The sequence below is a fragment of the Mytilus californianus genome, unplaced genomic scaffold (genome assembly GCF_021869535.1).
Source record: "Mytilus californianus isolate M0D057914Y unplaced genomic scaffold, xbMytCali1.0.p SCAF_10, whole genome shotgun sequence".
Classification (NCBI taxonomy): Eukaryota; Metazoa; Mollusca; class Bivalvia; order Mytilida; family Mytilidae; genus Mytilus; species Mytilus californianus.
In genome coordinates this window covers 74,853,714-74,925,802 of record NW_026262582.1, presented here as the reverse complement: position 1 = coordinate 74,925,802, position 72,089 = coordinate 74,853,714, and the positions used below count along the sequence as shown (strand labels likewise).

At 33.7% G+C, this 72,089-nt stretch overlaps 2 protein-coding genes across 2 annotated transcripts; both read left to right on the top strand.

Moving 5' to 3' along the window:
• The first annotated feature begins 18,927 nt into the window (after positions 1-18,927).
• LOC127719172 (chitin synthase chs-2-like) lies at positions 18,928-44,602 on the top strand. The gene is made up of 16 exons (XM_052225195.1): positions 18,928-18,993; positions 20,246-20,365; positions 21,296-21,477; positions 22,389-22,869; positions 23,887-24,031; positions 24,413-24,839; positions 26,418-26,520; positions 27,059-27,228; positions 28,201-28,280; positions 29,683-29,791; positions 31,199-31,352; positions 32,633-32,843; positions 34,081-34,281; positions 35,961-36,355; positions 37,921-38,545; positions 41,801-44,602. The coding sequence occupies exons 1-16, from the start codon at positions 18,928-18,930 to the stop codon at positions 43,315-43,317; spliced, it is 4,986 nt and encodes a 1,661-aa protein (XP_052081155.1). The 3' UTR covers positions 43,318-44,602.
• Positions 44,603-61,300: 16,698 nt separating this feature from the next.
• Positions 61,301-67,032, top strand: LOC127719171 (nicotinamidase-like). The gene is made up of 5 exons (XM_052225194.1): positions 61,301-61,325; positions 62,497-62,660; positions 62,989-63,142; positions 64,788-64,874; positions 66,896-67,032. The coding sequence occupies exons 1-5, from the start codon at positions 61,301-61,303 to the stop codon at positions 67,030-67,032; spliced, it is 567 nt and encodes a 188-aa protein (XP_052081154.1).
• Positions 67,033-72,089: the final 5,057 nt, after the last annotated feature.

Below are 72,089 nucleotides of genomic sequence, written 5' to 3'. Positions count from 1 at the left end.
ATGTTATACAGGGTTAGTCCCCAGGGGTCACCCCCACCCCCTGCCATTTAAGAAAGTTCTGATATCTTGTAAGTGGTCAAGATCCCCACCCCTTAACCATATATATTCTGGTTTGTCATGCTAAGATGGTTTGAATGATATACAGGGTTAGTCCCCAGGGGTCATCCCGACCCCCTGCCATTTGAGAAAGTTTCTAATATCTTGTAAATGGTCGAGATCCCCACCCCTAAACCATATATATTCTGGTTTGTCATGATAAAGCACATCAAATGAAATACAGGGTTAGTCCCCAGGGGTCACCCCCACCCCTTGCCATTTAAGAAAGTTTTAATATCTTGTAAGTGGTCAAGATCCCCACCCCTAAACCATATATATTCTGGTTTGTCATGCTAAGATGGTTTGAATGATATACAGGGTTAGTCCCCAGGGGTCATCCCGACCCCCTGCCATTTGAGAAAGTTCTAATATCTTGTAAATGGTCGAGATCCCCACCCCTAAACCATATATATATTCTGGTTTGTCATGATAAAGCACATCAAATGAAATACAGGGTTAGTCCCCAGGGGTCACCCCCACCCCCTGGCATTTAAGAAAGTTCTAATATCTTGTAAGTGGTCAAGATCCCCACCCCTAAACCATATATATTCTGGTTTGTCATGCGAAGATGGTTTGAATGATATACAGGGTAAGTCCCCAGGGGTCATCCCGACCCCCTGCCATTTGAGAAAGTTCTAATATCTTTTAAATGGTTGAGATCCCCACCCCTAAACCATATATATTCCTATTTGACATGTCTCGAACATTTGAATGACGTATACGGTCAGTCCCCAGGGGTTCCCCCCACCCCCAATGTTTTAATATCTTGTAAATGGTTGAGATCCCCACCCCTAAACCATATATATTCCTGTTCGTCATGTAATAAACATTTGAATGACGTATAGGGCCAGTCCCCAGGGGTTCCTCCCCACCCCCAATGTTCTAGTATCTTGTAAATGGTCGAGATCCCCACCCCTAAAACATATATATTCTGGTTTGTCATGCCAAGATGATTTGAATGATATACAAGGTTAGTCCCCAGGCATCACTAATGCATATAACTTTACTGGACCAAACCAATTTTCACTGGACGTTGCCCAATGTCAGGCGACCCTGGGAATTACGAATTATGGGAGCTTCGTTTGGGAGACTTCGTAACAGCATCCTGTTACAATCATTTCTTGTTTCTTTCTGAGTTCGTTTTTAATTTTTTTTTAAATATTTAGTTTGGTTTTGTTACTTGATCTTTGTAAGTATTGAAATGTATTCCAACGTGTCCAGTATAGGTTTAAAAAAGAACAAGAGACTGAGGGTCATGTGTAGGTTCCTAAATGTGTTTTCTTGATATATATTTGTTTGTGTTGTTACCTTGCTGACTTGTCGAATCGTTCACAACTTTCTTTATTTAGAAACATCTACAGAAGTAAATATCTTTTGATAATCTCTGTTATTTACCCCCATATTTTACTTAATTTTTGGCAGTCAACATAACAAGATTTAAACTGACACGTTTAAGCTTTAAACACTTTCCTCGACATGTCTAGGAGAAGAACATATTAAGGATAAGAAGGTGCTTACAAATGCATTACAAGTAACATGTATAGGTTTATGTTTAGGTCCTAAACACATTTTTTAGAGTGCAGTCAACATTATAAGATTTAAACTGACACGTTTAATCTTTAAACACTTTCCTCGACATGTTTAGGAGAAGAACATATTTAGGATAAGAATTTTCTTACAAATGCAATACAAGTAACATGTATAGGTTTATGTTTAGGTCCTAAATACATTTTTAGCTCATCGGGGCCTGAAGGGCACCATGTGAACTTATACCATCACTTGGCGTCCGTCGTCGTCCGTTGTCTGTTGTCGTCGTCTGTCGTCGTCTGTCGTCGTAAACTATTTCAAAAATCTTCTCCTCTGAAACTACTGGGATAAACACCTTCAAACTTTAACTTAATGTTCCTTAGGGTATCTAGTTTATAAATTGTGTCCGAAGTTTTGATCCATCGACAAACATGGCCGCCATGGCTAAAAATAGAACATAGGGGTCAAATGCAGTTTTTGGCTTATATCTCAAAAACTACAGCTTTTAGAGCAAATCTGACATGGGGTAAAATTGTTCAATTGGTCAACATCTATTAGCTCTGAAATTTTCAGACGAATCGAACAACCCATTGTTGGGTTGCTGCCACCAAATTAGTAGTTTTAAAATAAATTTTACAGTTTGTTGTTATTATTTTTGAATATTATTATAGATATATATATAAACTGTAAGCAGCAATAATGTTCAGCAAAGTAAGATCTACAAAAAAGTTAATATGACCATAATTGTCAATTGACCCCTTAAGGAGTTATTGCCCTTTAAAGACAATTTTACACAATTTGTTCATCAAGTTTTCTAACATTTAAAAATCTTCTCCTCTGAAACTAATGGGCCAATTACCTTCAAACTTTAACTAAATGTTTCTTAGGGTATTTTGTTTATAAATTGTATCCGAAGTTTTTATCAATCGACAAACATGGCCGCCATGGCTAAAAATAGAACATAAGGGTCAAATGCAGTTTATGGCTTATATCTCAAAAACTAAATCTTTTAGAGCAAATGTGACATGGGGTAAAATTGTTTAATTGGTCAAGATCTATCGGCCCTAAAATTATCAGACGAATCAAACAACCCATTGTTGGGTTGCTGCCACCGAATTGTTAGTTGTAACAAAATTTTGCAGTTTTTTGTTATTAGTTTGAATATTACTATAGCTATATATAACATTTAAAAATCTTCTCCTCTGAAATGCAGGTGAGCGATTGAAGCTCTTGAGAGCCTCTTGTTTAGAGTGCAGTCAACATTACAAGATTTAAACTGACCGCAGCAATCAAAAGCGAGACATAAGATTGAGCGGGAAATCCTTTGCGAGATTAAACGGGAAAACCCTTTGCGAGATTCAGCGGGAAACCCTTTGCGAGATTCAACGGGAAACCCTTTGCAAGATTCAGCGGGAAACCCTTTGCGAGTTTCAGCGGGAAACCCATTGCGAGATTCAGCGGGAAACCCTTTGCGAGATTCAGCGGGAAACCCTTTGCAAGATTCAGCGGGAAACCCTTTGCGACTAGTTGTATTTCTGTTTATTGTGTTTTGTCTCACTAATCATAAATATATATATCATGTATATAGCAATTCAATGTTTTCTGTTTAATTTTTGTTTAGACAAAAATGTATATTTTAGCTATTATCTTATTGACATATCTTTGCTCCACATCTTTTATTACTTATATTTGAGAAAAAAAGACGACAAAATAAAACAACTCATAGTTGCTAACATCTACGCCATTTGATCCTTGGTAGATAGTTATCTCATTGGCAATCAAACCTTATCTCCTATTTAATAATACGACATAAACGTCTTTTTAAGAGAGTAAACCAAGGTCTGGGAACCATTAGACTTCCTCAAACCCAATGCTTCATTTGTGTCAACCATTTTCACATTATGGTTAGAGTTTATTTCAATTCTGTTTCACGTTAACGTTTAAAATATTGATTTAACTGCCTATTACAAACACCAAGCTGATAGCATAGAGTTAGCTCCTTTTAACCCGGTCTTCGCCCCCAAATAGAATCGTATGTACACTTTGACAAGATCAAGTACTATATATCTACAACTTGACTGACATGCATCGTAGGTTACACCCTATCTAAATTTAAACCATTTAAAGATTATCTTCTGTCAATAATCCAATTTGAATTTTCGACTGTAATTTACAAATGCTAAGTATTTAAAAACACACCAATATATTCGAACAAATTAGCGTGTTTTGTGTCTAGTTTGTCTTAATGGCAGTGAAACTTTCTTACTGACTGTATTCCTTTTAAGGTTTATCGTAATTATACATAATGAGGTAATTTATGCCTTGGTGACAAACTGTAAATAAAATAAAAAGCATAATGGAATAACAAGTAAATTCCTGCTGCTCTCTTCCTATACAATTCAAAGTTCGGTACCATCAAAATCCCAAACAAATCCAAACAGAAATGTTCTAACAAAAAATGTGAGTACCTCTTGAAAAATCTGACAAAACTGTTACTCTTGTTCAAAATTCCATTGTCCTCAGCGGCTATGAATGTAGAAATATGTTTATGTCTTATGATTGAGTTAAGCCATTTCAATTGATATTTTATAGTGTGTCTTTCTATGTTGTGATGTTACACTGTTGTTTCAGGTAGGGTGAAGGTTGGCGCCTATTAAAACGTTTAAACCCGCTGCATTTGTTTGCACCTATCCTAAGTCAGGACCTGATGTTCAGTGGTTGTCGTTTGTTGATGTGGTTCATAAGTGTTTCTCGTTTCTCGTTTTTTATATAGATTAGATCGTTGGTTTTCCTGTTTGAATGGTTTTACACTAGTCATTATTGGGGCCCTTTATAGCTTGCTGTTCGGTGTGAGCCAAGGCTCCGTTTTGAAGGCCGTACTTTGACCTATAATGGTTTACTTTTACAAATTGTGACTTGATAGGAGAGTTGTCTCATTGGCACTCATACCACATTTTCTCACATCTGTATACTTGTTAACTTACTTATTACATACTTGGTAGTAAAAACAAGTAAATTGTATGTGTAAATGCAAGTAAATTGTGTGTATAATACAATCGATGGCAATCTTGCTGTATCAGCCATTTTTTTCCAAGAAAGAAAAAAAACACCTCTAAAATGCTTTGTTAAGACGTCGCAAGATATACTAGTGTTACTTCGAAAAAAAAAAAACCCGCGCTCTATCTATTCTAAAAGATGTTTCAGTATTAATATACAAATGTACTGCTAGCATGCGATATATCAAAAGAAAGCTTATTTTATTCTTTTTTTAAATATTGCAAGCGTTATGCAGTGCGATGATAAATTCATGAGAATTAATAGTCAAAAGTTCGTAAAACTTTCATTTGTATCCTGTCGAGCGTAACATTTTGCATGATGCTGTTCGAAATAAAACGAGTGTAGTGGATTCTTTTTTCTGCAAAATTGCTCCATTTTGTTTCCCCGTTCATATACGTAATAACACATAGCGCAATATTCGTTTTCCGTTCAAAAGTGGTTAGAGTCTAAAAATATGGGAATCATATGACGCATGAAGTGTGTCCCGTATCAGTTAATGTTGTGAAATTTAACGTTATATGAGATTTAAAGATAAAATTGCTATTCAGAAAATGATCGCAAGCATGTATTTATACCAAAAAAAAGTACAGTTATTGTACTTTTTCTCACTTTGAAAATTCAAACAAAACTTGTGTTACGAAATTTGTTTATAAAATATATAGATGTCCAAAGATTTGTCCCCTTAACACAAAATATACGTTAATACATTACATTGTTTTCTGAGTGCCAGAAAACTTGCTTTCAGCAAGATTTATGATTCAAATTTGCGCAAGATTTGAAAAGTACAAATGCTCAATTAAGTATTGGTACATGTATGTTGATAGTGCGCTACAGAATAAAAATGATATCTATAAACAGATGACAACGTCCGATCCAATGTCCCCCGTGCTTATTTTTGAACGTCGAGACACCTGAATATTGGTATACATTACGCACCGGTGTTAATACAAATAAATCACTTACAAAAAACTTCTTAAGTTCGGGAATTTAAAATAATGACTACATTTGTAAAACTATTTTCATGTTTTGCATGTGATGTTTGTGTCGAAACAACCGCGGAGTATGCTTAAATCAATTCAAAATAAATAAGAAGATGTGGTATGAGTGCCAATGAGACAACTCTCCATCCAAGTCACAATGTATAAAATGTTAACAATTATAGGTCAAAGTACGGCCTACCACACGGAGCCTTAGCTCACACCGAACAGCAAGCTATTAAGGGCCTCAAAATGACTAGTGTAAAACAATTCAAACAGGAAAACCAACGGTCTAATTTATATAAAAACCGGAAACGAGAAACACCCACACCAACAAACGACACCACTGAACAACAGGCTCCAAAAAAAAAAAGGTTTGTATAATTCGTATTCATACGATGGGAAGACCGGTAAGCAATGAAGCTGATCCGGAAGAAGAACAAATTGTAGTAACATCTCCATCGTTGAAATCCCGAGTGTCCGTCGGTTCTTTAGTTTCCGTATTTACTGACGAGTTTGCCCTAAATCCAAACTTGTAACAAGTAAAACGGCCATTATACCTGCTGCGTCTATTGCTTTTATCTGTTCCGAAATTAAAGCAAACAATGACATTTTTTAACCAGAATCATAAAGTTAAGACATTTTAGAAAGTCTCAATGATTACGTGTAGACCATAACCAAAAGCTTGTAAACACACATCACAATTCAAATAGTAGACAAATGCTCCCCAGAAAATCTCAATCTAAATAATAAAACGGCGTAAGCGTGTTACGGTAAGTGACACCAGTATCTTGTGACGTATCAATGAAAATAGAAATATGGCTATAAACTGCTTAACTACTAGTATTTAACTGTAGAATTTGTCAACTTTAGAATTTGGCAACATAGTAAAAAACACAGTAGACAAAAAAAAAGACTTTTGTTTCTTTTAACTTGCATATTTTAGATCGTAAATATTTGATTTAAGAAATGATATTGCAAACTACAATTTTTCGGGCCCTAAATTGAGTACAATATATTATCGCATTTTACATACCGATTTAAAAAAAAGGAGCACCAACAAAGCAACATTAGGAGTGTGACTTGTAAAACGTATATGTATTAGCAATATTTGTAGCTCATAAGGGAGCGAACAGCTGTTTACGTCAATTGTATATATACTGTCCTAAAACTAAGATCACAACCTTTTCGGGTAAAGTAGACCTTCGACGTACTTCGTTAATCTGATCTCGGTGTTTTGCCCCGGTGAAAGTAATCCTATTACGGGTTCCATGCATTTATGTTGTTATATGTATGTTAAATATTTTTGCAGGAGTACTTTATGAATTAATCCAACTCTTCATATACAGATGTCATAAGTTATTAAAGGTTACGCCTTTCCACAGTAGAGAAAGTGTGGTATTCTGTAAACTATTTCATTACTGTACAGACTTTAGACATATTTATACAAATAATACACGCCAACTCATTTTTTAATCGTAAATTGCATATCATAAATACCAAGTATCATCAAACACTGTTAGAAAGTGTCTATATCTACCGGTAGATTAATCGTCGACAATCCTTTTATTGGATTAATCTACTGTTTTAAAGTAAGACCACATTTGACACGTGGAATACAGATTAACAAATAATGCAACGTTTAAAACAAATATCTATACAATTATTTATTGTAGCTTCCTTCAACGTTAACTAGATCCAAAACGAGGACGATAATACTGTACACCTGATGACAAAGATATGTTCATCGTGATGAAGTAAAAGATACCGCCCTCTAAATAGTTCCGTTTGTAACTAAAGCTCTATTTACAAACATTTCTCCGCCCTGACAAACTTTCGCCATTTTTGTACCAAAATGGACCCTAACAATATAAATATTCATCCATCCGAGGTGACGGCAAAGAAGACTTTGAAATGGTGAGGCGTAAAATTATTCAACATTTAGTCATAATAATAAACATTGGTACGCAATCTTTTTTCGGAAATGATTTTGAAATAAATAGGAAATACTTTTGAAAATTTAATCAAATTGAATATATTGTTTGTTCCGAAAAGGAGAATAAATTGTGAACTTTACATTTTATCATATATCTGCCAATGTTTACGGAAGAAGCGACAGACGAGTAGGTTCATAGTGAAGCAATTAGAAAAATAAAACTTTTTGAACTTCAAATTTTTTCAAATAATTACAAAGAAATTGCTTATATTTTTACATAAAAATATGAAAATAAGTAAAAATCTTTCACATAAGTGTAGACTAGTTTTTGTAGTTTGAAAATAGTTCTTGCTTCATTGATATTTGCCTTCAGTGGTTGCTTCATTCGTCTGCTTCAAAGTAATTCGGAACTTTTTATTTTTCTTTCTTTAGTTACCAGAACAAATGAATTTAGTTTGTACAAATGAATAAAAAGGACTAAACGAAAGTGTGTCAAGGAATATTAAAACATGTAAAATCAACAGGACACGAAAGAGGATTAATACTATTTCATAATTGATGACACAGACGTGTGCTTATGTGAAAAGACAATATAAAAAACCATTGCTTGGGCAGTACGAATACTCCCAAAAAACCGGAAGTAAAATCTAGTGCTACGAAAGAGTAAGTTAATGTTTTCTCTGTATGCGGTTCCAGCGAATAAGGAAAATTCACAATTCATGAACATTTTTTATGTGTTTTATTCTGTATTCAATTTTGTGTTTTAGGCCTTTTGGGTTACCAAGATACAGACAGGTTTACCAAATAACCAATATGACTAAGGAGCCAGCCATATACAACAATATTCAGGTAAGAGGTTTTTGTTAGAACATATCTGTGGGTCTGGATTGGGAAAGGGGGGGGGGGGGTCCTTCATTTCTGGATTCTTTAATTATTTTTGGGGAATTTTTCTCAATTCTTTATATTTTTTGCCATTATTCACAATTTTTTATATTTATATTTTTTGCCATTATTCTCTATTCTTTATATTTTTTTCCATTATTCTGTATTCTTTATTATTTTGCCCTTTTTTCTGCATTTTTAACTTTTATTCTCTACTCTGAAATTCCATCCACACCTTCATGTCTCCAGTTAGTTAAACTGTGCAGACCTTTAACAAAACATTTAAGAATACAATTGCAAGGTCATTATGCGAATGAAGTTCATCTTGAGAGGAATATTAATGATTTATTGAACTGTTGAATGGTTGGTTTATTGTAAAATCTAAAAACAATGCATACAACTAAATAATCAAGTTTTTATACATCCTTGACTTTCAAATATATATATAGGTTTTAGCGTTCTTGATGAGGGTGAAGCTTGAAGAGCACATCGGACGCAACAAATTGATACAGTGTTAAGTTCAGTAATAAGCTATCGTGCAAAAATCTTGAACGCAATTCAATTTAATCTGATAAATATTTGTTGAAATAAAGAAAAGAAAAGAAGTAAAAGAAAAACAACTGATATAACATGATATTGTAATACCTGGTGCCATTGTTGGATTTTTGATTTCTGAATTTGTTTTAAAATTGTTTGAGAAAGGAAAGAAAACTTTAGTTCTTCCTAATGAAAATAAGTTAAAAATAAAAAATAACATTGATTTAAATACTTAATGTTCTTGTATGTTTGAGAATCATAGTTGCATTTTTTTTTAATTAAAGTTGAAAAACGTTTATCTCGAAAAAGAAAACTAACATTTTATCTTTTTTTAAAACTTGGCATATAATTTTCCATAAGAATCCTTTTTATATTTTTTTCTTGTGCAAGATAATGACTTTTGAAATATATCCTCAATGTTGAAAGAACTTTATTTATGAAGCAAAAACCTGTTTAATTCAAGTTGAAAAGAAAAATTGAAAAATACGCCATTGCAACAGTTACAGTCAGAATATATTTTTCCAAGTAAATCTGAGACTGTTTTATTAAAATAATATTAAAATTGAAAATGGAAATGGGGAATGTGTTTACAACAACCAAAGAGCAGAAAACAGCCAAAGGCCACCAATGGGTTTTCAACACAGCGAGAAAATTCCGTATCCGGAGGCGGGCTTCAGCTGGCCCCTAAACAAAAATGTGTACTAGTTAAGTAAAAATGGACGTCATATTAAACTCGAAAACATATAATTGAACTAAAATAAAAAAAAACAAAAACAAAAAAAAACATACAAGACTAACAAAGTCCAGAGGCTCCTGACTTGGGACAGGTGCAAAAATTTACCTTCAAATCTATTCCAACTTAATTTGGATTTTTAAGGAAATAACTTGAGTTAAAAAATAAATTACACATTAAAGATATTCTCCAAATTTTATACATTATATTTATCTATCATTGAGATCTCTTAAATGTGGTCGGTGATTTACAACTGTATAAATATGTATGTGGAAGGGGGATGAGACATTTCGAGGAATTTCAAAGTAATATCCGAAATAACACATTGTAATGAGAATGAAAACCATGATAGATATGTTCTTACAAACTTGCTTATATGCTTATAGATTTGTTTCATTCAGCGCATTTCAAAGAATTCAATTATTTAACAAAATCTTTTTATTGAAACGTAAATCGATTATGATGATCATATTTTTAAAAACCATTCACTGTATGAAGTAGACATTCTGTTGTCAACATTATATTACTAAGATGATAATAGTTGGAAACAGCATGCAAATTGTATCATTTCCCAATAACCTATCATTTCTCAAAGTAGATGCACATTGAGTATATCTTGTATAATATCTATTTAAAGGGGTGACAAATGTCAAAGTATTTAACGCCATTTTGTCCAAGGTTATAGTTGTCTTTTTGACATTGCATCATAGATCAAATTTATTTGTTAAGTGTATGTTTACTTGTTTTTGTTAATATGTTTTTTTTGATTGAGTTAAGCCATTTCAATTGATATTTCATAGTGTGTCTTTTTATGTTGTAATGTAACACTACTATTTCATGTTAGGGTGAAGGTTGGCGCCTGTTAAAACGTTTAAACCCGCTGCATTTTTTTGCACCTGTCCTAAGTCAGGAACCTGTTTCAGTGGTTGTCGTTTGTTGATGTAGTTCTTAAGTGTTTCTCGTTTCTCGTTTTTAATATAGATTAGACCGTTGGTTGGTCCTGTGAGAATTGCTTTACACTATAGTAATTTGTGGGGCCCTTTATAGCTTGCTGTTAAGTGTGAGCCAAGGGTCCGTGTTGAAGGTCGTACTTTGACCTTTAATTGTTTACTTTTTACATATTGTGACTTGGATGGAGAGTTGTCTCATTGGCACTCATACCACACCTTCTTATTTCTATTTGGTGTTAAAAGCATATCTTTGTTTATATCGCTTTAAAATATTTTCAACTTTCCTAGAATCACTCGTCTTGAAAATGCATGAAATATTTGCCACTGGACGTTAAGCAACCAAGAATCAATGAAATTGTTGACTCGGCGATTAAGATCATGATATATTATATGGACACCTGCCTTTGTTCAGGACTGCTTGTTGACACCTATATGTGGGCAAATACCACAATAAAGTAGGCCAGGAAATTAAAGAACAAAGGAAAATAGGCCAAAAAATAAAGAATAGAGAATAATGGGGTGCTTAATTGAATTTAAATAATGATAAAAAAAATATAAAGAATAGAGAATAATGGGGTGCTTAAATAGATTTAAATATTGATAAAAATATAAAGAATAGAGAATAATGGGGTGCTTAAATAAATTTAAATAATGATAAAATAATATAAAGAATAGAGAATAATGGGGTGCTTAAATAAATTTGAATAATGATAAAAAAATATAAAACATAGAGAATAATGAGGTGCTTAAATAGATTTAAATAATGATAAAAAAATATAAAGAATAGAGAATAATGGGGTGCTTAAATAAATTTGAATAATGATAAAATAATATAAAGAATAGAGAATAATGGGGTGCTTAAATAAATTTAAATAATGATAAAAAAAAATAAAGAATATAGAATAATGGGGCTTAAAACAAATTTGAATAATGAGCATAAAATATAAAGAAAATGACCTAAAAAATTAAAGATTATAGAATTGAAGGACCACCCATCAGACCCTCGTCTATCCGACTCTTGTGTACAAAAAATGCTATGCAGAAAATATTTGGAAATTTAAAGAGGTCTGATTTATTGTTTGTTAAAAACATAATCTTGTAAAAGTAAGACAAGGTATAACTATGAATGTAGATTGTTTAAATAGTATACATCCGACTTGTTAAACGTTAAGGATGTTCGCTCCTCTGGGTTTTTGAATTTTTGTCAGATGTTCGCAATCCTCTGGTTTTATCGATGTAGTGCCATTAAAAAATGTTGCCCACTAACCCTACTTTTCTTTTCATAATTTGAGTGCATATAGTTTAAAATGTCATCTTTGAAAATCTTATAAAATCCTTGTTATTTTTTCATCGTTTTTGAAAGAAAAAAGGGGCCAATGTTAAATGTATGAACAATCTACAGAGAACTATTTCCCGCCAAATTTTCAATGGCTTAAATCTTGAAAACAAGCACACGGACCTTTGATTTTTTTCTGCTTTTTTAGTTTCTTTATTTCTATACTATCAATTTATATCAGTCTTTTAAAAAGCTTGTTATTTTGAAACAGAGTTGCGAACATCCTTAAACTGTGAAAAAAAACAAGGTCAAAATTAATTGACATCGATTTAGAGTACTTTAGACTTTTAATTTACAAATGAATAGGACAAAACATATATTAACATAAATAATAGCTAATTTTTTTTAAGATCGAAAAGAAACTTATTACATTTTTAAAAATCATTGTCAAATTATTTCAGTCTGATTAAAATAGAGATCCTGTGTCAAAAAAATTAAAACAACACATTATTAATTTCGTGCGACCGAAGCGCTTTTCTGAATTTACCTTCATCCGGAACGCTCACAGCAGAATATTTGAAAGTCAAGGATGCATAAGAACCGAAACAGTTGAAGAGCTATATAACCAAAAAGGACCTAAACAAATAGCCAAATCTATCCAAGGTCAACTTTGCCTGAGGGATTTGAAACCTTAGTTTCTTTATAATTTCAAAATTTATAAACTGACAATTTTATAAAAGTATGTTCTAAATCATGTCAGTACCGAAGTACTGACTACTGAGCAGATGATACCCTCGGGGACTGATAGTCCACCAGCAGAGGTATCGACCCAGTGAGCTGATGATACCCTCGGGGACTGATAGTCCACCAGCAGAGGTATCGACCCAGTGAGCTGATGATACCCTCGGGGACTGATAGTCCACCAGCATAGGTATCGACCCAGTGAGCTGATGATACCCTCGGGGACTGATAGTCCTCCAGCAGAGGTATCGACCCAGTGAGCTGATGATACCCTCGGGGACTGATAGTCCACCAGTAGAGGTATCGACCCAGTGAGCTGATGATACCCTCGGGGACTGATAGTCCACCAGCAGAGGTATCGACCCAGTGAGCTGATGATACCCTCGGGGACTGATAGTCCACCAGTAGAGGTATCGACCCAGTGAGCTGATGATACCCTCGGGGACTGATAGTCCTCCAGCAGAGGTATCGACCCAGTGAGCTGATGATACCCTCGGGGACTGATAGTCCACCAGTAGAGGTATCGACCCAGTGAGCTGATGATACCCTCGGGGACTGATAGTCCACCAGTAGAGGTATCGACCCAGTGAGCTGATGATACCCTCGGGGACTGATAGTCCACCAGCAGAGGTATCGACCCAGTGAGCTGATGATACCCTCGGGGACTGATAGTCCACCAGTAGAGGTATCGACCCAGTGAGCTGATGATACCCTCGGGGACTGATAGTCCACCAGCAGAGGTATCGACCCAGTGAGCTGATGATACCCTCGGGGACTGATAGTCCACCAGCAGAGGTATCGACCCAGTGAGCTGATGATACCCTCGGGGACTGATAGTCCACCAGTAGAGGTATCGACCCAGTGAGCTGATGATACCCTCGGGGACTGATAGTCCACCAGCAGAGGTATCGACCCAGTGAGCTGATGATACCCTCGGGGACTGATAGTCCACCAGCAGAGGTATCGACCCAGTGAGCTGATGATACCCTCGGGGACTGATAGTCCACCAGCAGAGGTATCGACCCAGTGAGCTGATGATACCCTCGGGGACTGATAGTCCACCAGTAGAGGTATCGACCCAGTGAGCTGATGATACCCTCGGGGACTGATAGTCCACCAGCAGAGGTATCGACCCAGTGAGCTGATGATACCCTCGGGGACTGATAGTCCACCAGTAGAGGTATCGACCCAGTGAGCTGATGATACCCTCGGGGACTGATAGTCCACCAGCAGAGGTATCGACCCAGTGAGCTGATGATACCCTCGGGGACTGATAGTCCACCAGCAGAGGTATCGACCCAGTGAGCTGATGATACCCTCGGGGACTGATAGTCCACCAGCAGAGGTATCGACCCAGTGAGCTGATGATACCCTCGGGGACTGATAGTCCACCAGTAGAGGTATCGACCCAGTGAGCTGATGATACCCCCGGGGACTGATAGTCCACCAGCAGAGGTATCGACCCAGTGAGCTGATGATACCCTCGGGGACTGATAGTCCACCAGTAGAGGTATCGACCCAGTGAGCTGATGATACCCCCGGGGACTGATAGTCCACCAGTAGAGGTATCGACCCAGTGAGCTGATGATACCCCCGGGGACTGATAGTCCACCAGCAGAGGTATCGACCCAGTGAGCTGATGATACCCTCGGGGACTGATAGTCCACCAGTAGAGGTATCGACCCAGTGAGCTGATGATACCCCCGGGGACTGATAGTCCACCAGCAGAGGTATCGACCCAGTGAGCTGATGATACCCTCGGGGACTGATAGTCCACCAGTAGAGGTATCGACCCAGTGAGCTGATGATACCCCCGGGGACTGGTAGTCCACCAGCAGAGGTATCGACCCAGTGAGCTGATGATACCCCCGGGGACTGATAGTCCACCAGCAGAGGTATCGACCCAGTGAGCTGATGATACCCTCGGGGACTGATAGTCCACCAGTAGAGGTATCGACCCAGTGAGCTGATGATACCCTCGGGGACTGATAGTCCACCAGCAGAGGTATCGACCCAGTGAGCTGATGATACCCTCGGGGACTGATTGTCCACCAGCAGAGGTATCGACCCAGTGAGCTGATGATACCCTCGGGGACTGATAGTCCACCAGCAGAGGTATCGACCCAGTGAGCTGATGATACCCTCGGGGACTGATTGTCCACCAGCAGAGGTATCGACCCAGTGAGCTGATGATACCCTCGGGGACTGATAGTCCACCAGCAGAGGTATCGACCCAGTGAGCTGATGATACCCTCGGGGACTGATTGTCCACCAGCAGAGGTATCGACCCAGTGAGCTGATGATACCCTCGGGGACTGATTGTCCACCAGCAGAGGTATCGACCCAGTGAGCTGATGATACCCTCGGGGACTGATTGTCCACCAGCAGAGGTATCGACCCAGTGAGCTGATGATACCCCCGGGGACTGATAGTCCACCAGCAGAGGTATCGACCCAGTGAGCTGATGATACCCTCGGGGACTGATTGTCCACCAGCAGAGGTATCGACCCAGTGAGCTGATGATACCCTCGGGGACTGATTGTCCACCAGCAGAGGTATCGACCCAGTGAGCTGATGATACCCCCGGGGACTGATAGTCCACCAGCAGAGGTATCGACCCAGTGAGCTGATGATACCCTCGGGGACTGATTGTCCACCAGCAGAGGTATCGACCCAGTGAGCTGATGATACCCTCGGGGACTGATTGTCCACCAGCAGAGGTATCGACCCAGTGAGCTGATGATACCCCCGGGGACTGATAGTCCACCAGCAGAGGTATCGACCCAGTGCTATAAAAAATTAAAACATTGGACACATGATCTGTTCTCTCATCAGCTTGAAATTATTTTAACTGTTTCTCTTTATTTTAATTTAATGTAGAAAATGTCACAAAATAATAGCCCGACATGCCACAAAATTATAGTCCGACTGATTTTTGACTATATGTTTTGATTCAATGTAATAACTGCATTATATTTTTTAGAATATTTCTAATTTGATTTCGTTCCCCTTTTTCTCTGGTCTGCGACTATCTTCCAGTTTTGAGTATTACTGTATATACCAATGAGACCATTAGTCCCGACTGCGAAAGGGTGTATTTAATATATAGGATGATATTATGGTAAATGCAAATTGACTGATTTTAATAATTATTTTATGGTAAAGCATTATAGATACAGGAATAGAATTGACATTTTTTCCTATTATGTCTGTTTGTTTTGTTCACACATTGTTGTCAATATCATGGAATTTTATGCGACTGTCATATAAGTGAGAGGTTTAGCTAACTAGAAAACCAGGTTTCATCCGCCATTTTCTACATAAGGATATGTCTGTACCAAGTCAGGAATATGACAGTTGTTTTCCATTTGTTTGATGTATTTGAGCTTTTAATTTTGCCATTTAAGGGACTTTCCTTTTTGAATTTTCCGTGGGGTTCGGTATTTTGCCATTTGATAAAGGACTTTCCGTTTTGAATATTCCTTGGGGTTCGGTATTTTGCCATTTGATAAGGGACTTTCCGTTTTAAATTTTCCTTGATGTTCGGTATTTTTGTAATTTAATTTTTACCACAATGATGGGTAAGTGGAGTATTGCTGACGTTCCAAAAATAATTAAAAAACAAAGAAATAATCAACTTTATGAAATTAAAAGTTGAAACAAGTGATATAAATGTATGAAATTACAATTTCAAACAAGTGATACAAATTCATGAAATTACAATTTGAAACAAGTGATAAACATTTATGAAATTACAATTTGAAACAAGTGATACAAATTTATTTATGAAATTACAATTTGAAACAAGCCATAAAAAATTATGGAATTACAATTTGAAACAAGTGATACAAATTTATGAAATTAAAATTTGAAACAAGTGATACAAATTAATGAAATTAAAATTTGAACCAAGTAATACAAATTTATGAAATTAAAATTTGAACCAAGTGATACAAATTTATGAAATTAAAATTGGAAACAAGTGATACATAAGTTAATTGATGTCGCTGTTTGTTTTATTCACACTAAACAGAGGGCGATATTCGTCCCCCTTAATCTGTGCTGTTTAAAAATTTTAGTATTAATTACAGATTGTTAGGCGTTGGACTGTTTCAACTAAACCCTTCCTATATCTAAATGAACTAGTAATACTTTTGTATATACTATCCTTATTCGTTAATAAAGATATCAAATTCGTTTCGTTAAACAACCAGATTATCAAATTCTTAAAATCAGTGTCTAGGTTTAACCTTGTTTATCATTAAGCATATTTTACCTTTAGAGATATAAGTTTAATTGATAGAATTATTTTATTACCTCAAAATGTGTACTTTTTACAAATTATATCACTGAACATTAAACTATTTATTTTAATTACTTATATGTAAAACGAACACATTGGTTCTCTGATGTATCCTTGTTCACTCACGTGACCTCGAATAAATAAAAAAGGCAATTGTTTAAATATGCTTTGAGTAGACATACGCATATCACAGGAATAAGCATATGGTTTTACCCTTATTGTTACATGTCTATAGATAGCATATTTAATCAACATTGATTCTAATATTTATTGTTTGTTCACATATAAATATATCTTAAATTACTTTTAATATGAGCATTTTTGAATATGTTTTTTTTCTAATTATCTTGGAAATCTTTTGATTATCGGATAGAAAATGAAAATGAACTTTTACTATTTACAATTTTTTTTTTTAGCTCGGGCGATTATGAGACACCTATTCTATCTATTGTTGAAGACCACTTGTTCACTTCTAGATTTTTGTTCATGCTTTGATAGATTGCTGTCTCATTGACGTATTTTCAACACCTACTTTTATTCATATGATCAATTTTTAATATCGAAAAGATCGACAGTGGGCATTGTGGGTGAACTTTCTGTTGCTTTATGGGTTAGCTTTCTGTTGTATTGTGGGTGAACTTTCTGTTGGTATATTATTATTTGCAAATACAAGATTAAATACTGAAGTACCATCGGTGTTTTATAAACACAAACACTTAAGATAATATCGAAAACTATCACTTAAAGATAAGAAATAGATTGTCGCTGTTTCTTGCTTGTAATGTTTATGCATATATGTCATTAAAGAAATCTGTTGATCTTAATGACATATATTTTTTTTTCTTCTTAAAAGTTCCGAGGTAGCCAGTGCTTGAATTCAGTATTGAAATGTTACTTTATTATTTTAAAGTTTTTATTTCCTAATTATGTTAATCTAAAAAAAAACGTTGCAGCTCAATGCTGATTATTTGCTCATGTCCTATTTGGTTTTGCTTTAACCGGCACCTGATATCACCCTCAGTTTTTGGTGGGGTTCGTGTTGCTTAGTCTTTAGTTTTCTATGTTGTGTCATCTGTACTACTATTTGTCTGTTTGTCTTTTTATTTTTTGCCATGGCGTTGGATTGTTTGTTTTCGATCTATGAGTTTGACTGTCCCTCTGGTATCTTTCGTCCCTCTTTTATGAATGCTATCCTTAAAAAATAGGAACCCTCTAATAAAAGTTTTTCCAGAAGCATTCGCAATGCATTTGTAACAATCTAGTTTAAGGACTGTGATTAAGCGAATTAAACAATTTGTTAGGGTTTAAATTCATTAAGCATAAACAAATGAAGAAAAATCCGGTCTGAATTTAGTTACGTGCAGTTAAATACATTTCATACCAAAACACATTCATCATGACATCACATCTAAATATAAAACCAGCGTAATTAATAAAATAATTAATTATGACATCACACGTTACACAACTAACAGGTACACCCATACACGTCACAGTTACAAGCACTTTTGACATATCTCAATGCCCAAATATGCCTATCTCTAGCTACTTTGTTTGTTTAGTCATTTGGAACGCCTTTCCGACTTTCCCTTTTGCCAAACCATTAAAGACATATTACCTATATTTGTTTATCATCTAACAAGGATGCTTAATCTTCTTATCAGCTTCAAAGATTCTTAAATGCCTCGCTGTAGAAGATACCTTCTCTACTTAATTCTGTTTACCTGATTGTTTGTAAGTAAAGTAAATAAAATTTCATTAACTTTCATCCGTTTCATTTGGTTATTTTGGAATATTATAGATTGTTGCACGCCTTCGCAGATGATGAGCTCGCGCTTGCTTCATGAATTTGTACAAACAATCAAATTAAATATGTTTTATGTGAAAGCGATGATAGTTGAGTTAATTTGTCATGGATTTGACTGTGTCGTCTGAAGCCTGCACTCCAGTACGTTTGAGGAAAATTTATGCTGGTCTTGTAAGTTGGAGAAACACTTCACATTTCCAAAATTTTAAATCTACCTAGATTAAATATTAATGAACAGTTGGCATGCTTTCATTCGCAATTAAGAATTTGTTTTACAATAATTTAATGTATTTACAGAGGTTTTGGATTACTTGGTGGTGATCATCATTGAAACCGTGTTTTATTGTTTGACATTATGATTATTTTATTTTCTTGCATGGATATTATGTACCAGCAGGAAAGAGATGGACACATACCATTATCGATGAAAACAAACAGGAAAACCCTGCAACATTGCCACTGCTAGACTTTGGAAATGTTTTTGCTGTAATTTTAATGAGACTAACAACATTTTCAGCTTCTGTAAAATGTTTGTTTGTTTTGAGATTGTGACACAGTGATGACTGCTGTATATTTTGACCATGTTACCTATTATGTCTGTTTTGGTCACGCATCGTTGTCAATATATTGGAATGTGATGCGACTGTCATACAAGTGAGAGGTTAAGCGCTATAAAACCAGGTTCAATACACCATTTTCTACATTTGAAAATGCCTGTACCAAGTCAGGAATATGACAGTTGTTGTCCATTCGTTTAATGTGTTTTATCATTTGATTTTGCCATTTGATTAGGGACTTTCCGTTTTGAATTTTTCTCGGAGTTTAGTGTTTTTGTGATTTTACTTTTTTCTGTAATATTTCAAGGCGATAACAGAAAGGAATTGTCCAGTTGTCGCGTGTAAAACATGAAATATGCGATCTTTCTCTTCACAGATTTGTTTGATTTTTGTCATTTACGTTGTTCATTAAATTCTACAATTTTAAGGTCATAATTGGTGTACACGTAAAATAAACCATGTAGATATAGTCATGTAGTCCAATTGTTGTCGTAAGTTGATGTCTGTTTTATTTCTTTTCGTTTAAAGCTATTTTTTCTAATCAGAACAATGTTACTCTATGGTCGGGTTGTTGTCTCTTTGACACATTCCCCATTTCCATTCTCAAATTTATAATTCATTTTATGAACTGTTTGATTATTTTGGAATTGTTTTTGGCTACATTGAGTATTTAGGGGCTTTTTATAGAACCAAGTTTTGCTCATCATTATAAACCGTACGATGACTTGCAGTATACTTGTTCTTAGTTCAATGGTGGTGAGTGGTCTTTAAGTCAATCCTAAGCATATAATCTTATTCTTTTCAAAAATTACTTCTGTTATGTAAAACATCATTCAATTTGAATCTAACTTTTCATTTGATTTTAGGAAACTGCTCCAGACAAAGATATTGATGGTACATTAATCAATAGACATATAACACTACCAGAAATGCAGGAAGATCGTTATACTAGCACACAAACACTTATAACGAAAGACAAGAAAGAGGTACATGACTTAAATGTATAGTTTCCTTTACCATGTTACTATTTAGTTCCTTTTTTACTTTCTCTACTATTTAAATATATTACGGTATGGGTTTTTCTCATTGTTGAAGGCAGTACGGTTGCCTATGCCTATGATTGCCTACATCTTCTTCATTTGAACTTTGGTGAATTGTTAGCTATCATTTGCATTGTTTCATATTGGTTTTCTCATTTTGGAGGCCGTACGGTTGCCTATAATTGCTTACATCCACTTCATTTTAGCTTTTGTGGATGGTTGTCTTATTTGCAATGATACCACATCTCCTTATCTTTAAATTAATAGTACTAAAATTAATATTATCATAATAGTTAATTCATTTTCTTACTTCTTTTTATTTATTTTTTTAATTTATATCACACGTGACATATAAACAACCGAACAAAAATGAGAGCAAGTGCTGATAGGTAATTTCAATCCGGTTAAGAAGAAAAAAAAGACAGGTAACTTATTGACAAAGCACTACATATAACACTAGCGATTTAGAAACACAAACCCCGGGGAAAACCGGGATGAACAAGGATAAACTTATCCAGCTCCAATAGTAGAATCCGTCGTGTTGATCATGACACGATCAAATACGGTAATGTCTTAAAAAAACCCAAAGTAGGATGGAGTCGTGACTTATCCGTAAACATCTGTGACACGCCCGGCCAACCAAAGCATCAATATATAAACTATAGTTGAAAACCATCTTCGTATGGTTGTTCACTTCATCCGTCTCTCTTTGCATTATAAACTTTTATTTCTTCGTGAAATTAACTTATTTACTTTTTACCATTTCAAGAATTATTTGATATATAGTTATTTTTCTTCTGTTTAATTTGGTTGAAACATTATTAAGTAACTGTAAATACATTCGTACAATTTGACAATAGGATGTTTTTCATTTAGACCATGCCAAATGGTGTGATAAACCCAGCGTTTGACGGTACCATGGATACGGTAAACATCGACGGAAATACCTCTTGGAGCGACACCAGCAGTGACAACATGAAAGACGGAGGAGGATCAAGGGCATCAACTCTTACTAGAAATATTGAAGCTGCAGCCATTGAGGAAGAGCAGCAATCTCAGTTCGTAAATAAGTACAACACGTATCCTCCCAAATATGTCGAGTAAGTGTCAAATAATTTCTTCATAATTGTAAGTGAGATTTCTCCTTTTCAATTTAAAATTATATTTCGCTTTTTCTAAAAACTTTTTTAGGGTTGCAATTACTTTCTTCGGAAAATGTCTATACCAAGTCTGTTTTATGACAGTTGTTTCCGCTCGGTCCGTTAATTGATAACATTTAATTTTCTTAGTTTTTATGGGTCTTTTTATGAATTTACCTTGGAGTTCTGTATATCTGTTATACTTTTTTTACTGAAAGCACAATCATTACATCTATCAGTAATTAAGAATGGTGAAAATATCAAGATGGACATCGCTAAGGATCAGTTTTTTATAGATATACGACCGTATCAATAAAAATTATTTTTCACGGTATTCTAATTTTAAACTAAGATCAGCTTGATCTTGGTTACTTAGTCTTTTTGGTTTAATAGTATAATAGTTTGTATAGTGAGAGTAACAATAACGCGGATAACTAGAAGAACTTTGGGTTTTCTACTTTCAAAGTTGGTCATTTATATTTGATAAATTGGTTATATAGCTCTTCAACTGTTTTGGTTCTTATAGGCATCCTTGGCTTTCAAATATTAGGCTTTGTGCTTTCCTGATAAAGGCAAATCCAGAAAAGCGCTTCGGACGCATGAAATTTATAACGTGTTGTATTCTTTTTTTTTTTCAAAAAGTTTATTCATCTCCATTTCGTGAAAGATATGAATTTAAATATTGGTTCACGTAATCCAAAATGACTTCAAGTCAATAGAGAGGTTAAGCAAGCGGACGTGTGAAGGTACGTGTAGGTGTGACAGGAAAAATCCCCGGTTAGTTATGCGCATTACGTCATCAATTTTCATGTTGTTTAAAATTTTTTCAGACATAAAGATCCAGTTATAGACAGACCCGGGGTCAAAGTTCCATCCAATAATTCAAAGTGGGATGTTTTTCGGATTACACCTAGAGACGAAGACTCAGGCATAGATGATGATTACATCAGTATCTTTAGAAAAATTGTCAAAGTATTCACAAGCATATTTCTTTCCATTTTCATCATACTCATGACAATGCTCAGCAAAAGTACACTATTACTTATAACTTCTAACGTTTATAAAAATGTGACTTTAGATTGTGAAACTACTCGATCAAATGACGGCGTTGAAACTGTGACAAAATGTCGACGAGTTCCGCCTGACCTACCGCAAAAAGAAAAATATCAACTTTCACAAAATGTTGAAGTACGGTGGTTGTGGGCTTTGTTTATTGTCATAACGACACCATATCTGTTTACATTTTGTAAAACTTTATGGAGGATATGTTTCAAGAAGACACGACAGCCAACTCTTGCAGTTCTAGCAATAGTAAGTTATTTATTCTAATGCAACATCGTTTGTAACGTTTATTTTGATTTGATAACATCACCAATTTTCATAGCATAAATTCAATTGATGCTATGAAAACATACGCGCAAGCGCAGACGCGGTATGACAGATTTAAAGTGCATGATTTGACGTTGTTTTCTGTCAGTTTCATTAGAATGGAGAGTACAATACAGATATCTCCTAATGTACATAATTTGTTAATGTTAGAAGCATTTAAACCTTTTTTTATGATGATTGAAAACTGGAAAAGGTCGGGGAATTTACGAAACCTTTCACCAGTGTCGTACAGATCATAAAAAATTGTATTATCGTGTCTTTGCCAAAGAGTTGTCAGTTTGTCTTGGGCGTACATGTATGAGTATGAATACCTTTTTTGTATTGCCGACTGTCTTTTATCAAAGGTTTATAAGTGTCATAAAACCAAAAAAAAAAAAAAAAAAAAATAAAAAATAAACAAACAGACAAAAAGGAAACAAAACAATTCTGACCAATAAGTAATTTAATCAGGGACATTTCGTTTTGAATTTTCCTTGGAGTTTGGTATTTTTGTTATTTTTATTTTTTGAATTGTTTATTCTTATAGTGTTTTTTTCTTTATGAGTTGAATTTTCCTTTGAGTTCGGTATTTTTGTTATTTTACTTTCTATATTTAGATAGTTACATAATAATATCCATTTATCATTTTCATGTTCCTTATGTTGACACCTTATATTCCAGTTGAATCTGCATTTCTTGCGTTATATGTACTTCCAATGATTGATTGTCATATTTATTAAAAAAATAATTATTTTCAAATGATATATACATTGTAACCTTATAATTTCTTTTTTTTTCATTCTCAGGTTCTAGTTATTGAAACCTTATATTCTGTTTGAATCTGCATTTTTTCTGTTTTATGTGCTTCCAATGATTGATTGTCATGTTTATTAAAAAAATAATTATTCTCAAAATGATATTTACATTGTAAACTTATAATTTCAATTTGTTCATTCTCAGGTTCTAGTGGTTGAAACTTTACATTCTATTGGGATCTGCATTTTTGCGTTTTATGTGCTACCAACGATTGATTCAATACGGGGTCTGTTTCTATGCTTCGGTGTGGCCGTCGTTCCATCGTTACTGAAACTATTTGATTGTCAGGGTGAAAAAGGACGTAAGTTCTATATCGTATTGGCGGACATAGTCGCACTTATATTTCAAATATCGGTTTTGACACTGTGGCCGGTAATTAGCATACTTCGTGGTGAAAAGACAGCTGAAAGCTGGGGGATTTTATTGTCTATGATTCTTATTTCGCTCGGATGGTGGGAGAATTACGTCAACAAATATACAAAGCTGGGAAAGCTTGGTGACAAGTTGAAGGAACTGAAGAAAAATATTCGAAGAATGAGAACGAAAATTTACGCTGTTGTTAGTGCGTGGAAAATTATTCTAACATTATTGCTGATGACTGCTCTCATGAGTACGTTCAAATCTTCTTGTCTTTCAGTTTTATATTTTCATGGAACTAACAATGCCACAGACTGCCCACATATGGTGTATCCATTATATGTTGCTAACGTTCAAGGAACAAATTATTACAACGATCCATTTTGGACCGCCATTTTACAGATTTTTGCTTGCCTTTTGTGTTACACTCTTTCAAAAACCGCGTGTAAAATAATGCTGCAAGTTGCTAGCTTTTCGTTACCGTTAATGCTGGTTGCGCCAATAATGGCAGGTGTTTTCATGAGTGATTGTGAATCTTGGAAATCCGGGGGTCAAACGAATTCCATAATGCCAGAATATTTACAGTGGACATGCGATCTACATGGAATTTCATATGATTTCCTGGAGAAGTTGATTTCAGTTTATTTTCTTCCGGTAGTTATCGGATGGTGGTTGTCCTTTATGTGGGTGACATTTCACATCTGGATTCCAAGAGTTGAAAGGCTTGTACAGACCGAGAGGTAAGAGTACTATGCATTAATTCTGATATGATTTGCATATTTGGGAATACATTTGTATGATTGGCCGAGAGAGCTTCTGGTCGTATCTCTTGACATTATTTATTTTTCGATAGACGAAGTTGACGGAACTACAGTTTGTAATCAATGTTAACAAGATGGCGGCGATGTTAAAAATATTTATTTTCACTTCGTGATCCTCGTTAAATTAAAAAATAAACACAAAACATTTATTAGAATGATGATAAGATATTTTTGTAGTTTAATTACATTCCTTTAAAAAGGCGTTTAATCCTATTAAAAAAATAAGGTTCTGATTTGTCCATTTACAAGATTGATAAATCATGCCGTTTTTTTTGATAATCAAAAGAGAGCTGAAAGATGCCAAGGAGACATTCAAACTAGTAAGTCGAATATAAAATGAAAATGAAACCTTCGTTCACTGTTACGCTTAATGAATTAGGCAAACAAACCTTCCTAAGATATGTGTTTCCATAAATAAAAAGAAAGCAACAAAGCATTATTCAGAAAAGTCTGAAACGGCAGAACGAACCGTGTTTATGGAGCGAGTAAAAGAGGCGAAGGATTCCAAAGGAACATTCAAACTCATACGTCAAAAATAAACTGACAACGTCATGGCTAAAAACTAAAAAGACAAACAGACAAACCACAGTACACAAAAAACAACATAGAAAACGAAAGACACGAGCCCCACCAAAAAAGGGGATGATCTCATGTGTTCCGAAGAAGTATCTTTTATGATCGTTTTCTGATAACCTGAATATAATAAAACTTGGGTTTTATTTATTTGGGTTTGTACTAACATTAGCAACAAGATGGGTGCCACATGTGGAGCAGGATCTGCTTACCCTTCCGGAGCACATGAGATCATCCCCAGTTTTTGGTGAAGTATGTGTTGCCTAGTCTTTATTTTTCTATGTTGTGTTTTGTGTACTACCGGTATTGTTTGTCTGTTTGTCTTTTTCTTTTTTAGCCATGGTGTTGTCAGTTTATTTCCGATTTATGAGTTTGAATGTCCCTCTTGTATCTTTCGCCCCTCTTTAAGCACTTTCCATTCAGTTCATTTATGGGACTGTGAAAGAGTAAAGAGAAGCCTTTTCTATATAATAGATGTTGTGGTGCTTTTTGCAGTTGTAGGTACATACAAAGCCAGATAGCTAAAAAATACACACACACATTTAAATATACACAAAGAGTATTATGATATTATCATTGATTTCTATCCTGATTGTATCATGTTACTTCGCTACCCAATGATGGCAAACTTTGGTTTTCTGTAGCAATGTTTTCCATCGCTATACCTTAAAACATTCATAATTCAAATTATGTATACACTACATCTCCGTTTTGTGTATACCTTTTTTTATAAAAAATATCAGATATTGTATACATTGTTCATGTATGTTTAATGTTGTTTTATCGTCAGGCTGTTTGTACAACTTTGTATTGTGGGGTATTCTTGGAGCAGTCATTAATGTTGTTTTATCGTTAGGCTGTTCGTACAACCTCTGCATTGTGGGGTATTCATTGAGAAATAATTAATGTTGTTTTTATCATCAGGCTGTTCGTACAACCTCTGTATTGTGGGGTATTCTTGGAGCAGTCATTGATGTTAAATAGGAGACGAGATGACAGGGATAGAGATTTTAGAGGATCTGGCAAGGTAAACAAATAATTATTTCCCTTATCCACTCCAAATATGGCACTCTTAGTGTTGCTCGCGGAAGAAAAAAAAAGACGTCATCTGGTTAAAACGTAAAAAATATTTTATTTAAGAATACAGATCAGAGTAAACAATTTAGCACCTCAATTATCATGCTCAACATATAGCACTCATGGTGTTGCTTATGAAAGAACAAGTTTAAGCTAGAATAAAACGTAGAAAATTCATTCAAATAAATTATTATTGCGATATTTGGAGTACAGACTTGATTCTTTATCTAAAGACCACAATTACACAATAATTCAATGCACAAAAAATACAGGTTAGAAATCAACGAGCTGCATTTATTCATGTTATAAGGTAAAACGAAAAAGCTAGCTCTAATGTTGTAATACAAAGTTTTGTAAGAACCAATTAATAATAGGCCATAGTTTAATACATATAGAAAAAAATTTAAATGATTCAACGTGCATGCATAAACTGATAAACAACGTTCAATCGTGTTACTAAGTAAAGAATAATTTTTCTTTTGTATCAGACAAAATTGAAGTTTATGCCGGACAGTCCCTTGGCTAAAACAGAGGCTGGATATTTTGACTATAACAGACCGTCTGTAAGGAAAAATCCAACACCAAGGATATATGTATGTGCAACTATGTGGCACGAGACTGAGAGGGAAATGAAACAGATTTTACAGTCTTTATTCAGGTGAGTTAACTAAAACACTTGCCACAGTAGTGCGTCTCATTGTCTATATTTATAAATACACATCAACGTCCAGAAAGAATGGGGATGTGAAATCGGACAAGATCGCTACAAGATTAATCTATTTTGAAGAAGGTCAAATCGACACAAGTCAAAAGATGCGAAAAATACTAAAGGGAAAAGTTAAATTCACAGGTCGAAGGATAACCGAAAAGTTCATCGAAAAAGTAGTAAAACAAACAAAGAGACAAACAACAGTACATATAAATAGATACAAATCTAAAGACTGATTACACGAACAAAACACGGGGAGGTCCTCAGGTGATCAGAAACGATTTAAACATTCTCACGATGACATAAGAAATCAAAGTATCGCATACGTTTTTGTATGTACACATAACTAAATACAACACTAAGGAAAACAAAAATCTAGAACATCAGTCATTTTTGCCTGTTTTAAGCTTTGTGTTTTACAAAATCTGCAATTAAACAGTCGACATGAAAACGAAATAGTATGAGATTAAAATATGGCAACTTGCCTTTGATACATAATTTTCTAGTTATATAACGTGAGTGTATTAATGTCTGGTTTGATATGCATAAAACCACTTAGTTAAGTGATCCAATCGCAGTACTAATTTGTCGTAGGACATGTAGAAAAATCCGTCCGTTCAAAACACATCTTAACTTTAGTAGTTTTATGCATATCAGCCCTCAATTATGGTGGAACCCAAATGTATCACTGAGTCTACACATTTGCTGACTAGGTACGTAAGGACCATTCATACAATATTCAGTGCTCTTGTGTGGTTGTATTACGTATTACAGTGTGTTTAAACTTTTTTATGAAGTGTATCCGACAAGAGTTTAAAAAGACACGGTTGTGCAAGCTAGGAAAACATTCATACATTTATATTAACTTTGCTAGACTATGGAAATTTAAGATAATGTTGATTTCTTTTAATTTTATTATAGACTGGACAATGATCAATGTGCAAGAAAGAATGCCCAGAAATTTTTCGATGTCGTAGATCCTGATTATTACGAATTCGAAGGTAAGGTATTTTCTATCGACTTTTCATGTAGCAGATCATTTTCGAGAAATAGAGGCGAAGTGATACCAAAGTGATATTCACACTCATAAGTAACTAACAAAGCCTTGATATATAATGCATTTTGTATCACAGAGTTTCACCGTTTATTTTTATATTCTTGCCTTATCCTGTTAATGTATACACATTACCTAATACACCACACTTAGATTTTTTTTTGTGTATGTAGTGTACCCAACAGAGTACTTTTATTTTTACATTCTTGTCTTATCCTGTTAATATATACACATTACTTAATACACGACACTCAGAATTCTTTTGTGTATGTAGCGAAAAAAGTAAAATCACAAAAATACTTAACTCCGAGGAAAATTCAAAACGGAAAGTCCCTAATCAAATGGGATAATCAAAGCTCAAACACATCAAACGAATCGATAATAACTGTTATATTCCTGACTTGGTACAGGCATTATCCTTATGTAGAACATGGTGGATTAAACCTGGTTTTATAGCTAGCTAAACCTCTCACTTGTATGACAGTCGCATCAAATTCCATTATATTGACAACGATGCGTGAACAAAACAAACAGACACAATAAGTAAAAATGTCAAAAATAGGGGTACAGCAGTCAACATTGTATTATCATCTTAATCACTATTAAAACAAACAAATGTAACAAAGAAGCCCACAGAGGCATACACCAAATTTAAAACCTCATTTTGATTTTTTATTATTCCATTTTATTTATATATGTAAAATCCACCCATAAAGGATTGAAAGATTTTAAGTACTGGGACCGAATCCTTACCCTGACAGACACATGATTAGATTAACATTAACTTTGACGCAGAATCGCGCGTTTGACGTCACATAGGTAGACATAAAATTGCGTACCCGACAGCGTACTTTTATTTTAATTATATTCTTGTCTTAATCTGTTAATGTATACACATTACCTAATATACAACACTCAGAATTCAACATTGTTATACTACAAATATTCAACATGCAGTTTATATCATTTAAATTAACAATAGTTGGTCGATCTACCCATGATCGTATAATTATGAATGTTTCTAAATGTGTGTATGTGTCGGGGAAATATTTCATTCATAACAAGGTTTTCATTGAAATTTCTTACTTTATAGCACATGATGACGCATTTGTTACTTTATAGCTATATTTTCTTTGATGACGCATTTGTTACTTTATAGCACATATTTTCGTTGATGACGCATTTGTTACTTTATAGCACATATTTTCTTTGATGACGCATTTGTTACTTTATAGCACATATTTTCTTTGATGACGCTTTTGTTACTTTATAGCACATATTTTCTTTGATGACGCTTTTGTTACTTTAAAGCACATATTTTCTTTGATGACGCTTTTGTTACTTTATAGCACATATTTTCTTTGATGACGCTTTTGAGCCACATGACGATGATGAGTACGAATACCATGTTAATAGCTTTGTAAAACAATTCATGCGTGTACTGGATGATGCAGCAAGGTAAGCAGACAAAAGAAAAATAACAAAAATGCTAACCTCCAAGGAAAATGTAAAGTCCTTTTTGTCGCCGTCAATTTTTCATTTGCTATGCGTCGCCATTAAAACTTCATTTGCAACCATCAAATCGACAATTGACGGTGGCAACTCTTTAAGTACAGTACTATTATTCCTTAATTTTAATCCTGCTATCGACGATACTGTAAAAAGTAAAATCACAAAAATACTGAACTCCAAGGAATATTTAAAATGGAAAGTACTTTATCAAATGGCAAAATCAATAGCTCAAACACATCAAACTAATAGAAAACAACTGTCATTTTTGTCATTCGTGACTTGGTAAATGCATTTCCTCATGTAAATAATGGTGGATTAATCCTGGATTTATAGCTAGCTAAACCTCTCACTTGTATGACAATCGCATATAATCCCATTATATTGAAAAAAATGTGTTAGCAAAACAAACAGACACAATAGGTAAAATTGTCAACAATTGTTGAACTGCAGTCAACAATTGTTGAACTGCAGTCAACATCGTGTTGTAATCTTAATTACTATAAAAACAAATTACTATACTCTTTTAAGCAGCGACATTTTACATGGATGGATATTATATCGGTTATTTAAGTTTTTCTATCAAAACACATGCTGTAATTGCTGAACTTGGACACTTTTCATTTTTCTAAGATATTCCGTTGGTCCCCATTCAGTAGAATACTTACGTTTTATTTGAAGTCAATTCTGACCCGGTTTATTCATTTGAAAGAAACTTTCATATTTACACAGACATACAAAATCATTGCACACTCTGACAAACGTAACTCAGGTACCAGTTACCCGCCACATTGAAACAGTTTAATTCGTAGCTACATTCATTGTAATTAGAAAAATCTTAAAAAAGTGAAGAACTTTTTTTCAGGTCTTACGGTAACAAGGTTTCAGATCCCAAACGCCATTTTATCATACCATTTCATTGCTGGTTATAGCCTCTGAAATTTAATTATACTGCATCTATTATTTTCAAATCTCTCAAATCCTATATTATTTGTATAAACAAAATATGCATTGAATCTTATGCATTCGGGTTAAAATATTTTCAAAAGTGTCATGACTGGTTAAACGTCATAACCAATTGAAATTCAACCGTTTTTTTTTTAATTTATTTTTTGGGGTCAGAACAATAACAATACCCATAGTCCTCTAGATTCTAAAACGGACTATTTTCATCGGAAGCGTAACAACGAATTAGAGTGTTCACCAATTTTGACTAATAGATAGATCAATATATTATCCATTCTATTAATAATGAGTTTATTTGCAATCTGCTACAATAGACATGCGCCAATATATTTTAGATATGAAAATACTGAAACGAAAAAATAAGTTTGATTTTGCTTTTTTCTTCATCAGCAAAGTGCACAATGTAAACATAAAGCTTCCGCCTCCTACAAAATACCCGACACCTTATGGCGGCAGATTGGAATGGACTTTACCTGGAAATAATAAACTTAGTGCTCACCTCAAAGATAAGGTGAAAGTACGACACAAAAAAAGATGGAGCCAGGTATGTTTCAACTTGTCACGTGACTTACTTTATTCCCTGAGGGTATCACCAGGCTGAGCCCAGTAGTCAGCACTTCTGTGTTGACATGAATTATCATTTATATAGTCATAATCATAAATTAACTGTTTGCAAAACTTTGAATTTTCGAAATACTAAGGTTTTTCTACCTCAGGAATAGATTACCTTGGCTATATAAAAATGCTATATTTGGCGAAACTTTTAGGACTTTTTGGTCTTCAATGCTCTTCAACTTCGTGCTTTATTTGGTCTTTTTAACTTTTTTTGATTCGAGCGTCTCTGATGAGTCTTTTGTAGACAAAACGCGCGTATGGTGCAAATACAAATTTTCATTCCTGGTATCTATGAAGAGTTTATTTATAAACGACCAGAATTGACGCTACAATAATTTTACGGTAACCTTCAAAAATTTGTTGATAAATACGATATGTTTGTGTGTCAACTTACTAGTAACTATTCGCAGTCGTATATCTTGAAATACCAGAATGTTCCCGCCTAATTTGTAATTTAACCGAAAAAAGTAAAATAACTAAAATACCGAACTCCACTGGAAATTCAAACCGGAAAGTCCATGGCAAAATCTTAAGCTCAAACACATCAAAAGAATTGAAATCAACTGTCATATGATTGGGATTCATACATAGCAGGAAACGCTTATCATTTCTGAGGAAATCGGTCTCGTTCCTTTTAGAGTTCTACCGGTTCTTCTTTGTTTGTTGTCTTTATTTGATTTTTTGATCGATTTAAAAGATTTGTACATCGATTAACTACTGTTGTCTTACCTAACATAGCATTCTGAATTTTGTAAACTAAATGGTTCACCGTTTGCTTGTTTTCTCATATATATTATATCAAACAATATTCGAGATAAAATTCCTGACACTCAGCATGGCACTTATGCAAGATACAAGTAAAGTATTTAATATCAGACAACACGTTTCAATGAGGAGTGTTTAAGATATTTCTAATTGAACTATAGTCATTAAGTTCAAGAAATAAAATAACAAAAATACCGAACTCCAAGGAAAATTCAAAACAGAAAGCCCTTTATCAGATGCCAATATCAAAAGCTCAAACACACCAAACGAATGGGAAACAACTGTCATATTCCTAACAGGTTTTTCCGTATGTAGAAAATGGTGGATTAAACTCTCTTACCCTTCCTATGTCATGTATGTTACGTAAAGATTTTTCGATCTTTTTGTCTGTTTCTGCCTTTTTCGTTTTGGAAAACTGCTAAGACAATTTGTTATTTCTTTCAGGTCATGTACATGTACTATCTACTTGGCTTCAAGCTCTTGTCAGAACCTCTCGATTCAAAACGTAAACAGACACTTGCTGACAATACCTATATACTCGCTTTAGATGGAGATGTAGATTTCAAACCTTCAGCTGTTCAATTACTGGTAGACAGAATGAAGAAAAACGAAAAGGTGGGCGCGGCATGTGGGCGTATTCATCCTATTGGAACAGGTATGCTACATATTCAGTTTGTGTCTTAAAGAGAGATACTTTTAGAATGAATGATATGGATTATATATATAATTGGACTGTGATTTATTTAAGGTTTTCATGTTTATCGGTATTTTACGAATTTTTCTTTTGATCTTGTTGACTGATAATTTCCGTTCTCAGTGGAGTCGAGTGATTTGAAAATTATCACTAGAAACTAAAGGAACACGTGCCGTTGTCAAGGAAATTAACAACGTCTTCATAGGTAAAATAGCGATAAACAGATTATCATTGGTCATCTTAACTCGATTGCTTTTCTCACTTTCGCCGTACCGGCTCAAGCGAGGAAATCAATCTCGTTGAGATAACCAACGATAATCTATATATACTGCAACATGTCATTCTCCATGATTGTTTTCTTTTTTAGAATAGACTATTTTCATATTACCGACTTTTGACTCCGGATTATATAATTTGTCGACTGGTTACCTTGGACATCATGGTACCAGGTCAGGGAAGAGCAAGCTAAAGAAGTAAAACCAAGCTTTCAGTCTGTACAATTTTGGGAGAAAATTACCTGATTAATTTATTTTTTTTCACTACAAAATCATCGGAAAACAGTAAACTTTCCCCTCAAATTACACCGATTATATGTTTGATTTTACTTATTTTGGTTGCTCTTACTTGACCGAGTACCATGATGTCCAAGGTAACCAGTCGACAAATTATATAATCCAGAGTCAAAAGTCGGTTATATGAAAATAATCTATTGTGTCCTTAGAATTTTAAACGCTTGATGTATTCGTTGATATGACAAACATTATATGTAGATACTCTCTAAATTAAAAAACTAAGTCATAAATAGAAGACTTAATTCATTTGAACTAAGAATTTTGTCAACAGATTACCAAACCAATAAGGGATGGAAAATATTTCTTCTTTTAAGGACCAATGATATTGTACCAGACATTTAAATATGCTGTGATTAGTTCGTAGAATTTGAAACAAAAAGTTTTTGTTGATATGTTTCTTATAAAATGCAGTCACGTGATCGAAAACCCCCAATTTGTCTTTTTGCAAATATCAGATTTATTGAAGGTTTTCATAAATGGTTGTTTCAATTACTAATTTAGAAGTACTTTCGAGTCCCAAATTTTAAGTCCTGATCTTTTTTTAATATAAACTTATTTTAACTTTTTATTCAAAATAGCATTCTTAAACAGAAATAAATTAATTACAAACATATTTGTCGTTTAAGGACCAATGATATGGTACCAGAAATTTGAATATGCTGTTAGCCATTGGCTACAAAAGGCAACCGAACACATGATTGGCTGTGTATTGTGCAGTCCCGGATGTTTCTCCCTGTTTAGAGCCTCAGCTTTAATGGATGACAATGTCATGAGGAAATACACATCTGTTTCTACAGAAGCAAGGCATTATGTTCAGTTTGATCAAGGTATAAAAATTTTTGGAAAGAATTTAAAGTGATTCGTCAAAATCAGATTTTTTATCGCCATAAAGAAAATGTACATTATATCGTCATGCACCAGAAATAACCGTTAACGTCATTTGGCATGATTATTCACCGTTATTCCTCATGAAGGTACATCCAATACGACCCCCGTTCATTGATATTTCAGTTCTTTCTTTTGTATATCAACTTACAATAATTAACGCCATGGTGTTGCCAGTTTATTTTAAACTTATGAGTTTGAATGTGCCTTTGGTATCCTCCGCCTCTCTTTTATAACGATTAACGCCATGGCGTTGTCAGTGTATTTTCAACTCATGACTTCGAATGTCCCTTTGGTATCCTTCGCCTCTCTTTTTTAATACTATCTCATGGAAGTTCGTCATTATTTATTTAAATCTTGTAGTTCGTTTTCATGATGAGAACTTATTAGATAGTGCTTTACTAGTGTTCAAAACTCGTACAGTTAGTGTGAAACCAAACTTACTTTCCGGACAAATATTCAAAATTAAGCAAACGATTTGTCCCTAATAAATAATTAGATGCTCTACATGTTGTCTCTACAACACAATAATTCACGTGACTCGGTGTGATATCTGTCTGTCAACTGCATGTATTTTCTAGATTTACATTCACCCGGAACACTGAAAACACAAAAGGATTGAAACCACGCATGTATGGAATTTTGTGCGACTGTCATACAAGTGAGAGGTTTAGCTAGCTATCAAACCAGGTTTAATCCACCATTTTCTACATAAGAAAAATGCATGTACCAAGTCAGGCATATGACAGTTGTTATTCATCCATTAGCTAGCTATCAAACCAGGTTTAATCCACCATTTTCTACATAAGAAAAATGCATGTACCAAGTCAGGCATATGACAGTTGTTATTCATCCATTTGACGTGTTTGAGCTTATGATTTTGTCATTTTATGAGAATGCAATGTTTTTACTGTTGTTCCTTTGTTATCCTCTTATAGTTGATGTGTTTCCCTCGGTTTTGCTTTGTAACCCGGATTTGTTTTCTCTCAATCAACTGATGACTTTTGAACACCGGTATACTACTGTTGCTTTTATTTACATCTTGCCGTGGATAAGGCATTCACACGCATCAACCGCATTAAAGTTAATATAAAAAGAGGGACGAAAGATACCAGAGGGACAGTCAAACTCATAGATCGCAAACAAACTGACAACGTCATGTCCAAAAATAAAAAGACAAACAGACAAATAAAAGTACAGATGACACAACATAGAAAACTAAAGACTAAGCAACACGAACCCCACCAAAAACTGGGGGTGATCTTCTTAATATGTAACTTGCATTATTATATATTTCTAAATTAAAGAATATCTCCCTGTTGCAAAACATTGATTCCTTGTCCGAATTTGATTTTACTTTAGATCTGCTCTTCAACATTTGTATTATATTTAGAATATTCCAACATGTTGGTCTCGAGCATAACCTGTTATAAAGGTCATATCTTTTAAGCGAAAACCTGATGTGGCAGGTAACGATCTTCTTTTCCAGCTGTAGTAATAGCTATGCATTTTGATCCTTAAATCAAAGGTCATCTCTCTTGTAAGTTCAGTTTTCTATTGTCTAAAGGATGACCTTTATACACAGGTTTGACTGTAATATCGAACTATTTTTTCATTTAAGGTGAAGATCGTTGGTTGTGTACTTTGTTGTTACAACAAGGATATAGAGTGGAATATTCAGCCGCGGCTGATGCTTTAACCTATGCCCCGGAAGGATTTGACGAATTTTACAATCAAAGACGAAGATGGTCTCCATCTACAATGGCTAACATACTGGATCTTTTGGGCGATTGGAAAAATGTAATGAGGCTGAATGAAAACATTTCCGGTCTATATATAGCCTATCAAATGCTGCTATTCCTGTCGTCAATGGTTACACCTGGAACTATTTTTCTATTGGTTGTTGGTGCACTCAACTCAGCATTCGGGATAGAATTGATAACATCACTGTGTCTAAACTTAGTTCCATTGCTTTTGTTTCTAATTTTTTGTTTCACAGTCCAAAGTAAATGGCAGGTAAGAAGATTGATCCATTTAATTCACCGCTTCAGAATCTAATGCATTCTGGGTAATTTTTTCAAAAGTGTACACCAAATCGTCGTGATCGGTTAAAATTTTTTTAAACAATCGATATCCAACTAGTGATGTGACGTTATTTTCATTTTGGGGTACGAGCAATAACATGAGTGTTTTAGATTCTGAAACGGCCAATTATAAAAAGATTTTTTACAACTGGCAAGTTTCTTATACAGTAATGTATACTTATTGACTGGATATAAGTGGAATAGTAAGTTTATTGTCTCCAAAGGTGCAACTATTGCCCTGAGGCGTAGGAGAGGGCGATAGTTATATCCGAGGGCACAATGAACTTACTATTCCACTAATATCCAGTCAGTAAGTGTTTTTATTATATATCGAAAAATACAACAGACAATAAATAGCGGGGATTAATCAACTATCGTAATATTTAAAGCAGAAACTCAACTATACTGTGTTTAACGTTTACTTCATACATATTCTAAATTGCTTAGGCTACGTCCTGCACTGACGTCAACCCTAGATACATTAGATAAAACTCGACGTCGTAACTCCCGCGGTATTTTCAAAATCCTCCAATCCCGTAGCTACATTTGAAAAACAATGACGCTTGCGGTCAAATAGTTTCATCGAGGTCAAATAGATGGATACTATTGACCAGTCAAAGAGTTTAATACTTGCAATTTGAAAATATAGTCAAAATATTGTGTACTTATTGTATTTAGAAAATGATAACTAATATATAATATTATATGAGTTTCAAAATGCCTGACTTTGATTGGTTAATACGAGAATTTCTCTATCCATGACTCAGCGGTAGACAATTGTTGGAATGTCACACTCTCGTGCACACCAATAAAAATCTATGATTTAGAGGACAATGACCTGAATTTACATCAATGATTTTTATAAAAATGCTCAAGTATAACTTTTTGGTATCAGACCTACTTCATTGATTGTTAAGGTATAAAAAAAACATCTTGCTTCACTTTAGTCTTTTCTAATACCTGTAACGTTGCTATTTCATTGTGTCAGTATTAAGGATGTCTAATGCATTCTGGGTAATTTTAATTTTTTTTTTCATCAAATCGTCGTGATTGGTGAAAAATGTATTAAACAATCGATATGCAACCAATGATTTGACGTTATTTTATTTTGGGACCATTAACATTGTTTTAACAGGGTTAAAGAGCAGATTGGTACTCCTCGAAATAGGATTGTCAACCTTGGCTTCGCCACGGTTGACAATGTTTCAGGGGGTAACAAAAATGCTCTATCACCCTCTCAGCTATATGTTATTTATATAATGTGTGTACCAAATTAATTGTGTATTAATAAGTATTCGAAAATTAAGAAAAGTAAAATAACAAATAATCCGAACTCAAATGAAAATTCAAAACGGAAAGTGCCTTATCAATTTGCACTTGTCATATTCCTCACTTGAAAAGGCATTGTCTTATGTAGAAAATGTTGCATTGCTAGCTAAACAATCATCTCCAAATATTTGTGTTCTTAGTATTTAGATATTCTTATTTTTGATACAGCTTCTTTTCGCTGGGATACTGTCTCTGATATATGCATTAGTTATGATGGTTGTTGTTGTTGGCCTCGGTTTAGAGATGAAACATGAAGGAATTTGTTCACCCACCACAATTTTCATGATATTTATCGTAGGAATATTCATCATATCTGCAATATTACATCCACAAGAATTTTACTGCTTGCTTCATGGAGCACTGTACTTCTTACTGATTCCAAGTATGTCTATGCTGTTGATGATTTACTCTATATGTAATTTGCATGTCGTATCGTGGGGTACCAGGGAAAATGCAATAGCAGCTCAGCCGGATAAACCAAAGACCAAAACGCAGGACAGTAAAATTGCATCGATTTTAAGTAAATTTGCAGATAACAAAAATGAGGAAACCAGCAGTTATGCCTTTTCCTTTGGGAATTTATTCAAGTGTTTGTGTTGTCCAAAGGAACCAGTTAATACAGCAGAGTCTAAATTTGCAGAAATACTTGCAACATTAGAACAACTTGAGCAGAAAATTGTTAAACAACAACAACCTAATGATGTCAACAAACCTGAAACAGAAAATAACATAGATACCGATGAGATGAAACGGAAACCTAGTGAAAAGAAAGAGATAGAAGCAGGTGTTAGATGTGAGTATAGTTGCATGTTGGGTAATATTTTCAAAAGCGTACACCAAAACGTTGTGATTGGTTTAAAAAATTGTAAACAATGGAAGTCCATCCAATGACGTAACGTTATTTTTATCCATAGTCCTTTAGATTCTGAAACGGCGAATTAGAATTGAATCAAAGAAACCTGAGCTGAGAACCAACCTCCAGTTGCGGGGTTTTCTCAATCAGTTGACGACACATTGATGGCCTTCGGCTGTTGTCTGCTCTATGGTCGGGTTGTTGTCTCTTTGACATATTCCCCGTTTCCATTCTCAATTTTATGTACAAATATCAATGTGTTAAAGATGGTTGCTACTTTCTTTCAAAATAACAAACTCTTTTAAAGACTGTTATAAATGTATAGAATATAAAAAAGGAACTAAAAAAAGTAGGAAAAAAAATGAGTTGTCCGTATGCTTGTTTTCAAAACATTTGTCATTAAAAATTTTGCGGGAAATGTTTCGCTTTCGATTTTTCATAGATTTTACAATATTTTGAACTAGTTTTTTTCATTCGTAAAACATTTAAAAAATAATAAGGATTTTATAAGATTTTCAAATATGGCTTTTTAAACTGTCTGCAATATAATTATGAAGGGAAAAGTAGGGGTAAGCGGGGAATATTTATAATTGCGACAGTGCATGGATAAAACCAGAAGATTCAGGATGAAAAGTGTGTCCTGCTTTTATTTTTAGTTTTTAGTTGTAATCTCTGTCCTGCCTTTTTATTTTTATTTTTCATTCTGTCCCGTCCTGCCTTTTTTTGAATAGTTAAACCTGATTTTTTTTTTACATTAATTGTCATCCTGCCTTTTTTCCTAAGTTGCTCATCCTGCCTTTTTTCCTAAGTTGCTCATCCTGCCTTAGTTTTTTTTTAATCAAAACTCCTGTCCTGCCTATTTTTTCAAATTTCATCCTAGCTGGCCTTGAGATTTTTCTGCTCTTTGGTCGGATTGTGTGTGTCTTTGAAATATTCGTAATTTTGTCTCTGGAAAAAAGGTTGTCTCATTGAAATTCAAATACGGCTCCTTATTTTAAAGCCTTAGAAAATGTGACAAATAATCAGTAACTGCATTGGTGTATTGTCAAAAAATTACAATTTTCCTACTGTTATCATGATTATGATTGAATTTAAAGCTTTGTAAATTTTCGCTTTTTTATTTTCCTTTCATTAGGAACGTATATACCGAAAAATGTACAGACAAGGGATATATAAATACGTAACCACGTCAGGATCTATATGAAATAAAAAGAATCCCACCTGCGCTGTCTCAATAATATTTTTACAGTGTGTTGTACTATTTTTGAGAATAAACTCATCATAGATTTTTGGACAAATTATATCAAAATTATAGAAAACTTCATCGGCTCTTACTCAAAATATGGACAATTTTATGTTAAGGGGGTCTTGAAATCTTTTGAGTTTCCAAAGTGCTAATTTTTAACCTTTTTCAGCTGGACCAAGTCACTACTTTACTTCAAAATTCATCATCCAAATTTTTTTACAGTGTAATTTCACCCTCCCCCTAACTTGCTATTTGAGGCATAAAACATGAAGAAATACATTTAGAAGAGGTGTAAACAAAAATTGGCAAGTAACACACTGTCCACATTAGGGACGATAACTGTGTTCCCGGACCATATGACCCGACTCCTAAGACATGTATCTTCAAACTTTCTAATCAACGTTTAAATATTTGTTCAAGAAGATAAACCAATTTAAGAAGTTCTTTTATTTGTAATTACTGTGTTTGTATACCCATCTTTATAAATCCTGTGTATAAAGGAATGTAAACACAAATGTATGCTAATGGGTTAGTTAAACGTCGGACATGATAAAGGACGTGGTGGTACTGACCTGAAAAGAATTTAAATTACAAAGCAATAAGCATGACTTTGTAAGATATTTTCATGACAGAGAAAAAAACGTACATGTATGATTCATGTCGTATGTCCAATTATTAGTGCATTTTTGATTTGCTGTACACCTAAGGGGATTCAATAAAATTTGTTATAGGTTGAGGATAGGGATTCAATACACATTATCGCTATTTTGTCCAACTGGGAAAAAAAACCCAGTCATTTGTACAACTTCCTGTTTGGGTCAAGTGATGTAAGAAAAAAGTCATCAATAATGAACATAGGGCGGAAAACGTGCAGAAAGTGAACATTTTGTACAGTTTATGATCCTATTTTTTGAACCCAAATGAAATTAAGAAAATTGCTTTGATTGAAGTGTTTACAGTGGTTTAAAAATAACACTTTGGAAATTTGTATGCACAGTATATTGTTTAAACAGGGAACCAGATAGCTTCAAGAGTTGTATAATTTAAGAACTTTTTCGGATTGGAATATTATATAAAAGAGGGGCGAAAAACACCAGAGGAACATTCAAACTCATCATTCAAAAATAAACTGACAACGCCATAGCAATAAAGGTGTATTAAGGTAATCACTAGCAACCAGTCGGTTAAAACATTGATCTTGTTTACTCAAGCAATGGTGATTTTAGCACAATCACTATGAGGCTGTAGATGGGGTTTACAGAATAGAGAACAACAGGCAAAACATGCAAAATAAAGAGCCAACAAAATAATGAATATAAAACAATAGGTTAAAAAAATTAAGAATAGAGATTAATGAAGTGCTAAATTATAAAGGAATAGAGAATAATGGAGTGCTAACTTATAATGGAATAGAGAATAATGGAGTGCTAAATTATAAAGGAATAGAGAATAATGGAGTGCTAAATTATAAAGGAATAGAGAATAATGGAGTGCTAAATTATAAACGAATAGAGAATAATGGAATGCTAAATTATAAAGGAATAGAGAATAACAGGCAAAATTTATAAAAGAGGGATATCAAACTCATAGATCGAAAATAAACTGACAACGCCATGGCTTAAAAAGAAAAACACAAACCGAGAAATAGTAGTACACAAGACACAACATACACAACTAAAGACTAAGCAACAAGAATCCAACCAAAAACTGGGGGTGATCTCAGGCGCTCCGGAGTAGTAAGCAGATCCTGATCCACATGTGGCAATTGTTATCCTTTGCATTGTTAACAGTTTGGTAAATAATATCATAGCGAAAAGTTGATGTGTAAGATCTGAACTTTGGTATCTATGTATTTCTTTAATTTTTAGGCGAAAAGGTCAATCTTTTCCTGAGTAAGTTTAGATAAATAAACGAAATAAATACATCATACTACATTATGTCTTTTTCAGACAATCCAATATTTCAACAAAAAGCGCTTCCCCATGAAGACGATACGCCATATTGGATTCACGATGCTGATATCGGTCATGGAAAAATTCGTTACATCAACAAAGAAGAGAAACACTTTTGGAAGGAGCTGATTCGTCAGTATTTATATCCTCTTCAATCCGATGCGCAGCAGCAGAAAAAAATGCAAACAGATTTGATACAATTAAGGAATAAAGCTAGCCTGATGTTCTTTATGTTAAATGCTTTATTTATCATCATCATCTTTAGTTTGCAGTATTCAAATGCTATCAGTGGTGCTGGCCTCACCATTCCTCTTCCTTGTAAAGATACTGCTGGAAAATATTTGAAACTTGAACCTATTTCTATGTTTTTCATGGCTGTGTTTGGGATTGCGCTTCTGATTCAGTTTATATCGATGATATTTCACCGTCTCGGTACATTTTTGCATATAATGGCGTCGACGGAAGTCAACTGTATGAGGCCGAATCAGAACGAGGTTACATCAATGGACATAACAAGCAAAGTGCAACTCGTTAAGGAAATGCAAAGGTTTGAGGATGACGAAGATGCCCGTTCGATTTCAACGATAGGTAGCGATGGTGAAGAAGATAGCAGTGTGACAATGGACGATTCACCGAAAGTGAGACGAAGGAAAACCCTTAGAAAAATTTTGAAGAACAAACGCCGGGACACGCCTCACACTGGAAATCTAGGTGGAAAATTTTTGAAAAATTTCCTTGATTTAGCCAAAGATCTGGAAAAGGAAGGCAGTCAGAAAGACGCTTCCGTAAAGGAAGGTAAAGGTCGCAAAGGTAGCAGAGGAAGCGGGAAGCGAAGTAAAAAAGCACTGAAAGCGATTGAACTATTGGAACATAGTAAAGAAAATAAAGAAAGTATTCTAACAAAGGCGGAAGCCATTAAAGACAAATGGCAAAGACTTGCTAAATCAACTCGACCAGAAAGTTCTGGTTCAGGAGACAAATGGGGATCTCTTCTCAGATCCGTTATTGGTCAATCGCGAACGAGTCTCAATACGATATCGGAAGATGATAAACGGAGTTCATGGTTCCAAAGTATAGGGAAAAAAATGAGAAGGACAAATAGCGAATTTTCGTTACCTGACATTGGGTCTTGGTCGAATAGAAATAGCTATGCTGAACCAATCTTAAATATAATCAGTGACGAATTAGAACCGGGTGATATGGAAATAGGTGCTACGTCAAAAAATATCCCAGCATCCAAATCTGCCGGAAATTGTAAAAATGAAACAAGGGCCATAATTGAACGTATAACCGAGCAGAAAAATGAAAACATATACGATACGGCAGATTTTATCCCATCTGAAGTGAATAGTGACAGTGAATCAGACTCAGACATTTCTGTAATGAAGAGTGATTCAACTTCTAAATCAGACTCTTCACAACCCCAAAAGTCAATACAATTACAAGATATTGAACTTAAGTCTTCTGAAAACAATGATATTGGTAAACTTCAAAAAGGTGATACACAATTATAATATTAAGACTTGTATAACAATCTGAATTTTTCTATGCGTAGAATCCAATTTTGCAATCGTATGTACTTGACTATTTCCGTTGTAATCGTATGTACTCGACTATTTCCGTAATAGAAAATATACGCCATTCATTTTTCGAAAACCTTGAATGTTGTTCTAATTATCTGATATTTCGCCAAACCCTTGATTAATATTTTTATCAGATTTCTTCCTTACAAATTTATTCTCTCATTGTTTTAAATTGAAAGTCTTCTTTTGATTAAGAAATATAGTATAAAGAACGGAACAATACATCTTTGTACACCAATCTGGTTCCTATAATTTAACTCTAGTGTTGTTATTGTTAAAGGAAACCAGGAAAATTTAAATTACAATTAGGACATAAGGGAAAGGTGTGCATAATAAAAAAATGATTTCTAAATTAAGTTTGATTCATAGCCGGGTATAGCCATTTTAAAGGGTTTGAAGATTTGTTTACGCAATGTTTATTGATAGTCTTTCATTGGTAGTTTAAATGCATGTAATAATGTTGTGTTGATAAAAGGTAACACTAGTGTATATTAGGATGTAAAATTAATTATTCAATGTTTAGGATTAGTTATTTTGATATATCCAGCTGCACTGTGCTTTTAATCATGGCGAGCTATTTCCAAATTGATTTACATGCTTGTAACATGGAATCAGGACAACTCGGACCAAAGACAACTTTGACCATTTTGCCAAAAATATCATTTTGACGACTTTTGGGTAAATTTATCTCGACCATATATTCATAAAATAAATTAAACAACAAATATCTTGACATGTCTAGCTAGATCACTGCATGAACATATAACAAGTTGATCAATTAGTCTCTGGAACATTTATGTATCGCCTTCATAATTGGTATGAGTTGGGTTTCAAACTGGTCCGAGTGGTCTTTTAGACCGGCCCAAATTGTCTTCAACATTGGTTCAAGTTGTCTTAAAGTTGGTCCGAGTAGTCTTAGTCCGACATGTATTAGGTCCGGGCTGTCAAGTATTCATGTAACAAATATAGTTTATTTTTTTATGCGTCCAAATTTCACATAAGAATCAAATTAATTTTTTTTATCCGTATTGTACTTAAAATAACAAATTTCAAAAATCAATATGACCCGCAGGCGGGTTAAAAAGAGGTGAAAATTTGAACACTTAACATCCAGTGATGGTTTTTATAGTAACTATATTCCAAATAAGTTCTCTTTATACGGACATAAGTGTTGAAAGTTATTGGCTGGTCCAATGCAATACGCAGCAGTTTCTTTTGCATAAATTATTAAAACAGTAGCACGAACCTTTCGTTTTCAAATGCCATAAAAGCATCTTTTAATAGATGCAGCTTTAACATATGTTTTAAATGATATTTTTTGTTATGCGTATTTATTATTTTGTTTATTAAAAGCAGTATGAAAAAGGCATTGGAAGTCCATCATCTTACAACATAATTCTTATTTTGAATTATATGAACTAAGATCTGTTTATCATGAGTTCCTTTTGATCGCAACTGGTTTAAAGTTATCACGTGATTTATCCGTTTTTTCAATCACGTGAATCAATGTTTGCAATCACATGCATACATATATTGCCTTAAAATTAGTTATAAAACACTTAATGGCAATCAATAAAGGATGTGACGAGTTGCAAAAAGAACGAAGTTGTTATCTGTGATTTTTACTTAGCGAATGAACTTTCAATGCTGAATTTAAACTGTGTGTATATATTAAAAAAAATTCTGTATTTCTGGTACTGTCTGTATGCATATCTCCATTTATGTATAAATGGCTCAGGATAAAAGTGATATTGTCTTCTGATATTGTTTAGATGATCGGACGTGTAAGTTAATAAATGCTAACATGAACCATGATTCTTTAATGAGTGTGTGGATTGTGGGGGGTGGGGTGGGGGTTGATGTGTACAGAATAGAATATAGAAATGAAGGACCAACCATCCATACCATCTTTAATAGTGGAAACCTTAGATACTATGTACACTATAAAATTATGTGGAAAAAGATCATGTATAGAGAGATTGGGGAATCAATTGAATATGAATACATGTAATATGATATTTGTTTATTTGTACACAAACCTTATTTACATAATAAATATGTATGCTTCACTAAAGTATAGTGTTTATTCGACATTGTGCGAAGTGCTCCTTTGAAGGAGGGATTTTCTATAACAGAACAGAACAGATTAAAATATGGCTATCTTCATTGGAAATGTTTATCTATTATCATTATGCATAAAAATCAGATTGATTGCAGTTTGTTTAACGTCCAGTGGCAAATATTTCATACATACTCATGACGATATCAATTTACAAAATACAAAAGGTAGGTCTTGCAATAGATTCCGTTGGGGTCCAGGTTAGGCTTATTTGTACTGCCACTGGCAAAGAGCTAATATTGAAAAGGAACAGAACTAAATTCATGCAACAGGCCACTTAAGGACCCACCAAAGAGTTGTTGCAATGGCTCTTATTATGCAGAGAGCGTGGCACTCTCCTCATATAAAAATTAGAATATATGGTATGATTACCAATGAGAATACAATCTGACGCTGGTCTATTTACCTATACAGGTCAACGGGAGACCTGCAACAATGAGCAACGTAAAACACATACCGTATTAGAAGGTATAAAAGGCTCTAAAACAAAGTATTATAATTCAAGCGAGACTACTTATTAATCCTGAAACAAAACAGGATACCAACAAATTAGGTTTTTTTTCAAAGTCAATAAGACTGAGGACAGGGAATCCTGAAAAAGATTTTAATCTGTGTAGTTATATATATATAGAGAGAGAATATGTCTATGTGTTGTTTGTTTTCATTGTTTGCTATATAGATAAAAATAAGGAGATGTGGTATGATTGTCAATGAAACGCCTTTCCACCAAAGTTCAAATGAAGTGGATATTAGCAATGATAGGCTACCGTATGTATGTTTGTAAGCTATTATGTAGGTGTAAATTGTTTTTTCAATAAAGTTATAGAGAAAACAATAAACTAAAAAACAAATATAATAAGGTAGCAACCATTTAACATCAAAAGGGCGGGCGGTGGGTTATATGGGGCGAACGATATTAAAATTTAACACTATAAGATGTGGAGGAAATCTTGATTCAGAATAATTTTTTTTGTCGTCTGTTTGAACAGAATTTTTTTTTCATCAATTTGGGAATAAGATTTTTTTAAGAAATAAACCAAATGACACAAAAATAACAACTATATATATATTGGACACCGTACGGTCTTCAACAATGTGCAACGTCTATATAAAAGGTATGAAATGACAAATGTAAAACAATTCAAATAGAAAACTAACGGCAAAATATATGTACAAAACAATGAACGAAAAACGAATATGTTACACAGCAATAAACGACAACCTTTGAATTACAGGCTCCAGACTTGAGACAGGCACACCCAAATTGTGGCGGGATTAAATCATTTGAAGGTGATAAACCTCCTCTTATAAGGAACAGTGGTGTATCAGTACAACATAAGAAAAAAGTATACAAATCAGTTGAAATAGCCTCAACTCATCAGATGTATACACATAGAAATACATCTGACAAAAACACAGAGTTGACGTAGATGGGTACTTATACATCACTTTAACAAAAAGACTCTAAGTACAGCTCTGAGAGTACTCGTAGTTACTGACAGCTAGTTCAAAGCCAATAATCACTATTAAAAAAACCATGAATCTAAGATAAAGGGGGGGGGGGGAATTCTAGGATGAAAAATTTTGTCCTGCATTTTTTTTTAGCTGTTATCTCTGTCCTGCCTTTTTATTTTTCACTCTATTCGGTCCTGTTATTTTTTTTTTTTTTGGTTTATCCTGACTTTTTTTTACCTAAATTGTCGTCCTGACTTTTTTTTTGCAAGTGTCTCATCCTGCCTTTTTTTTTTACTCAAAACTCCTGTCCTGCCTATTTTTTTAAAATATTTCATCCTAGCCCCCCTCCCCCCCATAAAAATCAAATGGTTCCTCCCTAAATCAGAACCACTGGAATCAGATCGGAAATCAAAAGCTTTAATCTGTGTGTGATTTAAATTCATCTACCTCTGGACAATAACAGTGTGTTGAAGTAAAGTATGATAAAATAGGAAGATGTGGTATGATTGCCAAAAATCAACTAAAAACCAGAGACCAATATTACGTAGATTTAAAACTATAGAACATCTTTAAAATGTGCAAAACCCATACGGTATATAGTAAGTTATACAATTCCCGACATGACACAACTTAAAAGATAAAAGTTTCAGAAAACCAAAGGCTTGATTTATGTTCTTAACCATTAAAGAAAAATAAATATAACAGACAGAAACGAACGACAACCACCGAATTATAGGCTCCTGACTTTAGACAGGCACTTGCAGACAGCAACCAACGACAACCATTGAATTATAGGCTCCTGATTTTAGACAGGCACATACAGACAGCAACGAACGACAACCACTGAATTACAGGCTCCTGATTTCGGACAGGTACATACAAATGTTGCAGAGTTAAACATGTTTCCGAGCTCTTAACCCTCCCCTTTGACAGTGGTGTACATATTTGTATTCATTATTTGTGTCGTTTGGCTGCTGTCTAAGCGAATTATTCCCTATATCTCAATATAGTCAACCCATGTAAAATTATGTGAAATAAAAGCACATTTTTGTTTAGAGGCCAGCTGAAGCACGCCTCCGGGTGTGGGATTTTTTTCTCTCGCTATGTTGAAGACTCATTGGTGGTCTTCGGCTGTTTTCTGCTCTTTGGTCGGGTTGTTGTCTCTTTGACACATTCCCCATTTCCATTCTCAATTTTAGTTATGATTGTTATAAATAAATGTAAGAAAAAATTAGTAACTGAATATAATAAAAGTCTTGTCTGATTTTCATTGGGCTCTCAAACTGTTAACAAATACTTTGTTGTGATGTTACACTATTATTTCAGGTAAGGGTGAAGGTTGATACCTTTTAAAACGTTTAAACCCGCTGAATTTATTTGCATCTGTCTTAAGTCAGGAACCTGATGTTCAGTGGTTGTCGTTTGTTGATGTTGTTCATAAGTGTTTCTTGTTTTTTATATAGATTAGACCGTTGGTTTTCCTGTTTGAATGATTTTACACTAGTCATTTTTGGAGCCCCTTATAGCTTGCTGTTTGGTGTGAGCCAAAGCTCCGTGTTTAAGACCGTACTTTGACCTATCATGGTTTACTTTTACAAATTGTGACCTGGATGGAGAGTTGTCTCATTGGCACTCATACTATATCTTCTTATATCTATATACAGTTCTAATGCAACAGTAACATAAAACATAAACCCCGCCACATTCTTTATATGCCTGCCCCGAGTTAGAAGCCTGTAGTTCAATGGTCGTCGTTGGTTCATGTTTGTCTTAATTGTTTTCCGTACACTGTTTTGTTATAAATTAGGTCGTTAGTTTTCTCAATTAAATTGTTTCATAATTTTCATATCGCGGTCTTTTATAGCCGACCATACGGTATGGGGTTTTCTCATTGTTAAAAGCCGTACGGTTGCCTATAATTGCTTACAACCAATTCATTTCAACTTTGATGGATAGTTGTCTCATAAGGCAATCACACCACATCTCCTTATTTTTACATAAAAAAAAATCCGTCCTACATCAAAATAGCAACAATAATGAGAACTTTCATTTTCTAATAATTAATAGTAATATCAGTAGATTTTGGGTACGGCAAACAAATATATGATGATGATGAGGAGGGGGATGAGGAGGTGGAGGAGGAGGAGGAGGAGGAGAAGGAATTGATTTTGTCGGAAATATTTTTTGTAAAATAATGCAAAAAAAAAAAGAACAAATCCAAGAAAATTAGAAAGAATGTAGAATGGAATGCAGTGCATTAAAGAAACGTTCAAAATTTCTTTTTAATAAATTTGAACTGTGGAAACAAACATTTTGATAACAGCTAGGACATAATTTCAAGTTATAATTGACAGTGATCGAGTTATATCTATAAATCAACTGAAAGATTTTTAAAATATCCATAGAGATGACAAGTCCTTTTAAAATTCTACTTCACCCTTCTGTTGTGAATGGTTAACTTATAAGTGATTTTGAATCTGTTCAAAGTTTTGATTTTTCTACCCTATATACCACATTGCCTCACATTCTCATAAAGAAAAAATTCACACACCTAATTAAATGGGCATTTAAAAAGTCAGAATGTGAATATATATGTTCAAACTCTTTTAGGTCATTTTTTAGTAGCAATAAACAAAAAAACTATGTCAATTGGACATGCTTTGATACTATATATGCCCTTGAATTTTTACTAGATAACATTTTTGTTCGCTTTGGAGATTCCGTATATCGTCAGGTTATCGGAATTCCAATGGGGACTAATTGTGCACCACTTATTGCGGACCTTTTTTTGTATTGCTATGAGTTACAATTTATGACAAAAATCAGCAAAGACCCATCGAAACAACATCTGATACACACATTTAATAATACTTTTAGATATTTGGATGATATTTTGGCTCTCAATAATGACGACTTCAGTATGTATACTAAAGAAATTTATCCTGTTGAACTTACTTTAAATAAAGCTAATACTAACAATGACCACTGCCCTTTCATCGATCTTGATATCTATATCATCAATGGAAAGCTTAATACTAAAATATATGATAAAAGAGATGATTTTTCATTTCCTATCGTTAATTGTCCATTTTTAGATGGTGACGTTCCCTTGTCACCATCTTACGGTGTTTATATATCTCAACTTGTACGATTCGCTCGTGTATGTAACAATGTTTTAGATTTTAACGAGAGAAATTTATGTATTACTGACAAATTATTACACCAGGGTTTTCGATATCACAAACTAGTCAAAACATTTACTAAATTTTATCATCGGTATAAGGACATCATTCGTAAATATAGCTCAACATGCAGACTTCTTATACGTTCAGGTATTTCACATCCAATTTTTTATGGAAATATTCTTTATAAAGCACAAAAATGTCAGTATTCACCTCTGAAGCTAACAAAACCTTTAAATAGACTTATTAAGAAGGGATATAGTTACGATACTGTTGTCAGGTCATTAAAGATTGCATATTTTGGCGTTAATATTGATTCACTTATAGGGTCTATGCATCGGCACTAAACACATTTATTTAAAAACCAGTTGTTGGCATGACACGGGTTATGTTCTTCTCATATATGTTATGATGGTATGATACTAAACCCCTAACGGGAAGGATTGTGCCTGATATTCATATGATGAAGACATAATCTTTCAATCAGTTTAATTGAAGTCTGGAGCTGGCATGTCAGTTAACTGCTAGTAGTCTGTTGTTATTTATGTATTATTGTCATTTTGTTTATTTTCTTTGGTTACATCTTCTGACATCAGACTCGGACTTCTCTTGAACTGAATTTTAATGTGCGTATTGTTGTGCGTTTACTTTTCTACAATGGCTAGAGGTATAGGGGGAGGGTTGAGATCTCATAAACATGTTTAACCCCGCCGCATTTTTGCGCCTGTCCCAAGTCAGGAGCCTCTAGCATTTGTTATTCTTGTATTATTTTTAATTTTAGTTTCTTGTGTACAATTTGGAGTTTAGTATGGCGTTCATTATCACTGAACTAGTATATATATTTTTTTAAGGGCCAGCTGAAGGACGCCTCCGGGTGCGGGAATTTCTCGCTGCATTGAAGACCTGTTGGTGACCTTCTGCTGTTGTCTGTTCTATGGTCGGGTTGTTGTCTCTTTGACACATTCCCCATTTCCATTCTCAATTTTATTACGTAAATCCTCTTCGTACAAGATAGTTACTACTATCTCATCGTTATCAAATTTACCTGCAGGAGACTCAGAGAAATTAAGTGATTACGATACATACATCCAGAAATCAGAAGAATGTAAAATTATCTAGTTACAGAATAATTTGGACACTATGATATCACCGTGCTGGTAAGAGCATAGCTTGTACATGTTTACTTTCTTTTTTTATAATGGTTTTTATTCAACTTGAAAATTACGACAAATACAAATTATAGTAGGGTCTGCAATGATGGGGCCCTACATGTACATGCTCATATTTAGTATAAAGAAATCAGAGATATATATTTTAATTAGATTGCATGTACATTTCAGTATACTTTAATTGTGTATGCCATTTTTCTCTATTGTTTATATTTTCGCACCCCATTTTTTTGTGCTGTTTATTTTTAGGTCAAAGTTTCTTTTTTCTCTATTTCTTATGTCCTTGATTCTGCGTCTATTGCCTGTTATTTTTATTTTCCGTAAACTCTATCCGAACCCACATGAAGAGGAAACGTTGGATTTTAGATTGTTTTTCACCTCTATCTGTTTATTTTATGTTAAGTTCAAAAATTGAGGTTCAAAGTCCAGATAACATAATGAATGTTCACTAAAATCAATGAAAAACTATCAATTTATTTGTTTTGAGTCTAGTAAAACTTATGAACCAGTAATACCAACACATTGAAATATCCTCCTCCCCACAGCCTAAGTATGACCAAAAGACTTACTATGGAAGAAAAACACACGGAAATAATTCAACCTGCCCATCCCCACTTTGTAGCGGAGGGGGCATTAAGTATTAAGTATTACCCATGACCGTCATTCCGCCTGTCCGTCCGTACCGTCTGTCCGGTACGTCCAGAAATTTCTTTTGGTTTCCGTTCTCTAACTTTAGTTTTCCGAAGCCAAATGTTATAAAAATTGCACATAATGCTTATAAACACAAAACACAGATCAAGTTTAAAATTGAGTGGCGTCACTTTTACTGTTCGTGAGAAACGCACCTTTTTTTCGTTTCCTATCTCTAACTTTAGGTTGTTAAACCAAATGTTATGATACCTCTACACAATGGTTATTCGCCAAATACAGATCAAGTTTAAAATTGGGTGGCGTCACTTTTACCGTTCATGAGTTATACCCCTTTATAAACACAAAAATTGCTGAATATTTCGTTTCCGTTCTCTAACTTTAGTTTGCCTAAACCAAATGTCATAAAACTTATATACAATACATATTACAACAAAACACAGATCAAGCTCCAAACCGGCGTTTTATAGACACAAAAAAACTGAATTTTTCGTTTCCGTTCTCGAATCATAAAAATAAAATGTGGTATGGTTTCCCATGAGACAACTCTTCACAAGAGACCAGTGACACAGATATTAACAACTAAAGGCCACCGTACAGCCTTCAACAATGAGCAAATCCCATACCGCATAGTCAGCTATTAAAGACCCCGAAATGACAGATGTAAAACAATTCAAACGAGAAAACTAACGGCCTAATTTATGTACGAAATAATGACCGAAAAACAAATATCTAGTACAGCAACAAACAACAACCACTGAATTACAGGCTCCTGACTTGGGGCAGGCACATACAGAATGTGGCAGTGTTAAATATATGTTAGCGGGCGCCTAACTTTCTCCCTCATCCAGGTACAGTGGTGCAATTTTATGTTGCCATCATCAAATGTTAGGAAACTTATACTTAATCCTTATTACCTCAAAACAAAGCTCGAATTTGAAATTGGGTGGCGTCACTTTTACCATTCTTATGTTATGCCCCTTTATATATTGAAAAATTGCTCAATCTGTCTTTATTGTTCTCTAGTCCGCCTCAACTAAATGTTATGAAACTTATACACAATGCTTATAATCACAAAATGGTCTTAACTACGTGAATCCTGCAAGTGAAAATTGACTCATGCATATTTACAAGCGGGGCATCTGTGGACCATAGACGAATTCTCCATTTATTCCAAAATTATTCAGGAGGTACCTTCATTACTCACTATAGTTCAAATTTAGTCCCCACATTGGCCATGGTATATATGAGGTATATGTTTTCATGGCATCTAATATGCAAGCTGAACTGAAAGGATAAGTACACTAAGGGCCGTATCTTGATCCATAATTTTTTGGACTTTTGGTATACACGATTAACAGCCATTTTGCAAAAAGTAAAATTATATAACAAACATACCGAAAATCTATTGTCCCTTCGGTTGCATCACCTCATATATTAAAGCGACAAATAGTTTTGGTAATTTATAAATAGATCAAAAAGATTTTGTAAATATTCTTTTATATAATCTTTAAAGTACACGGATGTCTGTGAGCCCAATGTTAGATTTAATGCAAGTCAACCCATTAAGCGATGGAAATTTTCATTTCTATCTAAAATAATTCAATTAGTTATATTTCATAATTTATAAAACAAAATTATATTACATCCTTCATGACTTTAACCCTCTTTCGACTTATAGATAATTGAGTACTGTAAATTCAGAAATTATTGCGTGCATTTATTATTGCGATTTTGTCATTTTAGATTCAAATGCGATTTTAAATTTTACGATTTTGAGAAAAATCCTGTTTAAATCATATAAAATATTTCAAAACGCGAGTTTAATTTATTGCGTTTACAACTCTGTCGCATTTTTCGCAATAATAAAAACCTCGCAACATTAATTTCTGAATTAGATAAAATCATCATAGACACCAGGATCAACTTGTTGTACGCCAAAATACATATCAGTAACGCTCGAATGAACACAGATATCAACGGGATCCGAATCTTAATCAAACAAATAAATTTTCATCAACCCGAATTTGGTTAATCTCTCATATTTTTATATTTAAATTAGATGATATAGCTGATTAACACATCTCTATGACAAGCCGTTTTACTATCAATAAGATATCTTATAAACTATATGATATATCTTATAAACTATATGATATATCTTATAAACTATATGATATATCTTATAAACTATATGATATATTTATAAACTATATGATATATTTATAAACTATATGATATATCTTATAAACTATATGATATATTTATAAACTATATGATATATCTTATAAACTATATGATATATCTTATAAACTATATGATATATCTTATAAACCATATGAGATATCTTATGTAAAATATGAGATATATATCATATAGTATATAACATATCACATATAACATATAAGAAATCTTGTTTTTATGATATATCTTATATCTTATATGTGAATAACTGGTCCGAGTTGTCTTATATGTGTATAAGATATCGTATATATTATATAAGACATTTAATATAGTTTGTAAAATATCCTATATACTTTATAAGATATATTCTTAAGTTTATAAGATTTCTTATAAAGTATATATAAGATATCATATAAATGATTTTTTTTAAATATGTTATCTTATAAATGTTGTTTTTATATAAGATATCTTATTAACTTCATAAGATATCTCATGTATTTTATAATTTTATAATATAGATTATAATATATTTCATATTGGATATAAGATATCTCATATTATTTATAGATTAAACATTATTATATATCTTATTATCTATTGAGGATATCATATAAACATTACAAGATATCTTACGAACTATATGAGATATCTTATACTATATAAGATATCGCTACATTGACAACAACACTTAAGTAAACTGCATCTTTTATTGTCGACATGTTTCGCCGATTTGATTGGCGTCATCAGGACAAAATATACAAAATTAGACAACCCTGCATACCATCTGGTATCCACTTAACCCGAACGACGTAGCGTGCAGATTAAATGACGTCATCAATTTACGTTAACATTTTGGAAATATGCGGACGATATTCCATAATCCACAGCTCCTATGAAAGTTTCTTGTAGGGTTAAGAAAGGGGGAAATACGATTTTATGTAGTTAAAGGTTGGTAAGTATTAAACTATTAACTTTTTTTTACATTTAGGCTAAATTCTTCCTAAATTATTACATTATTTGGAGAATTGCGATTTAATAGTATTTTTTTGTATCGTGTCTGTTAAATTTATTATTAGTTATTGTTATATACATTGGTGACGATTACGAAATTGACCTTATGGGCTTTGTTCATTGTTGAGGCCCTGCGGTTACCTATATCTGTTATTTTCTGTGTCATTTGTTCTCATCTGGTATCCACTTAAGGTGGTACCCAACACCTTGACTAATATTAATTTGGCTCGTTTAATTTTCATAAAATTTTGACAAAATGTTTACTTTGACCCTTTGACAAAAATATAAAAATTTCAAAAAATTTGAACCAACCACTTTATCAGAAAAATTTCTTTGGTTATATAGCAGTTTGACAAAAACTAATTTTGATCATTGAGAAGCTTAATATTTCCTTAACAATACAACGTAATTAAAACGTTTAGCTGATTTTTACAGAGTTATCTCCCTGTAGTGTTAGGTACCACCTTAAGGGAACTCTACCAGCACAAAACATAGGAGGCGTTGGTTCAGCAGCTCTTTATTTATATAAGATATCGTATAAATAGTTTATAAGATGTCTTGAAGTTCGAATATATAGTAAAACGGCTTGCCATACATCCTTCTGTTGTTTAGTAGAAGATACAACTCGGCTCTCTACGATTAACTTATTTGAGCCTATAACGGCCTAACAAGCAAATTGTTACAGTCTTTCAATGTATCTTTTCCAAAGGGTCACATTGAAATTAATTCACAGAGTTATTCTTCATCGTTACGCTCCAGTATGTATCGTTATTCACAACAGACAATTAGGGGAGGGTTGAGATCTCAAAAAACATAATTACCCCCGCCGCATTTTTGCGCCTGTCCCAAGTCAGGAGCCTCTGGCCTTTGTTAGTCTTGTATGATTTTTAATTTTAGTTTCTTTTATATATTTCGGGGTTTAGTATGACGTCCATTGACACTGAACAAGTATACATTTTTGTTTAGGGGCCAGCTGAAGCACGCCTCCGGCTGCGGGATTTTCTCGCTGCATTGAAGACCCATTGGTGGCCTTAGGCTGTCATTTGCCCTTTGGTCGGGTTGTTGTCTCTTTGACACATTCCCCATTTCCAATCTCAATTTTATTGTTTGACCGTTAACATTATTTAATGGCCAGATTTTTGATCATATAAGTCTTGAATGTACCTCCTTCACAACCTTCTTTAAAACATTTCTGTGTTGCCTTCAGAAGTAGTCATAATTATTAGATCAAACTGGTCCGAGTTGTCTTTGAAAGTGGTTCGATTTGTCTAAATGAATAGTCCGATTTGTATTGTCCCAACTTGTCTTTGAAAGTGGTTCGATTTGTCTAAATGAATAGTCCGAGTTGTTTTGGTCCGACTTGTCTTTGGTCGAGTTGTTATGTATTCGGGAAAGGTAATGTATAGATAACGCGTCTGCATTTACAGCGAGCGGTTTTACGTTCGAATCTCACACAGTAAAGTTGTTTTCAACATTTTTTTTTCTGGTATCATTTTAACATTATCAACGAAAAAGAATAGCAGAGGTATTTTTGGGATAATAGTCTTATTTACATTATTTATACCATTTATTATCGATGTTTCATTTTTTTTAAAACAAATTCAGTAAAGTGGTATCCATTCTAAGATGATTAATTGTTTGTTGGTTAACGTCCAGTGGCAAATATTTTATGCATATTTAGGTTGAACCATTTGAAAAATAGAATTAAAGAATTTTCAAAAGTACCTTTCGATATAAATTGGTTTTATTCAGTTTCAGACGCACACATGTGATCACAATTATGTGTGATATCAAGTAATTAAGAAGGCCTATTTACTTAATAAAAGGACAGACAAGAAAATATTTGTGGTCAGGATTTTCTTCTTTAAAGTAAAAAAGGTAAATTTTGTAAGTGGGTTTTGTTTTATTAATTTACTAATTTATTTATCACATTAAGGAAATAAGGCTTCTCATGGGGGTGTCCAAGTAATCACATAATCACATGTTTTTCCCAATATAATTCCATAATCCTTAAATATTTTTTTCAACAAAATAATCCAATAATCAAAAATACAGTCATAGCTAGGACATCAAATAATCATGCAATATTTGATCTGGTAATCAAATAATCACTATAAAAACAGCCATGTAATCACATAATTAAAAACCACATGCAGAGGCTCGTAAAAAGGAACCGTTTTCAATTTTGCCACGATTTACTACCAAGGGTATCTATGCACAACCTTAGGGATATGCATTTTAATGCGTGAAATATAGTATTTTGTTTGGCCTAAAGTTGTAAAATATAAATATCATATACTTTAAAAATAGTTTTCAATTGCATGAAACTAGGTGTTTATTTACTTTTGGTCAAATATATTATGTAATATTTTTAACTAAAATGAATTATAGTAAAGGACCGATATTCATTGACTTTGACGTTAGACAAATATGTTTTATAAATGTAAATATTTCTTATTTTAACTGTACTTCTATCATGCATATCGCTTCAATTGTTTGGACCTGACAAGTGTCCTAAGTCAGGAATCTGAAGTTCATTAGTTGTCGTTTGTTGATGCGGTTCATAAGTGTTTCCCGTTTCTCGTTTTTTATATAGATTAGACCTTTGGTTTTCCCGTTTGAATGGATTAACACTAGTAATTTGTGGGGCCTTTTATAGCTTCCTGTTCGATGTGAGTTAAGGCTCCGTGTTGAAGACCGTACTTTGACCTATAATTGTTTACTTTTATAAATTGTGACTTGGATGGAGCGTTGTATCATTGGCACACATACCACATCTTCTTTTATCTAAATATGATTTCTATTCTGACAATACATTTGTTGATCATTTGTGTGACGAGTATAATATTACCTAATTATTTTATATTCTACAGTTATTTTTAATCTTCTGCACCCGCTACCCATTGATCTTGTAAGTGTTTTGTTAATGTTTCTCATTATGTTTTTACCATTATTCTCTTCTCTGTAAACCCCATTCAGACCCTCATATTTGTTACTGATAATAAATATGATGTGCTTACTGTTTTAAAAAAATGCGAATGCATTCAACATTCAGAGACCATCACAGTGTTCAGAACACAATCTCACAACTGATCAAATGAACTCAGATACATGTATGACCCCTCCCCCAAAGAAAATACTGACGAGTTTTACCCTCCCTTCGAAATGCACATGCACATGTGCTGTGCTTTAAAGTTTGTTCAAATTCCCCCTTTTCATTTTTGATACAACATCTATACTACTAATTTCATTGAGCCGCAACTCCATTAAAACCATACAAAGTCGGAAATATTTGTAAATAGACTATTTTCATATTACCGACTTTTGACTCCGGATTATATAATTTGTCAACTGGTTACCTTGGACATCATGGTACCAAGTCAGGTAAGAGCAAGCTAAAGAAGTTAAATCAACCATATAATGTCCTAGGTAACCAGTCGACAAATTATATAATCCGGAGTCAAAAGTCGGTAATATGAAAATAGTCTATGACGTATTAATGTAGTGTTTTGGACTTCCTTAATTTGTCCTTTAAACATTTTTCCCCCCACAGAACAAGCTTATTTCCTTGAAAAAATTCCAAATTTGGAGTCCGTGTTTTATACGTTTTTCGCGCATCCTCAGTTGACGTACTGCCCACAAAATCTAAAATCCTCTTTTTTCACCACTTGTCCAATATTAATAGGAACGCGATTATATAATAATACAAACAAGTACAAGCAAAGCACACATCTGCTGTTATCTACTCTTTGGTCGGGTTGTTGTCTCTTTGACATATTCCCCATTTCAATTCTCAATTTTATGAATACAATTATGTAAACAAGTTATAGTTATTGACCAAGCAAGTCGGTATATATATTATTTAATCTGCACAGCTCGGGTGACCCTTATTAACCCGAACGACGTAGCGTGCAGATTAAATGACGTCATCAATTTACGTTAACATTTTGGAAATATGCGGACGATATTCCATAATCCACAGCTCCTATGAAAGTTTCTTGTAGGGTTAAGAAAGGGGGAAATACGATTTTATGTAGTTAAAGGTTGGTAAGTATTAAACTATTAACTTTTTTTTATACATTTAGGCTTAGTTCTTCCTAAATTACATGTATTACATTATTTGGAGAATTGCGATTTAATAGTATTTTTTTTTATCGTGTATGTTAAATTTATTATTAGTTATTGTTATATACATTGGTGACGATTACGAAATTGACCTTATGGGCTTTGTTCATTGTTGAGGCCCTGCGGTTACCTATATCTGTTAATTTCTGTGTCATTTGGTCTCTTATGGAGAGTTGTCTCATTGGAAACCATACCACATCTTCTTTTCTATACATATTGTGTAGACACCTATCTATTGTTGAAACTATACTATAAGTAAGTAAGTAAGTAGATTGTTTATTATAGTGACATGTGTTTATTTTACAAATCATCATGAATATATAAATTTGTATTATATGTTGCCCTCTAGTTTGTTTTTGTCGTTTGATTGCTGTCTTATTGACGTATAACCTACATCTCCTACAGTTGTAGTTCCGTTTGGTGTACTTTCTAAATCGGTGAAAGAAAAAATCTAAATTGTAAGGGTTATTGAGTATAGATTAATTGCCTTTCTTTCCCTTAATAATATGCTTATAGGAAGATGAACCGAGGAGATGTACCTAGATATAAAATATTAAGTAAACTGAAAAAAAATGTTTCTCTTTCAATCTTAAATTTCCTCATCCCCCCTCCAAATTCTGTTTTCTATTGTATTAATTTTTGAAGACATGTCGCATCTTAACAAAGTCTGCTTGATCTGCAGCCTCTGAATTCTGAATATATTTTTCTGTCCTCCGCTCTTTGGATTTAAGCTATAGACTTTTCCATCGCTGTAAAGGATGTTTGAATTTGTCCTTTTATTAAACTTTTAATTGGTCGCGGGAAAAACATATTGGTTTTACCTATATATAACTATACGTTATTTTCTAAAAAGTTTTTGTACGTTTCAACTTCTCTCTATTTTTGATACATCGAAGGAAGGAATACAGGGGAATAGGCCAATCTCGATAACGTAGAAGTTACTAACAGCATAAATCAACCATTGAATTTGTATGCGTATAAGATCGTTCATAAGTGATTGACAACCGGATGTTAATTTGCGTCACGGTATTCAATGTTCTGCAACAGCAAAAAGAAGATATTTATAATACTACAATGACTTGATATCTCACAAACCATGCATGTTTAACCCCGCAGCATGTTTGCGCCTGTCCCAAGTAAGGAACCTCTGGCCTTTGTTGGTCTTTTATGTTTTTTAATCTTGGTTCACTTGCATGTGTCTGAGTTTAGTAGACGTCCATTTTCACTGAACTAGTACACGTTTTTGTTTAAGGGGTCAGCTGAAGCACGCCTGCGAGTACGAGATTTTCTGGGTGTGTTAAGATCCATTAGTGGCCTTGTACTGTGTTCTGCTATTTGGTGAGGTTGTTGTCTCTAATACACATTGCCCATTTTCCATTCTCAATTTTATTTAATATATATTCAGGTTATCCGCTTTAACATTCCTTTTGCTGTTTGATTTAACCTGTGCAAGACAGATAGCATTATTGATTATTGATGTCCAAAACTGTTTCCTACCTGGTGGAAGTCTAGCGGTAACCGAAGGAGATCAGGTGATACCAGTTATAAACAATATCCGGTCAGAATATAAAGTAGACATTTCATTGGTGGTTTTATCACAAGACTGGCATTGCAGTGATCACATCTCATTTGCGTCTCAGCATAAGGGTGCCGGTCCCGACATTCAGCTTTTGTATGATAAATCAGGTAACAATCAACAAATCTTACTGTTAAAGTGGAGCGAATGATACCAAAGGGACACTCAAACTCATAAGCCAAAAATAAATTCACAACAACCATGGCCAAAACAGAAAAAGACCATCAGACAAACAATATTACACAAAACACATCATAGAAAACTTCAAACTGAGCAACAAGAACACCTTGAAAAACTTGAGGCGATCTCAGGTGCACCTGAAGGGTAAACAGATCCTACTCCATATGTCGTATCCACCGTATTGCTCATGTTTGAAAAAACCGGTAATACGTCTAATTTGGTAGGTCATATTCGCGAAAAAAGGGGGCATGACTGTAGTTACGACATGAGGAACATATCCGCTGTCGTCTGTGAGACGGATATTCCTTTCTGGTCAACCAACTCGTGATTGCGTCTGTTAAGTTTACGAAGGGATGATTTCAACTTCACCACTTGGAACTCTTAGTTTAATAGCCTCCTTGTGAGCAGCAACCCTCTACAAAGGAAAGCATGATAGAAAATACAAGCCCTGGAACATTGCATAAACTGGAAAATATATATTCCGCATGAAGGCGCTACTGGAATGTAGCTACATAAAAATGGAAAGTTCACAATTGAGAAGCTGAAATCATCTCTTTTGTCGTTAAGTTTAATTTTCAACCGATCCTCATTGTTAATATCTAGATGTTAGTCAAGATATGAAGCAGACTTATCTGTATCTGTGGTAAACCTTGCCTTCCTGGAGTTAAAATACTTCATTGGTGGCCTTCGGCTGTTGTCTGCTCTATTGTCGGGTTGTTGTCTCTTTGACACATTCCCCATTTCCATTCTCAATTTTATTCATTAAGATTATTATTAAGAAAAGATTCAAATAGAGTTTTGTTTAGTCTTTTTCTTTGGCTATATTGATATCTACATTTACCTACTGGTACTTTTGCAATCAAAGATAAAGAAAATTCGTCGATGTCACATATGATTGTTCTTTAAATTCAGATATTTTTGCGAAGTTTTCATTGCAAAAATTTCAATGATTTGTTTTAGTTTTAGAATTTGTATGCAGTGTTTTAGGATATCACAAAAAATAATCTTGCTTTTTTTGAGATTTATGACAATAGGAATAATGAACACGCAGACATTTTGAATTGAATTCTATAAAATTTTAACAAAATATATTTGAAATACTAGTATCTCAAAAAATAAGTCCATGAACATTTCAGTATAACACGTAAGATGTTTTTTTTTAGTCAAAGGGTCAATGTAAATATTTTGTCAATATTTTTGAAAATTATTCGAGCCAAATTAATTTTTGTAAGGTGTTTTTGTACCTCTTTAACACGAGATCACAATGTGAACTCCCAATCAACCTTGATCTGAAGTTATTGAGTTCACCATTACTTTCTGATTGTGTTAATTTTCTGGCTAGACTGTTGTTTGTATTTACATTTTTATTTGTTTTAGTGCTAATTCGTTGTTTTGTTTCCTCCAACTTGTGATTTCAGATTGCCATTTGATTTATTCATATTTATTTATAAATTTAATTAGGTTCGTTATGTGATAAAAACAACAGCTGCACTGAAGTGGCATACAATCTTACTCAACACCTTTGGCCAGATCATTGTGTTATAAACACTCCATCAGCTAACTTTTCACTCAGATTGACACATGAGCCATCTGACCTTTTTATTAGAAAAGGTTATAACTGCAAGGTAAGTACTTCATAAGCTGTCCCTACCAAATCTCTCAATCTCTGGTTAATGAGGGCGAAATTATCTAAAAAATCGGAATGTATCATATCTGGAAAGTAGTTAAAAATGTTCTAAAAATCTCAAACTCCAACATTACAATTACTGTGTGCTTCCTTTACATATGCTATTAACAGGTCGATTTCGACATCACTTTTCAAAATGGATAGGAGACAGACAACTAAATTATGTTCATGTCATGTTATATCACGTTTTTTTGGTAAGACATAAACATAACAATAACAGCATAAACACGAAAAAAATCTACACCTGTTTTTTTGTGTTTCTTTAGGTAGATTCTTATTCTGCATTTAACGAAAATGGTGGTTTCCATCATACGGAATTGCACAATAAACTCCAGGAAGCCGGAATAGACGCTTTAATCATAACAGGACTGGCACGTGATTACTGCGTTTACTATACAGCAATGGATGCTAAGAAACTGGGTATGTGTGATTTTCGTTTCTAATTATTGTACCGATTAAGGAATGGGGAGAATAAAATGAACTGGCCATAGCTTCTAAAATGTTAATCTAAATTTTGAAAGTTCGTGGAATATATAAATTTTAGTTCGTTAATAAAGATGTTTTGAATGTCCTCTTAAGTTCCATTTTTTGTTTCTTGTTCTTCATTGATGCTTTAAGTATTTGCCTTCCAAACTACTAAAAATAAGTTTTTTTTTTTATTTTTCTGATGGTCTAGATGACCTTACATTTGTAGTTACATGTGCATATTAACATACCTTATATGTGTAGTTATGTGTAGTTACATGTGCATATTAACATACCGTATACATATGTAGTTATATGTAGTTACATGTACATATTAACATACCTTTCATGTGTAGATATATTTAGTTACATGTAAATATTAACATACCTTACATGTGTAGATATATTTAGTTACATGTGCATATTAACATACCGTATATATGTGTAGTTATATGTAGTTACATAAACATATTAACATACCTTTTATGTGTAGATATATTTAGTTACATGTGCATATTAACATACCTTATATGTGTAGTTATGAGTAGTTACATGTGCATATTAACATACCGTATATATGTGTAGGTACATGTAGTTACATGTACATATTAACATACCTTTCATGTGTAGATATATTTAGTTCCATGTGCTTATTAACATACCTTATATATGTAGTTATATGTAGTTACATGTACATATTAACATACCTTTCATGTGTAAATATATTTAGTTACATGTGCATATTAACATACCTTATATGTGTAGCTATAAGTAGTTACATGTGCATATTAACATACCGTATATATGTGTAGTTATATGTAGTTACATGTAAATATTAACATACTTTACATGTGTAGATATATTTAGTTACATGTGCATATTAACATACCTTATATGTGTAGCTATAAGTAGTTACATGTGCATATTAACATACCGTATATATGTGTAGTTATATGTAGTTACATGTACATATTAACATACCTTTCATGTTTAGATATATTTAGTTACATGTGCATATTAACATACCTTATATGTGTAGTTATGAGTAGTAACATGTGCATATTAACATACCGTATATATGTGTAGTTATATGTAGTTACATGTAAATATTAACATACCTTACATGTGTAGATATATTTAGTTACATGTGCATATTAACATACCTTATATATGTAGTTATATTTAGTTCGTAACATGTTCAAACGGAAAAAACTAACCAAAGATTGAGGGAGAGTAGTCGCCTTCAAATACTTTAACCCTGCCACATGCTGCATGTGCCTGTCCCAAGTCCGGAGCTTGTAATTCAGTTGTCTTTGGTTGTTGCTGTATATCAGTTTTGTTTTTCGTTCATATTTTTGGACATTAATCAAGCCGTTAGTTTTTCGTTTAAAGTATTTTACATTTGTCATGTCGTGACCTTTGATAGCCTCACTATGCGGTATGGGATTTGCTCATTATTCAACACCGTACGGAGCCCTTTTGTTGTAAACATCTATGTCATTTAGTCTCTGATGGAGAGTTGTCTCATTGGTAATCATACCACATCTTCTTATTTTAATGATACTTATTCTAATGGCCATTTTTGTTCTGTCATCTACAGGATATGAGACATATGTTGTATTAGATGCGACAAGACCAGTTACCAAGGCAACAGGAGATTCTGCGGTAGCTGACATGAAAATCGAAGGTGACAAAAAATGCTAACACATATTTGATAAATGCTTTATGTGCTTAATATATGCATATCTTCTAGTGAATGCACGTTTTCTACAACACCATCTGATGCTCTTAATCGGAATATAAAATTGAGAATGGAAATGGGGAATGTGTCAAAGAGACAACAACCCGACCATAAGAACAGACAACAGCAGAAGGTCACCAACAGGTCTTCAATGCAGCGAGAAATTCCCGCACCCGGAGGCGTCCTTCAGCTGGCCCCTAAACAAATATATATACTAGTTCAGTGATAATGAACGCCATACTCCAAATTGTACACAAGAAACTAAAATTAAAAATAATACAAGACTAACAAAGGCTACAGGCTCCTGACTTGGGACAGGCGCAAAAATGCGGCGGGGTTAAACCTGTTTATGAGATCTCAACCCTCCCCCTATACCTCTAGCCAATGTAGAAAATTAAACGCATAACAATACGCACATTAAAATTCAGTTCAAGAGAAGTCCGAGTCTGATGTCAGAAGATGTAACCAAAGAAAATAAACAAAATGACAATAATACATAAATAACAACAGACTCTTAGCAGTTAACTGACATGCCAGCTCCAGACTTCAATTAAACTGATTGAAAGATTATGTCTTCATCATATGAATATCAGGCACAATCCTTCCCGTTAGGGGTTTAGTATCATACATCATAACATATATGAGAAGAACATAACCCGTGTCATGCCAACAACTGGTTTTTAAATAAATGTGTTTAGTGCCGATGCAAAGACCCTATAAGTGAATCAATATTAACGCCAAAATATGCAATCTTTAATGACCTGACAACAGTATCGTAACTATATCCCTTCTTATTAAGTCTATTTAAAGGTTTTGTTAGCTTCAGCAGTGAATACTGACATTTTTGTGCTTTATAAAGAATATTTCCATAAAAAATTGGATGTGAAATACCTGAACGTATAAGAAGTCTGCATGTTGAGCTATATTTACGAATGATGTCCTTATACCGATGATAAAATTTAGTAAATGTTTTGACTAGTTTGTGATATCGAAAACCCTGGTGTAATAATTTTTCAGTAATACATAAATTTCTCTCGTTAAAATCTAAAACATTGTTACATACACGAGCGAATCGTACAAGTTAAGATATATAAAAACCGTAAGATGGTCACAGTGCATTGTACTTTTTCTAGTCCCTTCCAATAAACAGATTGAATGCGTTGATCCAATTTGTACGGTTAAGCGATTGACAGCTTTTTTTTAAAAATTATTCAATGGGTATTTAATTGTTTTACTTTAGTAAATTGTCATAATCACTATGACAAATTTAAGCAGGGCTAACACATTATGAATTCGCAATCACACAATATTTCCTTTATGGTATATTCTTTTGTGATTAAAACATTATTAGCTCTAAAATAACACTCAATCGCGAAACGTACATACATTATACAAAGGGTCTGGATGGGGTCCTTCATTTCTGTAATCATATTTTTTTTGCCATTTTTCTGTGTTCATAATATTTTAATATTTGATCTTTATTCTTTATATATTGTAGCACCTCATTATTTTCTAATTCTTTTTTTTGGGTCCAGTATTCTCCATTCTGTATACCTTCACCCAGACCCTTTAATTTATATTAATACCTAACATCTTTTTCTTTCGGTCTTCAGTTGCTTTCTTACAACATTTTCTTATTCTGATATCGATGACACACTCTTTAAACATAGTCCGACATTATCCTTTAAAAACAACTAGCACTTTACGCAGGTGACCACACTACATTGCATATTAAGTACATGTCTCAAAAGGAGCAACCAGATGTTGTGCTTGCTTTGGTAATATTATCTGCCATCATTATCATTGTACTTGATCAAATTATTCAATTAAGTTGTTTTGATGTTAAAATAGACTCATAATGTAAGGATGGATGTTTTTGTTGTTAATCTCTTTTTGACTGACATGTATGCTTATATATTTTTCACTAGAGTAACATTGAGGTATTCATTTATTTATTTATGTTTCAGGTATTCAGGTAGTCGAATCACCCGATGTAGCTGGGATAATTGCACAGATTAAAAGTGATGCGAAACATTTACATTCACCGTTTATATTGATGATTTCTATAATTCTATGTTTCTTTAAGTGTGTCATATGCATATAGTAAATTGAATAATTTTTTTTGTAGTAAATTGTCAAAAATAAATCTTACTAAACTTATTTCAAATCAAAGTTTATCCGGGAATGTGCCGTTTTTTACTAACTGGTACGGTCAAATTATTGTTACACAATGTACGTCACATTAGGGCAATATTGTGTTATACAGCAGACATTGCCAAAGTTTTGTTATACTTCACTACCTGCCATAGTGTGTTATACGTCACACTAGGCAAACCATGTGTTTATCGTCACACAAGGCCAACATTTCGCTATAGATGCATATCACTTTCCTCCTACATAATTTATAACAGATATAAAAAAAGAAGATGTGGTATGATTGCCAATAAGACAACTCTCCACAAGAGACCGAATGACACAAAAAATAATAACTATAGGTCACCGTACGGTCTTCAACGATGAGCAAAGCCCATACCGCATAGTTGTATACCGCAAAGTTGTTGTATACAACAGGCCAAAGTTTCGTAATATGTCACTCCATGCCAAGGTTGTTATAAATCACCGCAGGCCAACGTAGTGTAATACGTCACAATTTGCCAAAATTGTATTATACGTCCCATCAGGCCAAGGTTTTGCTGATTGTCACTACATGTTGTCATACCAGGCTAAAGCTGTGTTGTTCTTTGTTTTGTGTCCGCTTATTAGTATGTTTTGTGCTAAATCTTAAATAGATTCAACATTTAAGTGAAAGAAGAGGCTGAAGCTTCAAATGTGCTTTAAAAAACGAATAAGTCGAGGAACAACTAACATTGCAATGGCAAAAAAAAAACCAAAAAAAAAACCACGAGACACGAATAAGTCCATAAAACACTTCTCGAAGAAATAAAAGACAGAGCAACACGAACTCCACCAAAAACGTGATTTGATTCCCGACATTATCAACCAAAGACTCGAAAATTAATGATGCTTATTCTCAAACACGCATTTGATATATAGTAAGAACAAAGACTGGGTGGCTCGAAAGAATGTGTCCGGATATGTTTTCCTTATTAAAAAGTAAAGTAACAAAAGTACCTTACTGCAAGGTAAATTCAAAACGGAAATCCCTTTTCAAATTTCAAAATTAAAGTTCAAAAACATAAAAGAAATGAAAATCAACTGTCATATTCTAGACTTGGTACTGACATTTCTTATATAGAAAATGGTGGATTAAACCTGGGTTTATAGCTAGATAAACCTTGCACTGGTATGAAGTCACATGCAATTCCATTATAATGACAACAATGTGTGAACAAAACTAACAGACATAATAGGTAAAAATTGCAATAATTTGGGTACAGCAGTCAACATTGTGTTATCATTACAATCACTATAAACAAAAGAAACTATTCCAAAAAAGAAAATCAAAATAGCATATAGACAAAGCACGTAAGCAAAAATTAAAGACAACAACAGAAAACATGACCATGACACAATACCACAATGGCGGGATATAAAAGTACCGAGCCACGCCAAAAGGATATTACTAAAAAATGGACTAAACAGCAAAAGTTATTTATATACAAAGACACACAAAAGAACAGAAAAACAGGTAATTAAAATACAATGTCTGTACATAGAATCTATACTTCAAGACCATCATGTATTATTTGTGAAGTTGATACGGAATATTCATTAACAAGGTCTTGATACATTCCGATTAAATTGTTTAAGATTTTTTTTTTTTAGAAAAAGAACAAGACGTTTTTTGACATAACCCTAGTTCGTCAATTTCTATCTGGCCTTGGTGGCGTATTTTAAAGTCTGAGTAGAAGCTACAACTTCTTGAATAACAGATATGTATAGTTCAAAATGACAGTTTCAGATTAAAATTGATCTACTAGGGATGCACATTTTTCGGCCATTACTCAAACCACGAAAGTTCCCACAAAAAAGTGTACATCACGATTTAAAATATTTGACGTTATAATCTAATATGAATGTTACATGACAGTAATAGGTTATTCGGAGACAGATCTAGGCTCAATAATTCCGGTCCGGTCCGGTGAGGAAAATGTATCGTATTCCCATTTTTGGCTTGTAGTGCTATTGATAGATTTTTATTGCAAATAGCTATAGTTAACCAAGTACAATATAGAAGTAGGTTTAGTTTTATTTTATTTTAAAAATGGACATGTTACAGATATACGAAAACACAGAACTACAAACTAGAAAAGGGACAGTTTCTTATCAAATGGCAAAATCAAAAGCTCAAATAAAGGCAACAGTAGTATACCGCTATTCGAAATTCATAAATCGATTGAGAAAAAAAACAAATCCGGGTTACAATCTTAAACTGAGGGAAACACATCAAATATAAGAGGAGAACAACGACACAACAGAAACTCAACACTAAAATGCAACACACACAGACACGAACTATAATATAACAATGGCCATTTTCCTGACTTGGTACGGGACATTTTAAGAAAAAATGGTGTGTTGAACCTATTTTTGTGGCTAGCCAAACCTCCCGCGTTTATGGCAATGTTAAATATAACATTATAATGACAAGATTACATGACAGGACTACAATACAAATAAATGGAAGAACATACAGGACAGAGACACACACAAATAATAGCTATCAAAAGGTACCTGGCTTATAATTTAATACGCCAGACGCGCGTTTCGTCTACATAAGATCCATCAGTGACGCTCAGATAAAAAAAGTTCGAAAGCCAAAACAAGTACAAAGTTGAAGAGCATTGAGGACCAAAAGTTCCAAAAAGTTGTGCCAAATACGGTTAAGGTTATATGTCTGGGATAAGAATAATTCAAACACATAAAATAATGAAAAACAACACTATATTCCTGACTTGGTTCATAGATATAAGAAGATGTGGTATGAGTGCCAATGAGACAACTCTCCAACCAAGTCAAAATTTATAAAAGTAAACCATTATAGGTCACAGTACGTTCTTCAACACGGAGCCTTGGCTCACACCGAACAGTAAGCTATAAAGGACCCCAAAAAATTACTAGTGTAAAACCATTCAAACGGGAAAACCAACGGTCTAATCTATATAAAAAACGAGAAACAAGAAACACTTATGAACCACATCAACAAACGACAACTACTGAACATCAGATTCCTGACTTAGGACAGGTGCAAACAAATGCAGCGGGTTTAAACGTTTTAATGGTACCAAACCTTCACCCTTTTTCTGAAACAATAGTGTAACATCACAACATAGAAGGACACACTATGAAATATCAACTGAAATAGCTTAACTCAATCAAAGGACATATTAACACCATTGAACATACACTGACCAAATAAATTTGACCTATGACACAATGTAAATACAAAATAAATAAACTAAGGGAAAAATAATAAAAGTAACATGTTATATCGGTAAGAAATGTAAAACAATTAAAGAAAAACAATATGCTCGAACAAAAATACCATCCATTTGCAATAACTTTAAACACAGGTAAATGAAAATAATTTTGTTGTTAGGTATACCATTACAGTACCAATAGAGAAAGGAAATATTTTAACAAAATAACAATTTTGAATACAAAATAAATAAACTAAGGGAAGAATAATAAAAGTAACATGTTATATCGGTGAGAAATGTTAAACAATTAAAGAAAAACAATATGCTCGAACAAAAATACCATCCATTTGCAATAACTTTATAAACACAGGTAAATGAAAATAATTTTGTTGTTAGGTATACGTGTACAGTACCAATAGAGAAAGGAAATATTATTACAAAATAAATAATTTTGATGTTCATAGTACGAAGTGAAAATTTATAGTTATACCAAACACTAATCAAAGCTGGTATATAGACTAGATATAACCCTGAATAACATTAAATAACAAAAAAGCAATACAATTAGTATCAACAGGTCAATTAAACAAAAAAGTACGATTTGAGAGTACTCGCAGTTACTGACAGCTAGTTAAAATCCAAAACAATCAATAATAAAAATCATGCATCAGAGACTAAAATCAACCAAAACACATCCCAGAGATTAAGTGTTTTAACGTCATGGACAGTCAAAGTAGACATGACTAGTGCAATGCCAAAAATAAATGTATCGACAGACAGTAGGATAGTTAGGAGTTTAACCTCTTTATAGATCTAAACGAACGTGGGTGTGTCTTTATACATCCCACTTGAAAAAAATACAAATTTAGTTATGTTTTAATTTGCTGATGACAAAATCGATATTAGTGCCAATGTAAACTATATTCAAAGATCTAATTACAACATTGGTAAGATAACCTTTACTAATAAGCCTGTTTAAAGGTTCGATGAGTTTACACGGATCACATATTGATTTCCGCGCTTTAAGTACAATATTACCGTAAAATTTAGGATGTGAAATACCGTTTTTAATCAGATTTCTACAAGTACAGCCAAATTTACTAATCAAATCTTTGTATCTATGAAAGAACTAAGCAAAAGTTTTACGTAATTTATGGTAACGAAATCCTTGATTTAATAATTTACCAGTGATGCATTGATTACGTTCATGCATTTTCTAATATAGAAAATGTTGTAATACACCAAGTGTTATAGAAAGTTAAACCTCCAGTGTTAATACTATGATCTCTAATCACCATAGAACTCTTTATACTAGGACATCTCAGATTGTCCTTACTTTAAGTTTCCGTTCACATCCCGGATGTAAGATGTGGCACCATGTGTTTTTAAAAGTTGTATTGCTCCAGTATCACTACATACATATGCATAAATCCGTTCTTTAAGAATTGTCAACAGCATTTATTTTTGCTGCGTTATCCAGAAGACAAACTATAAGTTTCTCCTTTTTATGTTGTTGTCCCTATCAACAATGCTATCGCAGACGGCCATTAGCGGTGTTTTTCCAGAAGAAAGCTTAGAGTTCACTTCAACACCCCCTTCAATTAAAAGAGAGGGACGAAAGATACCAGAGGGACAGTCAAACTCATAGATCGAAAACAAACTGACAACGTCAAGGCCAAAAATAAAAAGACCAACAGACAAATAATAGTACAGATGACACAACATAGAAAACTAAAGACTAAGCAACACGAACCCCACCAAAAACTGGGGTGATCTCAGG

What these genes read in the sequence shown, in the direction of transcription:
- LOC127719171 (XM_052225194.1), top strand. Translation starts at nt 61,301, where the DNA reads ATGAGGAACATATCCGCTGTCGTCT. An exon ending in AATGGATGCTAAGAAACTGG is followed by an intron (nt 63,143 to 64,787) that starts GTATGTGTGATT and finishes TGTCATCTACAG; the next exon opens with GATATGAGACATATGTTGTA. An exon ending in AGCTGACATGAAAATCGAAG is followed by an intron (nt 64,875 to 66,895) that starts GTGACAAAAAAT and finishes TTTATGTTTCAG; the next exon opens with GTATTCAGGTAGTCGAATCA.
- LOC127719172 (XM_052225195.1), top strand. Translation starts at nt 18,928, where the DNA reads ATGGATTTGACTGTGTCGTCTGAAGCCTGCACTCCAGTACGTTTGAGG. An exon ending in AGGCTTGTACAGACCGAGAG is followed by an intron (nt 24,840 to 26,417) that starts GTAAGAGTACTA and finishes TTTTATCATCAG; the next exon opens with GCTGTTCGTACAACCTCTGT. An exon ending in TATTCATCCTATTGGAACAG is followed by an intron (nt 32,844 to 34,080) that starts GTATGCTACATA and finishes TTGTCGTTTAAG; the next exon opens with GACCAATGATATGGTACCAG.